Below are 72,089 nucleotides of genomic sequence, written 5' to 3'. Positions count from 1 at the left end.
ATAAAGATCCAATAAAGGCAAATACATAGGCAATTATAGAACTAGTATTACCATAGCAATCATTTTTAACTGTAGCTGATCTTTTCTATGCAATTTAAGAGAGTTATACAGTTTTTAAAATTTAGAATAAAAGTATTAATGTAACTTTGTAATTCCAAATCTTATTTTTCCTACATAATTTGGAGACTAAGACATTTAAAAGAATTACTCGTTTTTGTTTTGGAGCATACATTATAGAAAGATGTAATTTTGTGGTGGGAGGGAGGGAGACGCAAGAGGGAAGAGATATAGGGATATATGTATATGTATATGTATAGCTGATTCACTTTGTTTAAAGCAGAAACTAACACACCATTGTAAAGCAATTATACTGAAAGAAAGAAAGAAAGAAAGAAAGAAAGAAAGAAAGAAAGAAAGAAAGAAGTAATTTTATGACATCAACAACCGAAAGGGGTGGGGACAGAGATATAAAGGAGCAGTTTTTTGCAGGTTATTGAAGTCAAGCTACTATAAATTCAAATAAGTAACCGAAACAATGAAAACAGGTTACATTCTCAATATAAAGGGCAGAGTACTTCATATTAGAATTAAAATGCCAGGATACATGTTCTTTACCAAAAAACATACTCATAAAGAATATGGAAAACCTTACTAAGGTGAAATACCCCCATGATGCAAAACCCTCAAGCACATCAAAGAAAGGAACAACTGACTGGTGAGTGAGAACTTATCATTTTACAAGTCAAGTGGTTTTCAGTTACAGTCACCCTCCATATGTAAGGATGCTGAACCCACAGATACAGAGGGCCAACTAAGGGACTTAGGCCATCAGTCAATTTTGATATCCTCGGAGGGGATCCTGGAACCAATCCCCTGTAAATGCCAAGGGATGACTATACTTGCTTTCAGTTAAGTTGAGAGAGAACCTAATCAGAGTTACCAGCTGATAGATCATTAAAAGTATATTTTTCTTTGTTAGATCTTTAGTGGCATATGATTTGTAAGGATTCAAAAAATTTAGAGGCATTACTATAATAAAACTCCATTCATTCATATCTACTTATTTATGCAAACTTTCTCAATGTTTATATCCATGGAATTGAACTTGGAATAGAATTAATGCTGACTATTTCTCATTTTAGTAATTCTCATCCACTGATAAACTACTTTGTAAAAAAAATCTATCCAACTCTATCTCTGTAAGATGCTTTTCCAGTAAAATTTTACTTTTGTATTTAATACTTATTCATAAATATTTGAAATATATTCACTTTGATTAGTTGAAATAATAAGACTGAGAGTTTTATCATGACAGGAAACTTCTTCAAACAACACTTAAATATCAACTTATTCATATTTTTTACTACAGGGTAGTGTGATAAGGTGATCAAACAGCTGCAATTTCTTAAAAAATAATATGAAGCAGAATTTTGTGTGCACCTGAGTTACAAGGCTTTTCAAGTATTCTATCAGCGCACCCATCTCCCACTTGAGCCCCACTGAGAGCAGCTCTTTTGCAGGGGCCAATATTTCATTTTTGTTAGAACCTACAGTACAGAGCAAAGGATACTTAGTTGATTCTCATAAGTAGCTGCTGAATGAATACCTGAGTTAAATTAAATAAACATTAATTAAAAGAGATTTATTTTTGTGATGAATAAAGTTGTGATAAAATCAGTTGAAGGGTTCATTGATTTCTTATACTTTAAATATGTGTACAAGATATTTCTGAGAAAACTGGAGAATTTAAGGATGAAAAATAATTCTAACTTTCATATGAAAAATGATCCATCTTATCCTGAGCCCTTGAGGATTCTCTGGATTCAATAACTACTTCTTGGTGATTTGTTTTTATTATTCTTTGCTTTGTAACTTTGTAAAACCCTAATATTATACCCAAATCTCCTAGTTACTTTGAGAATGTCTCCAAGTACATCTATAATATAAGTCTTTGTAAATAAGTGAGACCAGATTTAACTTAGTGGGCAAACTATTCACTTGATGTGGAACTCACCTCTCCCCACAAACACATCAAACATACACCTAGATGTGGAACAATTCTCACTTAAAACTAACTGGAGACTGGCAGAAAGAATCCTGTACAACCAAGGCTGTAAGAAAGATCCACACAGAATCAGGTAGGAAGTTAAGAGAAGTGATCAGGCTGGAACCTGTGCCCCTGAGAGAAGACATGGAAGAAAAGGGAGATTAAACAGATGGAAATCCTCTCTGGGGAGCGAGTGGTCGAGCAACATATTCAGGGACCAACATAGGAAAGATGAGCCCCTCGGCTGGTTGGAGTGCCAGTAAGAGTAATAGGAGGGCTATGGGAAACCTGGACTTTGCCAGTGAGGAGCATGCACATGCTTGCTTGCTCCTGAAGCAAGGCAGATTGAAAACTGCATTCATGGCTGACCAAGTTCCTGCGACTGACCCAGCAGGCACCCAAGCCTGAGCCCAGCAAACGCTCAAGCACCGCTTGCTTCACAGTGCACCTCCTCACTGGGTGAGGTCCCAGATGTGTGTAACAGAGGTGGCTCAAACCCAATATGGCATCTGAACAGAGCAGGGACAGCCATTACTGCTGCCTACACAGTTAGCACATCAGAAGCAGCCATGATCTCCATCTGCAGTAAGAATACCACAGCCCATGCCTAGACCCACACTGAGAGCCCACACGGGCCCTACTTGTTCTACAGCACAACTCCACACCAGGTCAAGGGAAGCAGAGGCCAAGGGAAGAGCCCAGCTGTGACGGAAAAAGGAGGCTCAGACCCAAAGCAGCATTGGAGAAAGGTGGGGGCAGACATTGCTGGCACTCACACAGGCAGTGCATCAGCAGTCCAGATCTCTGCCCTGGCAGGACTGCCATGGTCTGCACATGGGGCTCCAGAGCTGCTTCCCTCTGGAGTAAGGGTGCCAGTGCTGGGAGTGGGAGAGCACATACTTAAAGAGAATGGAGCCAGCTTGGACCCAGCCCTCAGGGCTTCTAGACCAGCAACACAGAACCCACCCCCATCCCCAATAGGGCAGAGACAGCCACTGAGAAGAGGGGAAGCCTGAGCTCAAACCTGTATCCAGTCCTAGTCCCTACATCTCCAGCAACACCTACTACCAAGGTGATAATTGCCAGCACAACCTGAGAAAAGACATGACTTGTGTTCAAGTCAAATCCAGCTATACTACCAAAGCCACTGGGCACATGCAAACTGTATGGGAATGCTCCCACATAAGGACACCTCTTCAGGATTGCAGTAGATAACTGCTTCACCTATTTCATAGAGACACAGTAAGTTAAGCAAAATAAGAAGACAGAAGAATTTGTCTCAATTGAAAGAGCAAGAGAAAATCCCTGAAAAAGCAACTACTGAAATAGAAATAAGCAATTCACTAAAGACTGTGAAGCATTAGTAATGAGAATAAAGCAAGTAATAAAATGGCCATAAGTATGTACCTATAATTACTTGAAACATCAATGAACTAAATGCTGCAATCAAAATACATGGTGTGGCTGACTGATTAAAAAACAAGACCAATCTATATGCTGCTTAGAAGAGACTCACTTCAGAGCTAAAGCCACATACAGACTGAAAGTGAGGGGATGGAAAAACATATTTCATGCAAACGAACAACAAGAAAGCAGAGGTAACAATACCCTTATCACACAAAATACATTTTAGAACAAAGTCTTTAACAGAAGACAAACAAGGTTACATAATGAGGGATCAATACAAAAAGAGGATATGACACTCGTTAACGTATATGTACCCAATACAGGAGCACCTAAATACATAAAAAAATACTAAATATAAAGGGAGAACTCAACAGTAACACAATAATAGTGGGGGACTTTAACACCTCACTTGAATCAATGGACAGTCTATACAGACAGAAAAGTAGCAAGGAAACACTGGCCTTAAATGACATATTAGACCAAATGGACTTAATTGATATTTATATTAGCATTCCATCCAAAAGCAGCAGAATACACATTCGTTTCAAGTGCACATGGAACGTTCTCCAGGATAGATCACATACTAGGACACCAAAAAAAAATAAGCCTCAGTAAATTTAAGAAAACAAATCATATCACACATCTTTTCTGACCACAACGCCATGAAATTAGAAATCAACTACAAGAAAACACTGCAAAAAACACAAACATGAAGGCTAGACAATATGGTACTAAACAACCAATGGATCACTGAAGAAATCAAAGGGAAATTAAAAAATACCTGTAGACAAATGAAAACTAAAACACAATGATCCAAAATATATGGGATGTAGAAAAAGCAGTTCTAAAAAGGAAGTTTATAGTGATGCAAGCTTACCTCAGGAAACAAGAAAAAATGAACACCCTAAGCTTACACCTAGAAGAACTAGAAAAAGAAGAAAACCCAAAGGTAGAAGGAATGAAATCATAAAAATCAGAGCAATAAAAAATGAAATAGAGAATAAAAAAGTTCAATGAAACTCAGAGCTGGTTCTTCAAAAAGATAAACAAAATTGATAAACTTTTAGCCAGACTCATCAAGGAAAAAAGAAAGGGCCCAAATCAATATCACAAATGAAAAAGGAGAAGTTACAACTGACACCACAGAAATACAAAGCATCATAAGAGACTACTATGAACAACTATATGCCAATAAAATGAACAACCTGAAAGAAATGGACAAATTACAATAAACGAAAATCTCCCAAGACTGAACCAGGATGAAATAGAAAGTATAAACAGACCACTTACCAGCAACTGAATTGAATCTGCAATTAAAAACGAAGCAAAACAAACAAACCTCCCAACAAACAACAGTCCAGGACCAGATGACTTCACAGGTGAATTTTACCAAACATTTAGAAAAGAGTTAACACCTATCCTTCTCAATCTGTTCCAAAAAACTGCAGAGGAAGGAATGCTTCCAAACTCATTCTACAAGGCCAGCATTACCCTGATACCGAAATCAAAGACACCACAAAAAAGAAATTACAGGATAATATCACTGATGAACATTGTTGCAAAAATCCTCGATAAAATACTGGCAAACCAAATTCAACAATATATTAAAAGGATCACACACCATAATCAAGTAGAATTTATCTCAGGGATGCAAGGATTTTTCAATATCTGCAAATCAACCAGTGTGATAGACCACATTAATAACTTAAAGAATAAAAGCCATATGATTATCTCAATAGATGCAGAAAAAGCTTTTGACAAAATTCAATATCCATCTATGATAAAACTCCTCAGAAAATAAATATAGAGAGAACATACCTCAACATAATAAAGGCCACATATGACAAACCTATAGCTAACATCATACTCAATGATGAAAAGCTGAAAGCATTTCCTCTAAAATCAGGAACAAGACAAGGATGTCCCTCTTGCAACTTTTATTCAACATAGTTTTGGAAGCTCTAGCCATTGCAATCAGAGAAGAAAAAGAAATAAAAGGAATCTAAATTAGAATAGAAGAAGTAAAACTGTCACTGTTTGCAGATGACATGATATTATACATAGAAAATCCTAATAGATGCTACCAGAAAACTACCAGAGCTCATCAACGAATTTGGCAAAGTTGCAGGATACAAAACTAATACACAGAAATCTGTTGCATTTCTATACTCTAACAATGAGAGATCAGAAAGAGAAATTAAAAAAACGATCCCATTTACCAACACCTCAAGAAGAATAAAATACCTAGGAATAAACCTACCTAAGGAGGCAAAAGACTGTACTCTGAAAACTATAAGATACTGATTAAAGAAACTGAAGATGATACAAACATATGGAAGGTTATACCATGTTTTTGTATTGGAAGAATCAATAGTATAAAAATGACAATAATCACCCAAGGCAATCTACAGAGTCAGTGCAATCCCTATCAAATTACCAATGGCATTTTTCACAGAACTAGAAAAAAAAGTCTTAAAATTTGTATGGAAACACAAAAGAACCCGAATAGCCAAATCAATCCTGAGAAAGAAAAATGGAGCTGGAGGAATCAGGCTCCCTGACTTCAGACTATACTACAAAGCTACAGTCATCAAAACAGCATTGTACTGGCACAAAAAGAGACATATAGATCAATGGAACAGGATAGAAAGCCCAGAAATAAACCCATACATCTATGGTAAATTAATGTAAAACAAAGGAGGCAAGAAGATACAATGGAAAAGAGACTGTCTAGTTAATAAGCGGTGCTGGGAAAACTGGACAGCTACATGTAAAACAATAAAACTAGAACATTTTCTTACACCATACACAAAAATAAACTCAAAATGGATTAAAGGCCTAAATCTAAGACTGGATACCAAAAAAAACTTAGAGAAAAACACAGAACAGTCTGACATAAATTACAGCAATATCTTTTTCAATCTGTCTCCTAAAGTAATGGAAATAAAAACAAAACTAAACAAATGGGAGCTAATTAAACTCAAAAGCTTTGCACAAAGGAAACCATAAACAAAACGAAAAGACAACCCACAGAATGAGAGAAAGTATTTGCAAATGAGGCAAACAACAATGGATTAATCTCCAAAATTTACAAAGAGCTCATGCAGCTCAATATCAAGAAAACAAACAACCCAATCAAAAAGCAGGTGCAAGATCTAAATAGACATTTCTCCAAAGAAGACAGACATATGGCTAAGAGGCACATGAAAAGCTGCTCAACATCACTATTAGAGAAATTCAAATCAAACTACACTGAGATAACATCTCACACCAGACAGTATGGCCATCATCAAAAAGTCTACAAACAATAAATGCTGGAGAGGGTGTGGAGAAAACGGAACCCTCCTACACTGTTGGTGGGAATGTAAACTGATACAGCCACTATGGAGAACAGTATAGAGGTTCCTTAAAAAACTAAAAATAGAGCTACCACATAATCCAGCAATCCCAATCCTGGGCATATATCCAGTGAAAACCATGGTTCGAAAGAATCTATGCATCCCAGTGTTCACTGAAGTGCTGTTTACAATAGCCAAGACATGGAAGCAATGTAAATGTCCATTGACAGAGGAATGGATAAAGAAAATGTGGTACATACATACAGTGGAATATTACTCAGTCATTAGAAAGAATGAAATAATGCCATTAGCAGCAACATGGATGGACCTGGAAACTATCATACTGAGTGAAGTAAGTCAGACACAGCAAGACAAATATCATATGATATCACTTATATGTGGAATCAAAAAAAAAATAACAAGTGTTGGTGAAGATATGTAGAAATTGGAACCCTTGTGCACTGTTTGTTGAATATAAAATGGTGCACCTGCTGCGAAAAACAGTATGGTGGTTCTTCAAAAAATAAAATTTAATTACTGTGTGATCCAGCAATACCATTTCTTGGTATATATCCAAAAGAACTGAAAGCAGAGTCTCAAAGAGGTACCTGTACACCCATGTTCGTAGAAGCATTATGCACAACAGCCAAAAGGCAGAAGCAAACCAAATGTCCATCAACAGAGGAATGAATAAACCCAAAAATGTGATATATATACACATGGACTATTATTCAACCTTAAAAAAGGAAATTCTGACACATACTACAACGTGGATGAACCGTGATGACATTACGCTAAGTAAAATGAGCCAGTCACAAAAAGACAAGTCCTGTATGATTTCACTTATATGAAGTATCAAGAGTAGTCAAACTCAAAGGAACAGAAAGTAGAATAGAGGATGCCACTGGCTAGGGGGCAGAGGGGAATGGGAAGTTTCTGTTTAATGAATATAGAGTTTCAGTTTTGCAAGATGAAAATGTTTTCAAGGTGGGTTATACAACAGTGTGAATAAACTTAACACTACTGAACTGTAAACTTAAGAACATTAAGATGGTTAAAAAAAACAAACAAGGATGCCTGGTTTGGTCACTTATATTCAACTTTGTACTGGAAATTCTAGCCAGAGCTATTAGGCAAATAAATAAATAAATATCAATAAAAGGTATTCAAACTGGAAAGGAAGAAGTAAAACTATCTCTATTTGCAGATGACATGATAGTAAATATAGAAAATCCTAAAGAACCTACAAAACAGCTATTAGAACTAGAACAAATTCAGCCAAGCAGGGTATAAGATGAACACTCGAAAATCAGTTGTATTTCAACACACTATCAGTAAGCAATCAAAAAAGAAATTAAGAAAACAATTCCATATGCAATAGCAACTAAAAGAACAAAATACAAGCCTACCTGGCTCTTTGGTGGGGCCAATGGTGGACTCCGGAAGGGCTCATGCCACGGAGTACTTCCCAGAACATCTGCTGCCAGTGTCCTTGTCCTCACAGTGAGCCTCGGCCACCCCTGCCTCTGCAGGAGACCCTCCAACACTAGCAGGTCACCTTGCAGAACAGACCCCGGACTTCAGTAGATGTCTGCAGTGACCCAAGCATGGGTAGGACATTCCGCAGGAGTTCTTGTATCCCAGCACGAGGCCATGTAGGGGTCAGAGGATCCATCCAGGCTGTGGTATGGTCGTAACACAGGTCCTGTGGAGCTGGGCTCACCCACCTGTGCCCATGATATGCCAGAGCATTGTCTCAGCTATCCCAGGCCGTGTGGATGAAAGGCTCGTGGTGCTCCAGCCAGGCGTCAGGGCTGTGCCTCTGAGGTGGGAGAGCCAAGTTGAGGACACTGGTCCACAAGAGCTCCACGTAATATGAAATGGCGAAAATCTCCCAGCGATCTCCATCTCAACGACAAGACCCAGCTTCACTCAATGACCAGCAAGCTACAGTGCTGGACATCCTATGCCAAACAACTAGCAAGACAGGAACACAACCCCACCCATTAGCAGAGAGGCTGCCTAAAATCATAACAAGGCCACAGACACCCCAAAACACACCACGAGACATGGACCTGACCACCAGAAAGACAATATCCAGCCTCATCCACCAGAACACAGGCACTAGTCTCCTCCACTAGGAAGCCTCACAACCCACTGAACCAACCTTAGCCACTGGGGACAGACACCAAAAGCAACGGGAACTACGAACCTGTAGCCTGCGAAAAGGAGACTCAGAACACAATAAGTTAAGCAAAATGAAAAGACAGAAAAACACACAGCAGATGAAGTAGCAAGGGAAAAACCCACCAGACCTAACAAATGAAGAGGAAATAGGCAGTCTACCTGAAAAAGAATTCAGAATAATGACAGTAAAGATGATACAAAATCTTGGAAATAGAATAGAGAAAATGCAAGCAACATTTAACAAGGACCTAGAAGAACTAAAGATGAAACAAGCAACGATGAACACCACAATAAATGAAATTAAAAATTCCCTAGAAGGGATCAATAGCAGAATAACTGAGTCAGAAGAACGGATAAGTGACCTGGAAAATAAAAGAGTGGAAATAACTACTGCAGAGCAGAATAAAGAAAAAAGAATGAAAAGAATTGAGGACAGTCTCAGAGACCTCTGGGACAACATTAAACGCACCAACATTCGAATTAAAGGGGTCCCAGAAGAAGAAGAGAAAAAGAAAGGGACTGAGAAAATATTTGAAGAGATTATAGTTGAAAACTTCCCTAATATGGGAAAGGAAATGGTTAATCAAGTCCAGGAAGCACAGAGAGTCCCATACAGGAAAAATCCAAGGAGAAACACACCAAGACAATATTAATCGAACTATCAGAAATTAAATACAAAGAAAAAATATTAAAAGCAACAAGGGAAAAACAAGTAACACACAAGGGAATACCCATAAGGTTAACAGCTGATCTATCAGCAGAAACTTTGCAAGCCAGAAGGGAGTGGCAGGATATATTTAAAGTGATGAAGAAGAAAAACCTACAACCAAGATTACTCTACCCAGCAAGGATCTCATTCAGATTTGACCGAGAAATTAAAACCTTTAGAGACAAGCAAAAGCTAAGACAATTCAGCACCACCAGACCAGCTTTACAACAAATGCTAAAGGAAGTTCTCTAGGCAGGAAACACAAGAGAAGGAAAAGACAAACAATAACAATCCCAAAACAATTAAGAAAATGGTTATAGGAACATACATATTGATAATTACCTTAAATGTAAATGGATTAAATGCTCCAACCAAAAGACATAAACTGGCTGAGTGGATACAAAAACAAGACCCGTATATATGCTGTCTTCAGAGACCCACTTGAAGCCTAGGGACATACACAGACTGAAAGTGAGGGGATGGAGAAAGATATTCCATGAAAATGGAAATGAAAAGAAAGCTGGAGTAGCAATTCTCATATCTGACAAAACAGACTTTAAAATACAAACTATTACAAGAGACAAAGAAGGACACTACATAATGATCAAGGGATTGATACAAGAAGAAGATATGACAACTGTATATATTTATGCACCCAACACAGGAGCACCTCAATACATAAGGCCATAAAAGGGGAAAATGACAGTAACACAATCATAGTAGGGGACTTTAACACCCCACTTTCACCAATGGACAGACCATCCAAAATGAAAATAAATAAGGAGACACAAGCTTTAAATGATACGTTAAACAAGATGGACTTAATTGATATTTATAGGCCATTACATCCAAAAACAACAGAATACACATTTTTCGCAAGTGCTCAAGCCCTCCAGGACAGATCGTATCTTGGGTCACAAATCAAGACTTGGTAAATTTAAGAAATTTGAAATCCTATCAGGTACCTTTTCCAACCACAACGTTATGAGACTAGCTATCAATTACAGTAAAAAATCTGTAAAAAATACAAACACATGGATGCTAAATAATACACAACTTAATAACCAACAGATCACTAAAGAAATCAAAGAGGATTCAAAAAATACCTAGAAACAAATGACAATGAAAACACGACGACCCAAAACCTATGGGATGTAGCAAAAGCAGTTCTAAGAGGGAAGTTGATAGCAATACAATTGTTCTTAAGAAACAAGAAACATCTCAAATAAACAACCTAACCTTACACCTAAAGCAATTAGAGAGAGAAGAACAAAAATTCCCCAAAGTTAGCAGAAGGAAAGAAATCATAAAGATCAGATCAGAAATGAAAAAGAAATGAAGGAAACGATAGCAAAGATAAATAAAATTAAAAGCTGGTTCTTTGAGAAGATAAACAAAATTGATAAACCATTAGCCAGACGTATCAGGAAAAAAAGGAGAAGACTCAAATCAATAGAATTAGAAATGAAAAAGAAGAAGTTACAACTGACACTGCAGAAATACGAAGGATCATGAGAGGTTACTATAAGCAACTCTATGCCAATGAAAAGAACAACCTAGGGGCTTCGCTGGTGGCGCAGTGGTTAAGAATCCATCTGCCAATGCAGGAGACATGGGTTTGAGCCCTGGCCCTGGAAGATCCCACATGCCGCGGAGCAACTAAGCCCGTGTGCAACAACTACTGAGCCTGTGCTCTAGAGCCCACGAGCCACAGCTACTGAAGCCCGCGTGCCTAGAGCCCATGCTCCGCAACAAGAGAAGCCACCGCAATGAGAAACCCACACACCACAACAAAGAGTAGCCCTGGCTCGCTGCAACTAGAGGAAGCCCGTAAGCAGCAACAAAGACCCAACACAGCCAAAAACAAACAAATAAATAAATAAATTTATATTAAAAAAAAAAGAACAACCTGGAAGAGATGGACAAATTCTTAGAAATCCACAACCTTCTGAGACTGAACCAGGAAAAAACAGAAAAGATGAACAGACAATTACAAGCACTGCAATTGAAACTGTGATTAAAAATCTTCCAACAAACAAAAGCCCAGGACCAGATGCCTTCACAGGCGAATTCTATCAAACAATTAGAGAAGAGCTCACACCTATCCTTCTCAAACTCTTCCAAAATATAGCAGAGGGAGGATCATTCCCAAACTCATTCTACAAGGTCACCATCACCCTGATACCAAAACCAGACAAAGATGTCACAAAGAAAGAAAACTACAGGCCGATATCACTGATGAACATAGATGCAAAAATCCTCAACAACATACTAGCAAACAGAATCCAACAGCACTTTAAAAAGAATCATACATCATGATCAAGTGGGGTTTATCCCAGGAATGCAAGGATTCTTCAATATATGCACATCAATCAATGTGATACACCATATTAACAAACTGAAGGAGAAAAACCATATGATCATCTCAGTAGATGCAAAGAAAGCTTTCGACAAAATTCAACACCCATTTATGATAAAAACCCTCCAGAAAATAGGCATAGGGGGAACTTTCCTCAACATATTAAAGGTCATATATGACAAACCCACAGCCAACATCGTCCTCAATGGTGAAAAACTGAAACCATTTCCACTGAGATCAGGAACAAGACAAGGCAGCCCACTCTCACCACTATTATTCAACATAATTTTGGAAGTTCAGGCACAGCAATCAGAGAAGAAAAGGAAATAAAAGGAATCCAAATTGGAAAAGAAAAAGTAAAACTGTCACTGTTTGCAGATGACATGAAACTATACATAGAGAATCCTAAAGATGCTACCAGAAAACTACTAGAGCTAATCAATGAATCTGGTAAAGTGGCAGGATACAAAATTAATGCACAGAAATCTCTAGCATTCCTATACACTAATGGTGAAAAATCTGAAAGTGAAATTAAGAAAACACTCCCATTTATCACTGCAACAAAAAGAATAAAATATCTAGGAATAAACCTACCTAAAGAGACAAAAGACCTGTATGCAGAAAATTAAAAGACACTGATGAAAGAAATTAAAGACGATACAAATAGATGGAGTGATATACCATGTTCTTGGATTGGAAGAATCAACATTGTGAAAATGACTCTACTACCCAAAGCAATATACAGATTCAATGCAATCCCTATCAAACTACCACTGGCATTTTTCACAGAACTAGAACAAAAAATTTCACAATTTGTATGAAAACACAAAAGACCCTGAATAGCCAAAGCAATCTTGAGAAAGAAAAACGGAGCTGGAGGAATCAGGCTCCCTAACTTCAAACTATACTACAAAGTTACACTAATCAAGACAGTATGGTACTAGCACAAAAACAAATATAGATCAATGGAACAGGATAGAAAGCCCAGAGATAAACCCACTCACATATGGTCACCTTATCTTTGATAAAGGAGGCAAGAATATACAGTGGAGAAAAGACAGCCTCTTCAATAAGTGGTTCTGGGAAAACTGGACAGGTACATGTAAAAGTATGAAATTAGAGCACTCCCTAACACCATACACAAAAATAAACTCAAAATGGATTAAAGAACTAAATGCAAGGCCAGACACTATCAAACTCTTGGAGGAAAACATAAGCAGAACACTATGACATAAATCACAGCAAGATCCTTTATGACCCACCTCCTAGAGAAATGGAAATAAAAACCAAAGTAAACAAATGGGACCTAATGAAACTTAAAAGCTTTTGCACAGCAAAGGAAACCATAAACAAGACCAAAATACAACCCTCAGAATGGGAGAAAATATTTGCAAATTAAGCAACTGACAAAGGATTAATCTCCAAAATTTACAAGCAGCTCATGCAGCTCAATATCAAAGAAAGAACCCAATCCAAAAATGGGCAGAAGACCTAAATAGACATTTCTCCAAAGAAGATATACAGACTGCCAACAAACACATGAAAGAATGCTCAACATCATTAATCATTAGAGAAATGCAAATCAAAACTACAATGAGATATCACCTCACACCGGTCAAATGGCCATCATCAAAACATCTACAAACAATAAATGCTGGAGAGGGTGTGGAGAAAAGGGAACCCTCTTGCACTGTTGGTGGGAATGTAAATTGATAGAGCCACTATGGAGAACAGTATGGAGGTTCCTTAAAAAACTACAAATAGAACTACCATACGACCCAGCAATCCCACTACTGGGCATATACCCAGAGAAAACCATAATTCAAAGAGACACATGCACCCCAATGTTCATTGCAGCTCTGTTTACTGTATCCAGGACATGAAAGTAACCTACGTGTCCATGGACAGATGAATGGATAAAGAAGATGTGGCACATATATACAATGGAATATTACTCTGCCATAAAAAGAAACGAAACTGAGTTATTTGTAGTGATGTGGATGGACCTAGAGTCTGTCATACAGAGTGAAGCAAGTTAGAAAAACAAACACCATATGCTAACACATATATATGGAATCTAAGGGAAAAAAATGGTCATGAAGAACCTAGGGGCAAGATGGGAATAAAGACAGAGACCTACTAGAGAATGACTTTGAAGATATGGGGAGGGGGAAGGGTAAGCTGGGAGAAAGTGAGAGAGTGGCATGGACATATATACACTACCAAAGATAAAATAAATAGCTAGTTGGAAGCAGCCACATAGCACAGGGAGATCAGCTGCGACCAGCGACCACCTAGAGGGGTGGGATAGGGAGAGTGGGAGGGAGACGCAAGAGGGAGGGGATATGGGGATATATATGTATATATAGCTGATTCACTTTGTTATAAAGCAGAAACTAACACACCATTGTAAAGCAATTATACTCCAATAAAGATGTTAAAAATAATTTAAAAATTTAAAAAATGAAAGAACAAAATACTGAAGAATAAATTTAAGCAAGCATATGTAAGATGTGTACTCTGAAAAGTACAATACATTGCTGAAAGTAATTAAAAACCTAAATTAATGGAAAAACATCTCATGTTCATGGATTCTAATACTCAGTATTCTACAAGTGGCAAGATTCCCCAAAGTGGTCTACAGATTCAATGCAATCCTCATCAGAATCTCGTCTTGGACCTCCCTGGTGGTGCAGTGGTTAGGAACCTGCCTGTCAATGTAGGGGACACGGGTTTGAGCCCTGGTTTGGGAAGATCCCACATGCTGCAGAGCAACTAAGGCTTGTGCACCACAACAACTGAAGCCTGCGTGCCTAGAGCCCGTGCTCTGCAACAAAGAGAAGCCACCGCAATGAGAAGCCCGCGCAATGCAACAAAGAGTAACCCCCACTTGCCGCAACTAGAGACAGCCCGCGTGCAGCAACGACGACCCAACTCAGCCAAAAAAATAAAACAAATAATGAATAAATTAGTTAAAAATATTATAAAATCTCAACGGCCTTTTTGTGCGGAAATAGGGAAGCTAACATAAAATTCATAAGGCCTTGCAAGGGACTTGCTGCAGAATACAGTTTAGCAGTTTCAAAATAAGTTAAACACAGAATTATCACATGATCCATCAATTTCACTCCCAGGAAAATAGGTCTTCAAACAAAAACTTGTACATGAATGCTCACAGCAGCACTATTCTCAATAACCAAACATGGAGTCACCCCCAAATGCCCATCAAATGATGGAGAAACAAAAGGCAGTATATACATACAATGGAATATTTATTCAGCCATAAAAGGGATGAAGTAGTAAAACAAGCTACAACATGGATGGGTCTCGAAAACATGATCAGCGAAAGAAGCCACCCACAAAAGGCTTCATGATTCCATTTATATGAGTTATCCGGAAAAGGCAAATCCATAAACAGAAAACAGATTAGCAGTTGCTAGGGGCTGAGGGGAATGGGGAGTACCTGTTTATTAAGCTATATAGTACTGCTTCTTAAGGGTACGGGTTTTCCTTTTGGTGTGATGAGAATATTCTGGAAGTAGGTGGTGTTTATGGTTGCAGAACATCATGAATGTACAAAATGCCACTCATTTCTACACTTTTAAATGGCTGAAATGTGAATTTCATGTTATATGTATTTTGCCACAACTAAAATAGGGGAATCCCTTGCCATATTCTACAAAGATTTATATTCTGCCCAGTCCTCAGTATTGTCCCATAGCCTGCCTCATCCTACTAACCAACCTAGGTCGCCCTGGTCTACCCAGACTTGTCCCTTCTTTGAACAACCATGAGTCCTAATGCTGCTCTAATTCATTTGAATTATTTATCACATTTTCTTTTGACATCTCAACTTTTCCCCTGGATTAGACAAAAATCATTCACTTTATTCCTACCACTTCTTTATGCAACTGCAAGAGAGTCACTAGAAGGTTCACAATGTCACTGGACATCCCTGGTGGCGTAGTGGTTAAGAATCTGCCTGCCAATGCAGGGGACACGGGTTCGAGCCCTGGTCCGGGAAGATCCCACATGCTGCGGAGCAACTAAGCCCTTGTGCCACAACTACTGAGCCTGCGTGCCGCAACGAAGAGTAGCCCCCACTTGCTGCAACTAGAAAAAGCCCGCATGCAGCAACGATGACCCAACGCAGCCAAAAATTAAGAAAAAAAAAAGGTTCACAATGTCACCTAATGAAGTCTATCAAAAAACTCTTTTATGGCCCAGTTTCACAACTCAGTAGGATCACAGGATCTGCATTTACCTATACGGCACCTTTATCCTACTGTTGATCTGCTGTTCTATATCAGAAGTCAGCAAACCTTTTCAGTAAATGTCCACATAGTAAACATTTTAGGCCTGTGAGCCACACAGTCTCTGTCACAACCACTGAACTCTGCCCTTGTAATTTGACGGCAGCCACGGCCATAAATGAATGAGCATGGCCGTGTCCCAATAAAACTTTACAGACACTGAGATTTGAATTTCATACAGTTTTCACATCACAGACTATTACTCTTAATTTGTTTCTCAATCATCTAAAAATTCTTAGTTTGTGGGCCATAAAAAAACAGGCAGCATGCTACATTTGGCCCATGGACTGCAATTTGCTGACTTCTATATTTTTCTTTATGTTAACATATCTATTTCTACTCTTTCATATGAATGCATAGATATTTTATAAACCTCAAATAATCAGTGTTAAGCAAAACTGTGCATAAATTAAACGACTCACCTGGGATGTGATCATTTTCTGCTGCTCCTGGAAGAATGTAGAGAACTGAAGGGGTACACCTGAAAAAGAAGGAAAGCTCATGAGTGACATCACCTGCCTAGAAAGCTCCACATAGCAGCTGGCAAAACACCTCAGAAAGAGAGACACATTGAGAAGAAGCAGAAAGGATAACAGTGAGGGAGGGAAGCACTCGGGTGTCCATGAATGACTCTGGGATGATTATGTAATGTTTGGACAAGCTAGTTTTCAAATGTAAAAATATTTGTTTTCTGCTGATTTGTTAACAATGTATGCTCTAACACAGAAAAAATATAAACAACACATTAAACTAATTAAGCCAATTAGGAAAAGCCAAGGAATAGAACACAATGCTTTCATTAAAACTGATGCTAAGCAAAAATATTCAGCACAAAAATTTGTAACGTTCATTAGAAACCAAAGAATCTCAACAAGGTTCTGAAAAAAAGGATGGGGTATTTTTGGAAGGAAAAAAGGGCTGGTCTTTTTTGGAAGGAAAAAAAGGGTTTACTCTTAAATTGGTTTCAGGTCTCAAAAGTATTTTTTAATTAAAAACAAACAAACAAAACAAAACTGGTCTTGACTTATCTGTTAATGCAGAAAAGACCTGCCTAGACCATCAGAGACTCCATGTCTCCTCTTGATTCTGCCATAACAAAATGTAGAATTGTAACCACTTAACATTTTTGACCCACTTCTTGCCCACCCCAACCCATCTCCATCTTTTAAGTAAAGCAGAAACAGGCCTGTCTTAAGTCCAAGTCTTAACGACCTGTCTTGCAGTACCATCTCTGATTCTGTAAGATCAGGATACAAGGGGCATCAGTATATCTCTAGTTGTGCCGAGTGTGGGAACAGCTCAGAGCTCAGAAAGAGTGGAGTAAAGAGTGAAGGAAGAAGGTAATTCCCTCCCCTGTGGCTGGTCAGCTCTTCCCGCCACACGATGCCTTCACAACTCCCCAAGAAGCAGTATCTTCTGTTCCTTTTGTCTTGTCCTCCTATCCCAACCACAGCTTACATCTCTCTGGAAAGTTGGCCCAAGGTTTCCACCATCACCCAGTCTGTGACAGTCTGCATATGACAGTGGTTCTGGCAGGAGGACCCAAATTGCTTCCAGCTGAGCAACAAGCGTCTTTGCACCTGGGCTCTGGATCTCTCCTGAGGTCTCAGACGAACTGATTGTCCTACCGGGACAATTCCTGCTCCCGGGAATCCCCCTTCCTACCTCACAAAAGCCGCTTTGTTGCAAGAAAGGTGGAACCTAAGCCAGTTAGAATATTCATCCAAGATCGAAAGCTCCTGGATCTTAAGCAGGACCTCCTGTAAAAGCAAACTGGTGCTACTGAGGGCACAGGCAAAGCTGGAGGGGGTCAGAGGGGCCTGGACGCCTCCATTTATGTTCACACGTTCTTTAGAAACAAGAAGAAATCCCCCAAAACCAATGCTGCAATCAAAACTATTTCCTTGAGGGGTTAGGGTACTCAAGGTGCTTACTGCTGCGACCGACTCATGCTCAGATTTCATGCTGGGCAGAGAACGAGGCATGGGATCTATCCTTGCTCCTGCCCCTGCTCCTTTTGCCACTCTGAATTCCTATCCCGTCTTGGAGCCTCACTGTTAGAAACGGGACGCCACGCTGACCACAGGTGGTTGGGAGGATTCAGCGAGATCCTGAGTAGAAAACAAGGGTCTCCGCTGAGAAGAAAAGTGCGCATCTACTGACAGCCAAAGGCCAGTTTCCGCGCGGTCTTACCGAGGCCTCAAACGACAGGGCACCTTGGAGATGAGAAAATTAAGCGCTGGGACGTGCAGGTTCTCGTTAGGTGCGTAAAAACGGGGCCAGATTTACACCGAATCTGGACACAATGCCGTTTCCTCTTTCACCCCGCTCTATCCTGAAGCTTCATGTTCCCCCGGTGCTCCACAGCAGCGTCCCGCTCGCCAGCTGCTGGGCCCGCAGGCGCCGGAAGCTCCGCAGCCATCTCCTCGCGAGACAGCGGCCGGGGAACGGGAACACGCCCGGCATCCGGCGGGAGGGGGGAGGCAGTGCACATGCGCAGAAGGCCCGTAGTGACAGCCCCGTCCTCTGCCAGAAAGCTGTGCACGGTACATTTCCTGAAAGCCTTAGAGCCACCTCAATTAGAAAAGGCTCTGCGATGGAAATAAACTTATGGTTACTAAAGGGGAAGGGGGGAGGGATAAGTTAGGAGTTTGGGATTACTGTATGTAAAATAAACAAGGACCTACTGTATAGCATAGGGGAATAATATTCAGTTTCTTGTAATAATCTATAATGGAAAAGAATCTGAAAGTATTTTTATGTGTATGTATATAGATTATATATAACTGAAGTTCTCTCTTCAGTTATATATATACACACACACACATATGACTGAATCACTTTGCTGTGCACCTGAAACTAATACAAACACTAAATCAAGTATACTTCCTTCAATTAAAAAAAAAAATAAAAGGGTCTGTGACTTTGGGCACATTGGGTAAAATTGCCAGATTTAGCAAATACAAGCCATGAGACATACTTTTATTCGTTGTTCGTCTGAAATAAATTTTAAGTATCTAAATTACATCTTTCATTAACTATTTTCCTGATATATTGGCTCTCCTTAACAGTTCCTTGCAGAATTGAGGTATAGAATTTCTTCCAGAGACTGTTATATTGCTCCATTTTCATTATAACATATCTTCTACAGTAGTCACATCTCACTTACTTCGTTCTTTGTCCATTGGACATTCATTAATGAGAAAAGACATTCAACTTCAGCGTTCTGAGCAGATATAATGGCATAAAGTTAACAACTCTAGGAACTGCTCTTCAGACTTGATTTGTTGAAACACATAATACCATTATTCATGGCAGAACTTGCCTTTTCCATTCTTCAGGATTACGATGGATCTCTTAACAAGTTTTTAACATGCTGTCCACTGATAAAAGAAAACTTTTTGTCAATTATTTCCTTTCCCTTTTAACACTACACATGACAATTCCACTTGTCCTCATGCTATAAGAGCAGTTAGTAACATCCATGTAAAAGAATCAAATTCTTCAAGAGATGAAACTCATTTCAAAATAGTCATGGCCAAGTACAATGATTATCCACAAGTCAAAATTTATTTTCCTATTCCTATTATTCCATAAGTAATGTTTTCCCTTTTAAGAACAGTCTGACATGAAGATTTCACTAAGTTTCATTAAACAGTTGAATATTTCACTAACACTTTTTGCTCTTCTTTCAATTTCCATAATCCTATTGCTAAAAAGATATTGGAATCTATATTACAAGAAATAAGCAAATTAGCTTCATTCAATGGAATATTTAAAAGGTTAAACAAGAATTGGGAGCCTTTTCTTGAGAATTAAAATATTATTTCAGTGCTTTAAACAAACTGAGAACTCTTACAGCTGTATTTGTTAAAGAAAGTCAATGAGTTTCTGAATGCAAGAGAAATGAAAAATACTGAATGCCAATAAAAAAATCACAAAAATCCTTTAATCACTCAATTCAAATAGTGTAAGTGCTAAAGTAAGAGAATAACTTCATGACAATTACTTCAACATCAATAGAAAGAACATCACAAGCTATTTGAACAGCAAGCATTGTGCAGAATATGGGCAGCACAGTCATAAACATGTCTGCACCTTTATGCAAACATCCACCAAAATTTGTATTTTTATTACCTCAACCAAAAGCAATGTAGAAGCAAGGGGAAAATATGTATTTTCTGCATTGTAATTGCTCGCATCCACAGCGATGATGCTAAAAAAAAGAGAAAAAAAAAGATGAGGCCTTTAGAACATTGATAATCTCTGTAATCATAACTGAAGCTATTATTTTTGTTGTTGCAGTGGGCTTTATCCTGGCACTTGCATTTTTTTTTTTTTAAGTTTTTGTTTTTTTTTGCGGTACACGGGCCTCTCACTGTTGTGGCCTCTCCCATTACGGAGCACAGGCTCCGGACGCGCAGGCTCAGCGGCCATGGCTCACGGGCCGAGGGTCTCCGCAGCATGTGGGATCCTCCTGGACCGGGGCAGGAACCCGCGTCCCCTGCTTTGGCAGGCGGACTCTCAACCACTGCGCCACCAGGGAAGCCCCTTTTTAAAGGTTTTTAATTTTTGGCTGCGTTGGGTCTTCGTTGCTGTGCGTGGGCTTTCTCTAGTTGCAGTGGGTTTTTGTTGCTGTGCGTGGGCTTTCTCTAGTTGCGGTGAGCGGGGACTGCTCTTCGTTGCAGTGCACCGGCTTCTCATTGCGGTGGCTTCTCTTGTGGAGCACGGGCTCTAGGCGCCCGGGCTTCAGGAGTTGTGGCTCCCGGGCTCTGGAGCACAGGCTCAGTAGCTGTGGCACACTGGCTTAGTTGCTCTGCACCATGTGGGATCTTCCCCGACCAGGGCTCGAACCTGTGTCCCCTGCATTGGCAGACGGATTCTTAACCACTGTGCCACCAGGGAAGCCCTGGCACTTGAAATTTTGATTGCAACTCTGGAATTAGAAAATACTCTGGCAGCAGTACATTCAGTCATTTGAGCTGAAAGACTGGTGATGATGTATGGCGTGGAGGGTATTTACAGCTTCCGCTGCAATTACTATATCTCAGTCTGAATTCCTATTAATCAAAAAATTTATTTTATCTCTTTCTATAGTACTAGCTGAAGAAATTATACGTCTCTTATGCTTAGCTGTTAGTATATGCCGGTTTATATATGACTCACTACCTTTTTTTTTTTTTTTTTTTTTTTTTTTGCCTTTTGGCCACACTGCGCGGCTTGTGGGATCTTAGTTCCCCAACCAGGGACTGAACCCATACCCTTGGCAGTGAAAGCACGGAGTCCTAACTGCTGGACCACCAGGGAATTCCCACTACCATTTTTACATACTGTAAAAAATCTTCAAAGGGAATTTTTCCTTGCTTAATTAATTTCCACTTTTCAGAAAATTCATCGTAAAGTTTACACTTGCATTTTGGCATTTTAGGATTCAAATGTACACAAATAAAAACATAATAGCAACCACTGCAAAAATTGAAATGAACGAACTTGATAATCCTATGACACATTAATGTGCCTGTCATTCACACGTCTGAACTCACAACTAACCACAAACAGGTTGAACCATTGAAAGCATTGTGAATTTGCAAGAGTGGCATCAGCCTTAGCTTTAAAATTTTTTGTTAAGAGTATAAGATCTTTTGTGTACTGCTAATCAGCAGCACTTAGGAGACAGAATTGATTAGTATTTTATAATTTTTTATTAATTGGACCTTAGTTTGTGGGGGGAGTTCGAAACAGATATTCCTTTCCCCTTTTTCATTAAACACTGGGCCATTGGTCTCCAGGGATGGGTCCTCGTATCTTATATCACTGGGTCTGGGATCAAACTGTGACAACAGCACGGTGGAGAACAGCAGAGGATTTTGCAATAACATAACATTTGTGGGGAGCCACGGTCTCTGTAGGGTGGGTGCCCCAAACTGATCGTCACTAGGTCCTTCCAATTTAAGGATGCCTAGCCAGGTAGCATCCTGCTACCTAATGAGACAGGCTAGTATGTCTTTTGCATACAAGGAAAATAAGGGAGAATATTGGAGCAGCCCCTACCTACAGATCAAGTTCGCCAGGTGAGGGTGGGAGGGTAACTGTTCCCATCCCTTTAGGGAACCTTTGCTCAGTATGATAGCCGATTACCCTAAGCACCCCTGGAGACCGCATCCAGACTAGGTGCATCACAACACATAGGGACCAAGTGGGGACCTCTTTGCTCAGACTACAGCACCCTAAGCTCAGGGTGGGCTCAGCTTTCTGAGCTCTGACACAATTGGACTGGATAACCAGAAAAACCCAACAGATACAACACTACGTGGTGGCTGCTAAAGCACAGGTATGTCAACAGCCAGCAGAGCCTTCCCAAGCATTATCTGCTGTCAGTTGGATCCAGTTAGTAAGCCAAAAGCCGTCTGGAGACATGTTATCCTCATCTGTCACTGAACCACCCTGCTCACTGCACCAACTGTTTTAAGACGTACCTGGGATTTGTTTTAATCAGGCATGATAAAATGATAGACATGGAGACAATTGTCTTTGAAAGAAGACTTCATTACTTACAATGTTCAAGAGGAGGGGAGACACCACACCATGCAGGGCCACATGGGGAAACACCAGTCAAGAGACAGAAGACATGCAGAGAAATCATGAACGAAAGCCTTTCTTACTACAGTGGTGGTGATAAACTATAGTAACCTAACTATACTATGTTAAGTGGGGAAGTGCCCTATTGGGCAGGAAGCAAAACACAGATGGTGGGGTTTTTATGCACCCGTGGAAACACAGGGATGGTACGTATGCCAACATCTTTAGCCATCAACTTGGCCCATGATTTCAAGATGCTAAAACATCAATTACAGAATATCAAAAATGACTATTACATTAATACATCATACTAACAGAAAAAACTCATATCGTTATCTCATTTAATAATATATGATTATCTCAAGAGATGCAGGAAAGCATTCAACAAAATCCAGCACCCTTTCATGATACAAGACAGAACAAACTAGGAATAGAATGGAATTGCCTCAACCTAATAAAGGCCACTTTTGAAAAACCCACAGTTAACATCATATTTGATGATGGAAGACTGAACGCTTTCCTCCTAAGATCAGGTACAAGACAAAGATGTTAAAAACAAAATCTTCCAATTCAGAAAACCTCTCCACATAGGTAGAAGGAAAGAAAAATCATTTCCTAGGCCCAGCATGATGCACTTATTTGTTTCACTTGGTGTGTTTGCCCAGCATGGTGTGAAACTGCCACTCTCTGCCATACCTTTTCTTTCAAAGGGCACATCATGACCAAATCAGGTGTCTTTTCCCCAAGGAGCTCCACAGCTACTCCATCCAGAGTACAGAATATGATAGCCTTTTAGTTGCACAACAGGTCTCTCCCCAATAGGTTTATAGAAGAATCAGGAGAAAGTAAGAACATGCATTCCCAAGTTAGAGGACCTATCTGCATGGGAATTGTGGAGGAAAAGGAACAAGTAGGAGACTGATGCAAAATACCAACCACCTGTATCGATCTGCCGCCAGATGGAAAATGAGAAATTTCTGAGGAAATTGCAGAATAAGTAGGACCAGGCTTTATTAGAACAGGCAGAGATTAGCCTGAGGGAAAGTTACTGACACATGTGGTTCACCAGTTCCCACCTCTGAGATTCTCACAATGTGCCAATTTTGAGCCATTTGCCAAGTATTTCCTGGCTGAAGGTTTTGTTCTAGGTCCTGCTGATTCTCTTGTCCCTGCAAGCCCTGCCTCCTCTGGAATCTCTCTCTACAGTCCCCTCTTGCTGATCCCGTCACAGGCTGACTAGAGTAGGGAGCATTCCCTTAGCAAGGAGTTCTAACTGAGCAGCCAGCACAGAAGCCTTTCTTTTTTTTCACTTTCTCTAGATTATCCCCAAAGTGAGTAGCTGCTGCTCAGATTTGACTAACAGTCTGTCCTTGCCATCCTCCCACTTTTCCTTAATTTGGATTTGGACAGTTGGCTAGAGAGTCAAAACAAAGGTTGCTAAAACCAGAGCATATTTTGACCTGACCCCAGGTTCACATCAGGGAATTTTAAGAAAGCCTCAACAAGCCACTGACAGAAATCAGTGGGGGACTCACATGTCTTCTGGGTACACTGTTGCAACATCTCCCAGCTCAACTTCAGTGGAAAGGCTTCGAGTACAGCTGTTAGCCTTCTCAAAGAGTTCCTTAGTTACTCCACAGTTATGAAGGGTGGCATGGCAGAGAGTCAGCTTCCCCTGGCCACCACACCCCTTTATGTAGTGATCTTCCAGACCCTAAAGTGACTGCTCTATCAAAGGAGCAAAATCTGCTATTACAGGATTCCACACAGCTGCTGTGCTGAATTCTACGCAATATCAGTATACATTCCCATGTGTGGGCTGTAAATTGAAAACACACTGAGGTGTATGTCTGGGGCATGGGGAAAAGAAGCCTTTAAGTGAGTAACATCAGCTGGTGAGAAAGGCACTTGAATTACCCAGGAGTCCTGGGTGGCTTCTCAATGGCATCAGCTGTGCTGGTGATCCAAATAGGATGGGCTGGTTTCCTTCATGTTGAGACAAGAAAAATATGAATCATGTTGGCACTTTGGTTTCCCTTCCTGTGTTTACATTAATTAGTTGAACACCTTGTTTGCCTTTTTCCAAGTGACTAGTACAGCTACTCTCCATATGTTGCCTTACTACGCAGACTCTTATCCAAGCTCTTAATCTTTCCATGATTCTCCCTTTATCATTTGTGCCTTCCTACCTATGTGTGGATAATAAGGGACTACTAAAGGGGTCATCTGGTCTAAGACATGAAATGGCACCCAGTCTAGGCCACAAAGTACATAACTCTGTGTCCTCAAACCGAGCAGGTAATTTATTACCAGCTAAAGAAGTTGTGCCCTGGGCTTCCCTGGTGGCACAGTGGTTGAGAGTCCACCTGCCGATGCGGGGGACGCGGGTTCGTGCCCGGGTCCGGGAAGATCCCACATGCCGCGGAGCAGCTATGCCCGTGAGCCATGGCCGCTGAGCCTGCGCGTCCGGAGCCTGTGCTCCGCAACGGGAGAGGCCACAACAGTGAGAGGCCCACGTACCGCAAAAAAAAAAAGAAGTTGTGCCCTGAAGGGAACCACCCATCTGAAAGATCATCACCTCACTCTTCCCCTGAGTCAGTTTGAGGCACGGAGGGGTAAAGACATTCAGGGAAAGCAGGAGGAGTAGGGTTCTGTGAAAGAGAAAATGTATTTAATTCTCACATTTTTCTCTTCTGTTTTTTTGATATTTCCTTCTGGCTATCCAAATAATTTTTAACTCCTCTTAGGATAGTTAGAATGATATTCATCCCATAAATATCAGCAACTCATTTACTGGAATAAAGTCCTTCTAAGAACTTCTGCAAATCAAAAGAATTGTCCTCTGGCCACTGCAGGATTGGAGTCTCACGTGTACGCCCATTCCCAATGTGACAGACAGATATTAACTGCTTTAAAAAAAGAGACCTGCAGGCAACATTCCTGGCTTCCCATATTTTCCAACCATATGGTGATCATGATGAGATTTTAGAGCCCATTATTACCCATGTTCATTCAACAGTAAAATCTTGAGTTTGAACAGGGAGGTTTGTTTAGCCAGTATTCCAAAAAAGCATAGAGCTAAAATAACTTAGGGTCTTTTACTGACTATTGTGAAGCCACAGACTTTCAGTTGATTTGGCTCAAATCAGGAACTGCCAGACTCATCCCATTCTTATTACCAAAATTGTTGGAGAAATATAATTAAAAATAAAAATTTCTCCCAACACAGAAAACCTACTTACAAAGGTAGAAGACAAAGAATAAGCATAAAGCCAGAATGTGATGTGCATTACAGGCAATCTCCTAAGAGACTGCAAAGACAGAGAGAAATCTCACCCTTTTATAAAGCCAAGCAGGTACAACTCATTACATACATGTTCTTAAGATAAACAATAACTAGTCCTTAAGTAAGAGGACTTGACAGTACCATTTATTGCACAGTACGCCCAAAATTCGTCTGGTAATTGGGATGACCATCTGTTGTCTTTATAAAAGGAAAAACAAGCTTCTCATATCTTTATGACAGGAGGCAGTTTTGCAACTTGGAGCAAGGCACCCATTAAAGTTAGGCTCCCACCCTCCCCCAGAAACTGGGAAAAAGGAGTGCTATCTCCCTGGAAGTATTTCAAAGAGATGGCTCTGAGGCTCCTGGAGAAAGATACTGTAGGGGTGCAAAACTGCCAAGAGGCTTTTTAAAAGGTCCATATTCATCCCAAAGGGATAAAGAATTTACAAGTTTACAAAAGAAAATGCTCTACAAAAACGAAGGGGGGATGTCTCTTCCATTATTTTTTAACAGAGAATAATAATCCTCTTACTTTTCATTTCTATTTGCCCTTATACCACTCTCACCACTTCTAGTTAATATCGTACCGAAGGTCTTCCGGCAATTAGGAAAGAAGATACAACAAAAGGCATACAGATGGGAAATAAAGAGGTAATGCTATTGCTATATTCAGATGGTATGACCTTGTATATAGAAAATGCTTAGAAACCCACTGAAAAATATTAGAATAAATGAGTTCAGCAAAGTTACAGGACGCAAGATCAATATATATATATATCAATTGATCTTGTATACACTAGCAATGAGCAATCCAAAAACCAAATTAAGAAAACAAACTCATTTGCAATAGCATCAAAAGAAAACAATTCTTAGGAGTGAATTTAACAAAAGGAGTGTAACATTTCTACAAAGGAAAGTGAAAGACCTGTACAAGGCTTGCCTGATGAAAAGTTCACTGAAAGATTTTTAAAGATCTAAATAAGTGGAAAATCGGCAAGATGGCAAAAACAAGATTCCAGCCCTCTCTCTCCCTAGAAACACCAATTCAACAACAATCCATGGATGAAAACCAATATATGCAATAGATTATGGAAGTCCCAGAAGGACAAGAGAAACAGAGCAGAAATATATTTGCATGTCAAAAGGTGAAAAATAAATCTGAAAAAATTCAGGGGAATTTTACCTTAGTGAAATTTCTAGGGGTTCAGTGGTGTGGAGCATGTCAAGATATCCCTTCTATACATGCTTGAAGTGTTAGTGGCAGATAGGGATGCTGTTTGGAGCCTTTGGTAAGCTCACTTCTTGTGAGCTAATTCCTTAAAACCAATCAATCAATTAATCTCTCTGGAGTTTATGAATATTTAATTTAATTATGCCTATTTTAAAAGAGGATGGGGCCATTTAATTTTCTTCTACATTTATAGGCAATTATACTTCTATCATTAAATTACATGTCAATATCAGTTAGGGTCACTTTATTTGAAAGTAACAGTAACAGCCAAGAAACCATTAAATAAATATGCATGCACTCATGTAATTCCATATATGTGATCTTATAAAATCCACTTGGAATGAAGATACCTCAGACTCCTCAGCTTCTGTTCTACAGATAGCAGAGACGGTGAAGTTACACTGAAGAGCTGCAGTTAATAGAGGGAGGCAGAATTGAAGAAAATGAAAAAAGCTCTTTTGCTCTCAAGCATCAGACTGATAAGAAGAAAGTGTGGAAGGAAGATGAATAAAACAAAGCTCAGCACCTACTCTCTGCCCTTTGGTTCCCCGTGGAAACTATTATTACATCCTGCTCTTTTCAAAAGAATAAAAGTTCAAGTCTTCTCGATATAAAATACCTACTCCCTGATCTGTATCTCACACCAAACACCCAAATGTCGACTCAATCTTACTCATTATGCCTCTTGCCTTTCTCTCTTATTTAGAGCCCTTCCACACCACCATTTCCTCATACTAGGCATTCATCACTTCTCATCTAAACTATTATAAAAGACTCCTTCCTGGTTTCCCTTCCTCACCTGAACTCCAATTCATCCTGTATATTCAATTTTTTAAAATCTTTTTTTTAGGCCTTCCCTGGTGGCGCAGTGGTTGAGAGTCCGCCTGCCGATGCAGGGGACGCGGGTTCGTGCCCCAGTCCGGAAAGATCCCACATGCCGTGGAGCGGCTGGGCCTGTGAGCCATGGCCGCTGGGCCTGCGCGTCCGGAGCCTGTGATCCGCAACGGGGGAGGCCACAACAGTGAGAGGCCCGCGTACCGAAAAAAAAAAAAAAAAAAAAAATCTTTTTTTACTAAATAAAACACGTATACAGAAAAACATACAAATATACAGCATAAATAAATGTTATTAGGCAAACATCCTAGTAATCACCACTAGGTCAAGAAATAGAACTTTACCAGCCACCCTAAAAATCTTTCCCTTGCCCAATTTACTTCTCCCCATAGTAATACCATCTTGAATTTTAGAGTCATTCTTTTTTCGTTTCTTTACAGCATGTGTTATCTCTAAGTGTGCATCTCTAGAATTAGTTTAGTCTTTCCCATTTAAGAAAGCAAAAAAATAAGAACTGATTATGGCTTTCAATTTTTTCCTACAGATTTTCTTCTATATCTTTCTGTTCTTCTCAATTTGGCTTTGAAAAACCTGGGGCATCTGACATGGTGCAGTCCAGATTTTGCTGCTTACACATTCATGGTGCAGTCACTGTGTTCCTTTGTCCTCTGTACTCCATGCAAAATGGCTGCTGGATTGACAGGCCTAATCATGCTGAGGGTGATCACTTTAGCAAGACCATATGCAGTGTGTGTTCTTTTACCATGAGGCATATAATTAACTAGTAGTCTCTCTTTGTGATGTAACAACTGATGATGCCATTAATTAACTGGATGAGGCAAAATAATGATGTCCTAATTCTATCATTACATTTTTATAAATAGACTTTAAGGTTAGAATAATTTTAGATTTATAGAAAAGAGAAGATAGTACAGCGAGTTCCCATATAACCCACACTATCTAGCTCCCAATATTAACATTTTATATCAGTATGGCACATCTGTTACAATTAGTGAACCAATATTGATCAATTACTATTAACTAACATCCACACTTTACTCAGATTTCCTTGGTTTTCATCTAATGTCATCTACTGTTCCAGGACCCCATCCAGCATATCACATTACATTTGGTTGTCATATCAACTTAAGCATTTCTTGGCTACAACAGTTTCTCAGATTTTCCTTGTTTTGTATGAACTTCACAGTTTTGAGATGTACTGGTCAGGTACTTTTCAGTATTCCTCTTGGCTGAAATCTGAAATTTTTCTTAAACTGTGGTTGTGGGATTTGGGGAGGAAAAGCACATAAAATGCCACTTTCATCACATCAGACCAGAGGTACACACCATCAACATGACTTACCACTACTGATACTGACCTTGATCACTTGTTTGTCCAGTTTCTCCATGGTTGTTATATTTTTATGTCTTTCTTTCCATACGGTACACTTTAGAAGTAACCATGCACAGCCACAGGAATGGGGAGTTAGGCTCTAATTCCTTGGTGGCAATCTACATAAATTATTTGGAATTTTACATATGACCTCTGTTCTCCCCCATTTATTCAATAATTTGTATCAGTATGATTGGCTCCTGTGGTCCTTTGACATACCCTCATCAAGGTGGTATTTTTTTGTTTGAGCACTTCCTTACATTCTAGCACTATAAGAGGCTCCAGGTTTCTTCTATTTATTTCCTGCCCAAGACCTACAATCAGCAACTTCTCCAAGAAGCCCTGGTTCCTTTTATGGGAATATGGTTTTAGGAACCAAGATCTGGGCACTGCATGTACATACTGCTATTAGGGTTTTGGTGTTTTTATAGTCTCTCAGATGACAGAGCAAGGGAATATTTTGTGTATACTAACGTGTATATAAGCCTATTTATATAATTCTCATATATAACCATATGTATCTATATTAAATTAAACATGAGTTCATACTGATGTTTCCAACTCTAATCCAGAGTACCACGTGGATCATTCTAGCCTCCTCTTCTTGTTGATATGTAACCTCCCAATGCAATAGTGATAAACCTGGCTCCCTCATCTGCCATCCACTTACTTAACTGTTCCATTCCAGTATAAATCAGAATTGCTAACCTGTACCCCATGGAAAACAACTTTATCACCTAGAGTGCTTATGTGCAGTTTCTTTTGTCTTGAGGCTAACAGTCTCATCTCCAAAGTTACTTAGCACCTTTTCTGCCCACCTCCTTCAGGGAAGTTGTTACACAGATTCTCTTGTCATAGTCTGCAATACTTCCTGGTATTCCTTGGACTCCTCAATGATTTTTAAATTTGCTTACTCCCTATTTGTGCTGTAAACTTCTTTGGGTTTGGACAAATGCATAATGTCATGTATCTAACATTATGGTATCACACAGAATAATAAACAGCTTCACCAATCAGGAAAAAATATTCTGTGCTTCATCTATTTAACCCTCCCAATGTCCCCCTAAGGGTCTTGCAAATACTTATCTTTTTACTATCTCTATAGTTTTGCCTCTTCCAAGGTCATATAATATGAATCATACATTGTACAGCCCTTTCAGACTGGCTTCCTTCACTAAGCAATATGCATTTATGATTCCTCCATGACTTTTAGTGACTTAACACCTCGCTTCTTATCAATGAATAATATTCCATTGTATAGATGTACCACAGTTTGCTTAACCATTCACCTACTGAAGCATATCGTGGTTACTTCCAATTTTGGAAATAAACCTGCTATAAATATTCATATGCAGGCTTCTGTGTGAATCTAAATTTTCAAATACGTTGAGTATTACCCAGGAGCGCAATAGCTGAATTGTATAAGACTATGTTTACTCCTGTAAGACATTGCCAAAGTTTGCAAATATCTTCAACCTCAATTTACAGTAAGAAATACATTTAAATTCATGATCCAATACATTCGTTCAACAGTTTTTTAAAAGATTTATTTTTGGCTGCGTAGGGTCTTAGTTGCGGCACGTGGAATCTTCGTTGAGGCACGCAGGATCTTAGGTTTCAGCGTGTGGGCTCTTCGTTGCGATGCGCGGGTTTTCTCTAGTTGTGGCGAGCAGGCTCCAGCGTGCATGGGCTCTGTAGTTGTGGTGCGCGAGTTCCAGAGCGCGTGGGCTCTGCTGTTTGTGGCACACTGCCTCTCTAGTTGAGGCATGCGAGCTCAGTAGTTGCAGCACGCAGGCTTAGTTGCTCCGCCGCATGTGGGATCTCAGTTCCCCGACCAGGGATTGAACCCGTGTCCCCTGCACTGGAAGGCAGATTCTTTACCACTGGACCACCAGGGAAGCCCCTCACTCATTGAATATTAGGAAGCCCCTCACTCATTGAATATTAACAATGTGCCAGTTTTAGGCACTGGATTCATAGTAGTGCGTAAAATAGATAAAACTCCCAGTTCTGATGGAGTTTATATTCTACTGAGGGACTATAAAATAACAAAGAGACTAAGTAAAATATTTTGTATGCTAAATGATACCTTGGCAAAAAACTAAAGTATTAAAGTGGGATAAAGAGTTTACAGAAAACGAAAAACTATGGAGACAATAAAAAAATCAGGAGTTGGGGTGGAGATGGAAGGACGAAAAGGCAGAGTGTGGAGGAATTCTAGGGCAGTGAAAATACTCAGTATACCATAATGATGGATAAATGTCATCAATACGTTTGTCCAAACCATAGGATGTACAATACCAAGAGTGAACTGCAATGTAAATGATGGACTTTTACAATGTGTCAATGTAGGCTCATCAATTATAACATACACACCACTCTGGTGTGGGATGTTGGTAACACAGGAGGCTGTGCATGTGTGGGAAATGGGAACTCTCTGTACCTTCCCCTCAATTTTGCTATGAACCTGAAACTGCTCTAGAAAGATTGTCTTAGTTTTTTTTAAAAAAAGCTGCCAGAAGACTGATTCAATCTTTAGTACACACATGTACTAGTCTGCTAAGGCTGCTGCCTTAGTCATTCAGGCTGCTATAACAAAATACCACAGACTGTATAGCTTATAAACAACAGAAATTTATTTTGCACAGTTCTGGAGGCTGGGAAGTCCAAGGTTAATGCACAAGTATGGTTGCATTCTAGTGTGAACTGTCTTCCTGGTTAACAGACAGCAATTTCTCACTGTGTCCTCACATGGTGGAAAGGCTGGGGATCCCATTCATGAGGGCTCCACTGTCCAGACATAATCACTTCGCAACTGCCCCACCTTCTAATGCCATCACGCTGGAGATTAGATTTCAACATATGAATTGGGGTGGTGGGACACAAACATTCAGCTGCCATAACAAAATATCACCACAGACTAGGTGACTTAACTGAAATTTATTTGGCTCAGTTTTGGAAGCTGGAAGTCCACGGTCAAGGTGTTGGTAGATTTGTTTTCTCCTGAGGCCTCTCTCCTTGGCTTGCAAATGGCTGCCTTCTCACTGTGTCCTTGCATGGCCTTTTCTTTCTGCAATGATCATCCCTGGGTCTCCTCCTCTTCTTATAAAGACTCCAGTCATGTTGGATTAGGGCCCCACCCTTATGACCTCATTTAACTTTCTCTCTTTAAGGGCTCTACCTCCAAAACAGTCACATTAGGATGGATCTGGGGGAAAACCACTTCAGTCCAGGATACCATATAACTGACTTTAAATATTTTTCATAAAACAGTATTTACCTATATCTATAATGAATTCTGATATTATGTTTTATTTCTTTAAAAATATTACCTCTGATTCATTGAACTAATTTCACAGTTCCTTCATAGGCCAATGTGGTTGCTCTGTAATGTGTTACCTAGGCGAGGCTGAATTACATTTCCCAAAATTCCTTTTCCTATATGTTTCCCATTGGGTGGACCATAAAAGAGATTCTTGTGCAAGACTTGGAGGGCATAAGTGATGTAACAGCCATTTTGTATCTCTCACATGCTACTGCTGATCTACTGACCACCTCATTGGCATGAGACACCTCTACGACTGTGTTCCACATGGATCCTTCAGCTCCTCCGATGCACACACCACCTCAGTGACTAAGGGACCAAGCTTCTGTAGGACACCACACCATCAAGGTCAGAGGCAATGAGAATTGACTCCAGTTTTAACCCATCCTCGTCGGCGCTACTCATGGTTGTGAGTTCTCGTTTGTTTTTGCTCTCTTCCACATTATATCCACCTTCCTTTCCTTATTGTCTGCTCTGTGGACTTCAAGCGCCTTCATCAGACATGAAGACAACAACCTTATAGAGACTGCTTAACCAGTTCCCACAGCTGTAGAAAGCCAAAGCCCTGTAATAAATCCCTTACGCACTCTTCTTATGGTTCTATGTCTCTAATTAAATCCTTCCTGAATCATAAATTTGTACCAAACTGGGTCTGGCTTTTCTGAATTGGGTCTTGTTTTTCTTAATTAGATTCTGTTATCTGACTAGAGTAAGATATAAAGCTATTAAAGATCCTGTTTCAGTTGTAAAGGGGCACTGATAGTCCATGACATGCAGTGGCAATACAGATACTCAAATTATTACCTTTAGATACCTGTAATCAAGTGCCTATAGAAAGCAAGGCTCTGGGAAATCAAGTATTTTCTCCCCTAGATATTTTAGTGAACACAAGGAGTATAATGGAACTGGTTGTTACTTCTAAATGTGCTGGAGAACGAAGATGAGAAGCTCGGGGATTTAAATTCCCAGCTCAAGATCCACACAGGGACCTTAAAGCTTCAATGATAATCTTGAAAGCACCTCATCCCCTAAAGCTGCAGGGCTGAGATTTATGAAAGGAAACCCAGTGACAAATCTGTTGGGTAGCTTAACTACTGTGTAAACTGAATTTCCAACCTTACACAGCCTCATTACAAGTTAGGGCATTGACTGGTAGGGAACAGAATCCTGAAAACTGGGACGGGAAAATAAGAACAGATTTCAATGGAGCTGAGATCCTCAATGCCTACAAATGCTTTTAGTATATCTGTTAACCCCAAGCTGCCCCCACCCCCCCCAAATCCACAGCTATGGCCTCATGAGGAGTTCCCTATGACCAGATGACTGAGAAAGAAAAAACCTCAGGCTTGGGTTAGATGATTCTGCACAGTATGCAGCCCCACTCTGAGATGGTCCTGAAAGTCAGTGGTAAAAGGAAATCATCCAAAGGGGAAGAAATTTGAGCAGTGCACCTGGTTTATTTTGCCTGGAAGCAGAGATGGCCAAAGTTATGGGTCTACACGTATTTATGTACAGTGGCTAATGGTTTAGCTAAATGGTCAAGGACTAAGAAGGGGTACACTGGAAAATCTTTGAAAAGGAGTTCTCGGGAAGAGGTGCATGCCCAGACCTTTCCAAACGGGCAGAGTGAAGGTATTTGTGTACCATGTGAACGCTCACCAAAGAGTAACCTCACTGGAGGACTGAATAATTAAGGACACATTCTATGGATGCCAATCTCCTGTCAGTCAGGCCCTTTTCCCAGCCACTTCTGGCATTGCCCAGTGGGCTCATGAATGAAGTGGCCACAGCGGCAGTGAAAGAGATTATGCATGGGCTCAACAAAACGGACTTACTCTCGTCAAGGCCGATCTGGCTAAAGTCCCTGTTAAGTGCCTAATCTGCCAGCAGTAGAGACCACCAACTACCAACCAACTTGGCACCATTCCGTGGATGGATCAGCTTAGCCACTTGTTATCAGGGTGACTGCATTAGATCATTCCCATCACAAAACAGATAGTATTCTGTACCTGCCATCAAAAGATTTGGAGTACATGGATTTGCCTTCCCTGCCTGCAATGCATCTGTCAAAACCGACATCAAGAGATTTACAGAATGCCTCATCCACCAGCATGGTATTCCTTGCAGCCTTGGTTTGGATTCCAGGAGGCTGCTAAAGCCTCCACAGTGAAAGAGTCTCTGAGGGCATGAATGAGAGTACCTGTTGATTTCAATTTGGACTGATTCTTGAGCCTGCTCTTGGAGAAGGCCCTATACAAGTTGGGCCAATTTGAAAGTAACAGCATCAGTGAGATTAAAAAAAATTTTTAAGTGGGGAAATATGTTGCCTACAGAACCCAAAAAGGACTAAAGGACATATCTGTATTAACACTGTGTGTGTTAAGAACACACAATGAAAAAACAACCAAAAAAACAGCCAATAGCTGCTTCTTGGGGATGGAGCGGCCCTTGGTTTACAAATAATTTTCAGGAACTTAACTGAGGGGGTAGATCTTTGTGTTATGTGTGGTGAAATAACTTATGCCTCTTTTTGTGAGTTCTTTTGTGGGTATTTGTATGTCCCAAGTGGATTTGTGAAATGAATTTCCTCAGAGGAGGATGTCATCAATGTAATGTCATACCTGTGCTCCTGGAGAAAACTGGATGCAGTTAAGGTATTGCCCACGAAGACTGTGCAATGGCAGAGTTGCTGAGGTATCCCACGGGTAGCCTGGTAAAGGTGTCTGGTGTCCCTTCAGAGGTGAAGGCAAACTGTGGCTGAGAGGCTGTTGAAAAGAGCACTGAACAGAACATATTAGCCAAACCTGGAATAAGAAAATATTTACTACTTGCTATTTGGATGGAAGCAATAATTTTAATAAATTGGGTACTGGGTCCTTAACAGATGGGCCATAGCATTAAGGTTGTGATAATCCCTTGTGAAGCACCATCATTATTTCCAGACTAAGAATAAGCTAAACTGGACCATTAAACAGAGAAGCAGAGGTGATAACCACTTCTCTAGATAGGTCTTTATAATGGTTTCAGTTGGGGTATACGATACACGGGGTCCCATTTTGTCAATCCAATTTTTAAGTGCCAAAAATATAATTTTATTATTCACTGGATCAGAGCATCCATGCCTTCTATGGGATTATGTTAAAATTAAATCAATGGGTACTATGAATCTTAGGATGTTTCACCTTAACCAACAGAAATACTGTCTATTTCTTCTAAATGACTCAGTCTGTTTGGGCTGCTATAATAAAATACAATGGACTGAGTGCCTTATAAACAACAAAAATTTATTTCTCACAGTTCTAGAGGCTGAGAAGTCCAAGATCAAGGTGCCAGATGTCTGGTGAGGACCCACTTCCTGGTTCACAGATGGCTGTCTTTTCCTAAGTCCTCATATGACAGAAGCAGCAAGGGAATTCTCTGGAGTTTCTATTGTAAGGGCACTAACCCCATTCATGAGGGCTCTGTCCTCATAACCCAATCACCCCCAAAAGCCCAACCTCCAAATACCATCACACTGGCGATTAGATTTCAACATTATGAATTTTGGAACAATACACAATTGAGTCTATAGCACTATTTTATGTTCAATAACTCCTCTAAGATTTTAGGAGTAACGTGATTACATTTAGTGGGATGCTCAGGTATAACTATAAACTGAACCCTGTATTAAGGCCATGAAAGTTTGCCAATGGTACATTTCAGTAGATATAAGAGTTAACACTAAAGTTAATTTGGAAGGTATAAAAGCCAATCAGCACCCTTTTATCTTTTGTTGTGTAAATTATTTTAGTAAATTCTGGATTTCCAATTGGGTCAAACTGTGGACCTAACATAATATTGTACAGCAACTATACCTCAATTAAAAACAAAAACAAAAAACTGTGGACCTTTGTATCAGTTATTTTGTTGTTTCCTCTCCTTGTGTCTAAGTCTGCCTCCCTCCCTTCATTCTTTCTTTCCATTTCTTTTCTTTTTGTGGTTACTGGATATACTTCTGAGGAGGGGGGGTTCTTTTTACTCTAATCAAACTTACAAATTCCATCTCCAGAGAGCCTCCGATCAGGATTGTCAGGGTTAGGGGCCTGCTCCATGGCAATGGTTTCTGCATATGGCTTAAGGGTCCCAGGCTTAAGTTGCATTTGAATTAACCTCTTTGCTGTGCCACAGGATGGGAGTTTTCCCCTCTAACTATGAGCACAGAATCTTCTTTCTTTCTTTCTTTTTTTTTTTTACAACATAGAAATAGGTAGCAGGTGGTGCAGCAAAAGCATGCTGGGCCCATAACCCAGAGGTTGATTGATTGAACATCCTCTGTCTGCCATGGCTGTGGTCTTTTTTTTCTGTCATGCAGGTTTCTTTCTCTGTTTTCTCGGTGCAAATTTCCTCAGTTATTTTGGATTTCTAGCCATGTAAAGTCTTGGCTTTCAGTTTTTGTCTCTATCCAATCACCCATGGCATGGACCTTCTGGGTGGTTACAAGGGAGAGTATCAAAGTCCAGCAGCCAGCCTCATAGGTAGCTCAGAGACCACCTGCCAAACAGACTGAACCCAATGGCAAGCCACACAGGGGCATAGCCAATTAATAATTCTCTCTTAGCGACAACAGCCTCTCAGAGTGGGAAGGGAGAGCGACACTCCAAAAAAAGAACACAGAGCAGAGCAGACCAAAGTGCAAGCCTACCAGCGATTGGTGGTTCTATCCCAAGTGGCCTCTGCCACATCACAGAACCAGTTAGCCAAGAGCAATTAGCTAACACTGACTAGGTGACCTGTCTTGGATGGATAATCCTGCTCATGATGCCAACTGTATCAACTGCCTTCTAGTCACTCTGCTGGTGGTGGGATTCCTGCCCTGGGGTAATGGAATAGCTGAACACATGACATCTCACACTGGACAGGTGAGATCTACATAAGTTTACTAGTTATGCATATTCACAGGCCAGGCAAGAGGGCACCACATGCCATCCAAGGTCACACAGGTAGTGCACTTGGGAATAGAGGGAACAACCACGGGTTGTGGGAAATGGCTCTGTACTATCAAGAGGGTGCAGTGACCCCTGGTTCCTGTGAGAGGATGGGACTGGCTTTTCTGGATAATCTTGCGGGCTGGTAGGGAAGTAAAACTTTCTACTCAGGGAAAAGCAAGAACCACAGGTACACCTGGTCGCCTTGGTAAGACAGGAGGATTGTCTGATTACAGGACCTTATCTGTGGGAGTAGAATGGGGAGGGAAATGTGTAGTTAGGACATTAGAGGCCCTTTTAGTTTCAGGTGTTAAGAGACTCTATTACGCTGGGCCTTAAGTTGCTGTAATTTAAAGTATTTTGGGGACTTCCCTGGTGGTTCAGTGGTTAAAACCCCGCACTCCCAATGCAGGGGGTCCGGGTTTGACCCCTGGTCAGGAAACTAGATCCCTCATGCTGCAACAAAGATCCCGCAGGCTGCAACCAAGACCCAGCACAGCCAAATAAATAATTAAATAAATATTTAAATAAATAAAGTATTATGAAGACTATAAAAACAACCCAAATATTCATTAGTGATTATAGCTGCAGTGCAAAAACATATGACTGACAAGCAAAAACTTTAGTACAGAAACAAGATGTTATAATGAGAGGTAAGGAATTTAAGATAATTCCAAAAAAAGGTAATAAGTCTTAGAAAAGCAGAAAGCTGTAATTGAAGATATGCTTCAGTGGTTGTCAATATATGATTTCTGAGAATGCATTCCCCTCCCCAGCCCAACCCCACATGGGAAAATTGGTACTGAGTGATGTGAGTTTTCAATTTTGTAAACATGTAAGAAAGCATCCTCACAGATTAATCTATACTGTTATATGAGGCAGGGTTGTTTATTTATTTAATACACTCCATTTTTTCGAGTAGTTTTAGGGTTACAGAAAAAATGAGCAGAAGGCACAGAATTCCTATATACCCCTTCACCTCCACCTCCCTCCACAGTGTTCCATATTATTAATATCTTGCATTACTGTGGTACATTTTTACAACTGATGAGCCAATACTGATACAGTTTTACAACTGAAATCCATAGTTTACATTAGGATTGACCCTTTGTGTTTTACATTTTGTAGGTTTTGACAAATCAATGACATGTATCCACCATTACAGTATCCTACAGGATAGTTTCACCATCCTAAAAATTCTCTGTAATCCATGTATTCATCCCTCCCACCTTCACCCCGGACCCCTGATCTTCTTGCTGTCTCCACAGTTTTGCCTTTATGAGAATGCATTACAGTTGGAATCATACAGTATAAAGCCTTTTCAGATTGACTTCTTTCATTTAGCAATACACATCTAAGGTTCTTCTGTGTGTCTGTTACTTGATAGCTCATTTCTTTTTATCACCTGCTTGAGCATTATAACCTGTAACCTTGCTGTAATTGCTTACTAGTGTCAGGAGGTTTTGTTGTTGTTTCTCTGGAATTTTCTACATAGACAATCATGTTATCTGTGAACGTAGATAGTTTTATCTCTTCCTTCCAAGTCTGTACCTTTTATTTCCCTTACTTGTCTTACTGCATTAGCTAGGACTTCCTGAAGGATGCTGAAAAGGTGTAGTGAGAGGGGACCTCCTTGCATTGTTCCTTATCTTACTGGGAAAGCAACTAGTTTCTCACCACTAAGTATGATGCTAGCTGTAGGATTTTTATAGCTGTTTATTACCAAGTTAAGGAAATTCCTTAGTATTTATTTATAGTAAGTTAGTATTCCTAGCTTACTGAGAGTTTCTTATTTATCACGAATGGGTGTTAAGATTTTCTGAAATGTTTTTCTGCACCTATTGATATGATCATATAATATTTCTTCTTTAGTCTGTTGACATGATGGGTTACATTAATTGATTATTAAATGTTGAACCAGTCTTGCATACCTGGATGAATCCCACTTGATCATGGCATGTAATTCTTTTTATACATTGTTGGATTCAATTTGCAGATATTTTGTTGAAAATTTCTATATCTATGTTCATGAGATATGGGTATGTAGTTTTCCTTTCTTGTTATGTCTTTGCCTGGTTTTATAATTAGGGTAATGCTGGCCTCATACAATGAGTAAGAAGTATTCTCTCTGCTTTTACATTCTGTTAGATATTGTAGAATTTTACATTCTGTTAGATATTGTAAAATTTCTTCCTTAATTGGGTAGAATTCACCAGTGAAAACATCTGGGCCTAATACTTTCTGATTTGGAAGATTAAAAATTGATTCAATTTCTTGAATAGATATATGCCTATTCCAATTTATCCTTCTGTGAGTTTTGGCAGATTGTGTCTTTCAAGGAATTGGCCCATTTCATCTAGGTTATCAAATTTGTGGGCTCACAGTTGTCCATAACATTTCTTTATAATCCTTTTCATGCTCATGGGATCAGTAGTTATGGCTCTCTTTCATTCCTGATATTAGCAACTTGTGTCTTCTGTTTTTCTTAGTTAAACTGGCTAGAGATTTATCAATTTTATTGACCTTCTCAAAGAACCAGCTTTTGGTTTTACTGATTTTCTCTATTGGTTTCCTGTTTTCAATTATTCTGATATCTGCCTGAATTCTCATTATTCCTTTGTTTTTTTATTCCTTGGACTTAATTTGCTCTTAGTTGTCTAGTTTCCTAAAATGGAAGCTTAGACTCTGTGTGCAATCTAAGATCATTTGGTCATGTAATCTTAGATTATTAGCTTAACCTAATTATTTATATAATCTGATCATGTAATTTAGTATATCACCTTTGCCCCATCAATAAAAGCACCACTCTAGTTCTACTCTGGCCCTGCTCCAGGCTCAATCCTCCTTCTCACAGAATCAACAGTCATTAAGGGCCCAGATCTCTGGGTACACCAGACCCTTGAATTTACAGTCTAATTTACAGCCCTGAGTGTCATCTAGTCTGAGGCTTCTTTCCTGGACCCTGTCTTGGAAAGCAGTTGCTTACACAGGGTTTGGATAAATTTAGGCTGAAGGCTAGAGTATTTACATATGTATACTCAAGGCACATCATGGTTTGCGATGAACCATGGGTGAAAAGAGAAAAGGGGCAATGGGAGTAGGGCCTAGATATCCCCATGCATAGAATACATTTTATTGAACATTCTGTTATTTTGATATATAAGTTTTAAAATGTTAGACATTAGCTTTGTGGGCTTCCTTTTATTGAACTGTTGCTCCAGGCCCTACACACATGGGAGATGTGCCTAATGTTGTTAACAACTGCTAAACTAGGAGTATCTATTTTCTATTCACCATTTCATTAAATTCTGTTTTGTGTAGGAAACATATAGTTTATATAACGTACATACCTAAGCCCTGTGAACTTAAGGGATACTTCACAGGTGTTTAATGCTGTTGCCCTAATTACTCAATTTATCTCTGCTTTTAAAAAGCTTCATATTCAAATGGTTACCAAAATCAGGGTGGCAGAAAGGCTGTGATTATTAATACAAGGAAACTTCTCATTGTGAAATCCTGATTACTTTATAATCTTATTGTAATACAGATTCCAGATTCCTTTTTGATTTTGCAACCGGTGAAAGTTAACTCAAATATATAAACCATAAAATTTCATAGAAATACACACATAAACACACAGACTACATGGTGAAATATGAATAAGGTCTGTATCTGACTTAGTAGTAGAGTGCCATCAATTTCTTGTACTTGAGAATTGCTATGGTTACGTAACATTACTATCAGAGGAAGCTTTGTAAAGGGCACATGAGAATTTTATGTACTATTACTGCAACTTCTTGTGAGTCTATTTTACTATTCTTTTTCTTTTAGTTTTTAAAGTTTTACATTGCACAATACACATCTATAAATTACAATTTGTTTCCTAAAAATAACTATGACATCAAAACCAAAACACAACTTCTACCTTCTAATGTTTGATTACCTCTAAAGAAAATCTTCAAGCCATATGTCTCAAATGGACAGACTTCTCCCCAACATAAATTATGACATAACCTAGTTTGTATTTTTGCTACAATTTTTACAAAATCAAAATATCTGTGAGGTTTTATGCCAGTATTAGTTACGTGACGTTCAATGGAATGTTACCTCTTAACAAGACTGTCCTATACTTGTTGCAGTCTAGAGATATGTCCCATGTCATTACTTTGGAGTAAAATAAGGCCAGTTTGTGGATGAAGGTTACTGAACATTCAGGATGTCAACAGAGCTTTCTCCATGGTGTGAATTGTCTGAAATGCTCAACATTTCTAATATGCACTTCAATCATAAGATTTTTCTCCTGTGTGTGTTCTCTGATGTACAATGAGGTTTGACTTCTGAGAGAACGTTTTCCCACATGTGTTACATTCATAGGGCTTCTCCCCTGTGTGTGATCTCTGATGTTTAGCAAGGTCCGATTTACGGTAAAAAACTTTCCCACATTCATTACATTGACAAGATTTCTCCCCTGTGTGAGCCCTGTTATGCACCGTGAGGGATGATTTGTGACTGAAGGATTTTCCACATTCATTACATTCATAAGGCTTTTCCCCTGTGTGTTTTCTCTGATGCAAAGTAAGTCCTGATTTCACACAAAAAGATTTTCCACATTCATTACATTTATAGGGTTTTTCTTCTGTATGTGTTCTCTGATGTACGATTAAAGCTGACTTATGGCAGAAAGCCTTTCCACATTCACTACATTCATAGGGTTTCTCCCCTATGTGAATTCTCTGGTGCTGAGTGAGCTGTGATTTCTGGCAGAAGGTTTTCCCACATTCACCACACTCATAAGGTTTCTCCCCTGTATGTGTTCTGTTATGTTTAGTTAGGTATGATTTATTATAGAAGATTTTTCCACATTCATGACATTCATAGGGTTTCTCCCCTGTATGGGTTCTATAGTGTTGAGAGAGGGTTGACTTATGGCTGAAAAACTTCCCACATTCAGGGCATGCAAAGGGTTTCTCCCCCGTGTGAGTTCTCTGATGTACCGTAAGGTCAGACTTCAAGCAGAAGGTTTTCCCACATTCATAACATTCATAAGGTTTCAACCCTGTATGAATTATCTGATGCCTGGTGAGTACTGACTTGTGGTAGAAAGTTTTCCCACATGCACTGCATTCATAGGGTTTATCTCCTAAGTGAGTTCTCTGATGTTGTGTAAGATGTGACTTCTGACAGAAAGATTTCCCACACTCAGGACACTCAAAGGGTTTCTCACCTGTATGAGTTCTCTGATGTACTGTAAGGTGTGAATTCATACAGAAGGATTTCCCACATTCATAACATTCATAGGGTTTCAGTCCTGTGTGTGTTCTCTGATGTTTAGTGAGGTCTGACTTCTGGTAAAAAGTTTTCCCACATGCATTACACTGATAGGGTTTCTCCCCCGTGTGTGTTCTCTGGTGTAATGTGAGGGCTGACTTGTGGCTGAAGGCTTTCCCACATTCACTGCATTCATAGGGTTTCTCCCCCGTGTGTGATCTCTGATGTTTAGTGAGGTTTGACTTCTCCCAGAAAGTTTTTCCACATTCATTACATTGAAAGCGTTTCTCTCCTGTGTGTATCCTCTGATGTCGAGTGAGGTGTGACTTCTCCCAAAAAGCTTTCCCACATTCGTTACATTCAAAGTGTTTCTCTCCTGTATGAGTTTTCTGAAGCTGTGAGAGGTACAACTTCCTCCTGAAATTATTCCCACTTTCATCACATTCATAGTATCTCAAATGTGCCCCATGATGTTTCAAAAGGGTGGACTTCACACATAAGGATTTCCCACCATTACTAAGTTCATAGTGATTTTCCTTTGGGGGAGTTATCTGATGGAACAAGAAGGATGAGTTATCACAGAACCTTCTCCCATATTCATCATATTCACAGTCATTCCCTTCAGTGATCTCTCTTTTGTGTGTATACAATACTGCCTTTTCAAGGAAGGTTTCTCGATATATGCTATATTCAAAATTTTGCTCTAAAGTTTGAATCTTCTCAAGCTGAATAGGATCCTCATTATGACTGACCGTTTTCCCATTTTTAAAAAATTCACTTTTTTCTCTAGTGTGAGTTTTCTCATGTTTAATATTGGGTAGCAATTTTCCACAGGCATTAAATTCATCAGTCTTTTTTCCTAAATAGTTTTTCTTATTGATAACGAATTCTGAAACATAGCTGAAGTTCATTCCACATGAGTCACACCCACAGAGTATTTTTCTGGAAGGAAAAGAATCTGTGTCCAAGTTAAGTGGTTTTCCTATTACATTACCTTGTTCTTTAGTCAGCATTTTGTTATTGATGAATACAACTTCCCACACATGTTTAGGCTGGTTTTCTTGGCTCTTTTCTTTCATGTGATCAGTCTTCCAGACTTCTAGAAACAAGAAAAATTAATCTCATCACATGAACATTAACACATTTCTTATGGAACGAGACCTATATACTATATACAAATGCCCTACATTGTTTGTAGCTGACTTTGCTTTCTTGTCTATTCTCCAGGGATGAAAATAACTGCAAGTATGTATTTTTCCTATTTCTAGGGTTTCAGGTGAAAATACAAAAGAACGAAAATGGCCAGTATAATACAAAAAGGGAGAGGAAACTGTTATTAGAACACATACATTTGGTTTCCAACATCTGAGGAATAACAGAAACTCTTTAAATTTGAATCTCTCTATGAATCCTCCAAAAAACTAAAAATGTCAATATAAGGAGAACAAATAAAATTACCAGCAACAATCCATGACTTTGGCACAACTAGGAGATACAGAATACTACTAACTTCATATCACCACTAAGTAAGGAAATAAATATTCAAATACAGAAGAAACTGAGATAGAGCCCATATCTACGAAAAGAGTCAGCTGGAGACTGTGGTAAACACATGTAAAACAAGAGACAGAAAACTTAGAGGTGATTGACCACAAATAAAAATTACTCCCAGCAAGAAAAAGTTCCACTGTGAGTGGGAAAATACTGAGATGATGTCACAGTTCTGACAGAGCTCAGACTACTGGGAAACCCGAATGAAGGGACTTGTAGTATGTGGGACTAAGGAGAAAAGCAAGGGCTGGTCAAAACTGTAAAAAAGACAAAGTGACTTTAGGACTTAAATTACAAAGCATCAGATACAGACTGAATTGTGCCCCCTCCCAAATTCCTATGTTGAAGCCCTAATCCCCAATGTGGATGTGCTTGGAGACAGAGCCTTTAAGGAGGTAATGAAGGTTAAATGAGGTCATAAGGGTGGAGCACTAAGCCGATGGGAATGGGATCCTTATTAGAAGAGGAAGGGACACCAGAGCTCACTTGCTCTCCATATGTACACAGAGAAAAGGCCATGTGAGGACACAGTGAAAAGGTGCTGTCTGCAAGCTGAGGAGAGAGGCCTCACCAGAAACCAACCCTGTTGGCACCTTCATCTTGAACATCTAGTCTCTAGAATGTGAGAAAATAAATACGTTTTGTAAGCTACTCAGTCTGTGGTATTTTGTTATAGCAGCCCAAGCAGACTAACAGCCCAAAAAGAAAACAGACTTGACTGAAATTTTAATAAATAGCAATGGAAAAAAAAATGGCATAAAAGCAGCAAAAACACAACAAGAAAAAACTAAAAAAAGAAGAAAACTGAATAAGAAAAGTAAATTCTGGATAAAAAAAGGCAGTCTAACTGTTAGTGGGAATGTAAGTTGGTACAGCCACTATGGAGAACAGTATGAAGGTTCCTCAAAAAGCCAAAAAATAAAGTTACCACATGATCCAGCAATCCTACTCCTGGACATATATCCAGACAAAACTATAATTCAAAAAGATACATGCACCCCTATGTTCATAGCAGCACTATTCACAATAGCCAAGACATGGAAACAACCTAAATGTCCATCAACACAGAAATGTATAAAGATGTAGTACCTACATACAATGGAATACTACTCAGTCATAAAAAATAATAAAATAATGCCATTTGCAGCAATGTGGATGGAACTAGAGAGTATCATACTAAGTGAAGTCAAAAAGAGAAAGACAAATACCGTATGATATCACTTATATGTGGAATATAAAATATAACACGAATGAACTTATCTACGAAACAGAAATGGACTCAGAGAACAAACTTGTGGTTGCCAATGGGGAGGGGGTTGGGGGAGGGATGAAGGGGGAGTTTGTTGTTAGAAGGTGCAAACTATTTTACATAGTGTGGATGCACCATTATACATAGTGTGGATAACAACAAGGTCCTACTGTATAGCTCAGGAAACTATATTCAATATCCTGTGATAAACCATAATGGAAAAGAATATTTAAAAAAATGTTCATATATGTATAACTGAATCACTTTGCTGTACAGCAGAAATTAACACATCGTAAATCATCTATACATCAATAAAAAATAAATTAAAAAAGAAAATACAGAAAAGCAAATGGAAAAAATAAACACCTATAATTTCACCATCCAGAAAAAAATGTAGTCTGTGAAAATATAATAAATAAAAATTAAAACTGTATGTACGTGTGACTGTAGTCTCTAAAGACAAAAAATAGGGACTTCCCTGGTGGTGCAGTGATTAAGAATCTGCCTGCCAAGGCAGGGGACATGGGTTCGATCCCTGGTCTGGGAAGACCCCACATGCCACGGAGCAACTAAGCCCGTGCACCACAACTACTGAATCTGCACTCTAAGGCCCATGAGCCACAACTACTGAGCCCATGTGCCACAACTACTGAAGCCCGTACGCCCTACAGCCCACACGCCACAACAAGAAAAGCCACCGCAATGAGAAGCCCATGCACTGCAATGAAGAGTAACCCCCTGAGGCTTCCCTGGTGGTGCAGTGGTTGAGGGTCCGCCTGCCGATGCGGGGGACACGGGTTCGTGCCCCAGTCCAGGAGGATCCCACATGCCGCGGAGTGGCTCGGCCCATGAGCCACGGCCACTGAGCCTGTGCGTCTGGAGCCTGTGCTCCGCAGCGGGAGAGGCCACAACAGTGAGAGACCCGCGTACCGCAACAACAACAAAAAAAAGTAGCCCCCGCTCGCCACAACTAGAGAAAGCCCATGCACGGCAACAAAGACCCAGCGCAGCCAAAAATAAAATAAAATTTAAAAAAATAAAGAGGAAAAAATAGAAAATAATGGAATAAATCTAAAATTAAAAACCATAATCTGAGAAAATTGTCCAGAGATAAAAGACCTAATCCACATATTCAAAATGACGACCATGAACCTGGAAAAACTGAGCTGCAAGAGTCCTAAGACATACCTTAGTAAAACTACTAAAATGAAGAAAAATCCTCTGGATGAAAAGACTAAGTCTCAACAAAAACATAAATGTAGGTTTGGCAATAAACAAAACAAAGCTCAGCGGAGCACCACTTTCAAGAAAAGGAAGTGGGAGTCAAGCGGTTTTATTCTTTATTTATAATCCTTTAAGTAAGAAGCTATGGAAAAAGGCAAACCAGTTTAGATATTCATGAAGTTAGGTAATAACTATAATCATGAAACCTTCTAGAAGAGAACAAACTTCAAGCAACTGAGATCTGACAGGAGACACTGGCAGAAAAACTGAACAATGAATACATTTAACTGTAGCTCTACGACCAAAATAAGGATGAAAACAAGGACAGAATAATAACACATAAATGTTACATGTCCTGGTGAAACAGAAATAATGTAATTTAAAAACTACAGGAAACAGGAGAGAAGAAACAGGAAATAAGAATAAGCTCAGAAATAGCCACAAGAAAAATAGAGTCTAAAGGATGTCAATAAAACCTGAAAAATCAAATAGAGGGTTAAGTAAGGAAATGGGTACCTAATGCCATTATATCAGTATAAAAGTAGAACGAAAATGTCAGAATTTCCTAATTGCCTCCCCTCCAAAAAGAACAAAGGAAAAAGACCAAATAGAAAAATTCAGTAAATGTGATACACTCATTAAATGTAACAAGACAAAACTAAGACCAAACATAGGAGTCATACCAATAAATATGAATGAGCTTAACTCACCAATAAAACCAAAACGATTTTCAAAGTGAGTCACAGACAAAACCGAAATCTATACTGTATAGGGAAAACACCCTTAGGGAAAATGACACAAAAAGGCTAACAACAAGGGGATGGACAGTATCATTCCAGACAAAGGGAAACAAGAAGGAAGCAGAGGTGCAATCTTGATATCAGGAAGGACAAAGAAACACTTTACAATGCTAAAATCTCTAACTTTGAGTGCAGAAATGACAGTTATGAGTACCTACACACACCAAACAACTTTATGAAGCAGAACTCAGAGAAGCAAGGAAAAACAGAAAAACGCTAATACGAAAAGTATTTAAAGACGGATTAAAGCAAAGAGTGAGGGGTATAGAAAACTTAAATATAATAATTACACACATATTACAAATTCATATCTAATTTTATAATATCAAAACTTATAACAGAAAATATACTTACATCTCAAGGGTACATGAAACATTCACAAAAACTGATATAGATAACATGCATGGGTAATAATACAGTAAAAACAGAAATTAATGGGGAAGAATGACCTTTCATCTGGACCTGAAAAACAACTCTAGTAAACTGCTCTTTGGTGAGAGGGGAAACATAAACCAAAGCTGAATAAGTTCTAAAACGAAAAACTAATGAAAATATTACTTATGAGGATGTATGGGATACATGTACTGGTCAGAAGGAATTTCACAGCATTAGATATTTCTACCAATGAAAAAAGAAAGAATGAAAACAACAATTCTTGACTCAAAAAAACTAGAAAAAGACAATAGTAGTGTAAAAGAAAGTAGGAAGTATGAAGGAAATAATAATGGTAAAAACAGATAAATAATAAATTTAAAATAATAAAGATAAAAAACATCTTCATTTTTAAGGTCTAGCAGTTTTATTAAGGTATGTCTTAGGACTATTTAAGGTATGTTTCCCCAAATTTCTGGTGGTCTCTTTGAATATGTGAATCAGGTTTTTCATTTCTGCACAGTTTTCTTAGATTAGAAGTTAATGAAACAAACAGAAAAAAGAACACATTAAGTCAAAAGCCTGGTTCTTTGAAAAAATTCACATAGGCAAATCACTGCCTAACCTAATCAACAAAATAAGGGGGAGAAATCTCACTATACAAAACAAGAAATGATAAGGAAGAAACAATCACTGAAACAAGGTATGAAGAAATCTTAAAAGACTATTTTTGTACAACTTGACACAAACCCATTTGAAAGAGAAGAAGTAAATAATTTCCTAGGAAAATACAACTTAATCAAAACTTACCCTGGTAGAGACAGAAAATATAAACAGAAAAACTTCCACATAAGAAGCAGAAAATAGCAAGTTTGCCTAAGCAGTAGAATAAGCACCTCTAAACCTTTCACCCAGATTCACAAATTGTTAAACTTCTGCCACATATGCTTTATCTTTCTCTATATAAACCCTTCTTAACCATTAACTATTTTAGTTAAACACTAACATCATGACCCATTACTCCAAATACGTCAGCATTCTATCTCCTAAGAATAAAGGCATGGTCACACTCAAGGAAATTGTACCCTGATAATGTATCATCCATTATACAGTCCATTCAAGAAGAGCAGTATCTCTGAAAATACCTATGTGGTTTTCAGCTATATAAATACCTTCCTTTCACTGAAAAATCCTCCAAAAACAGAGGTATTGCTATCATGAAACTGGATTTCATCAAAATTGTTTTATTTTAAAAATTTCTACATACATTCTGAAATTTACTGAAATATTATGCTGTATTTCTTTGACTTATATTTTTTACTCTAAGTGTCCAAAATTCATCCACACTGCTGTACACAGATATATATACAAGACCACTCTGAGAATGTACTGTAATTTACATACTGATACCCCTATTTGATGGATAGTCTGGTTGATCCTAGTTTTTCTGTTTTATGAATATAGAGACAGTCTTCTATACATCCCTGGTGAATATTTGGAAAAGTGTCCCTAAAGCAGTGCTACTCAAAAGTGGGGTTTGCATATCATTGCCAACCAATATATGTATATAACAAGATGTGATGACATAAATAAACTGAGAGCAACCATTTAGAAACTTTCACAGCAATCTCAAAATAGCTTCAGTGAGGCACAGCTGATGAATCAACTGAATATGTTTAAACTATATAATTTGGTAAGTTCTGACATAATATATATGAATGGATTTATTTCTGGGCTCCATATTCTGATCGACTCCTCTATGTGTCTTTCTTGATGCTAACACCACACTGTCTTTTTGTGTGTGTGTGTGTGGTATGCGGGCCTCTCACTGTTGTGGCCTCTCCCGTTGTGGAGCACAGGCTCCGGACGCGCAGGCTCAGCGGCCATGGCTCACAGGCCCAGCCGCTCCATGGCATGTGGGATCTTCCCGGACTGGGGCACGAACCCGTGTCCCCTGCATCGGCAGGCGGACTCTCAACCACTGCGCCACCAGGGAAGCCCCACACTGTCTTGTTTACCATAACTTTATAATAAGTCTTGAAATCAGGCAGTGTTATTGCTACAACTTAGCTTTTATTTTTCGAAGTTATTTGTTATTCTAGCTCCTTGGCACTTCTATATGAAGTTAAGAATCAGCTAGTCAATTACTGTAAGAAAACCTGCTGGGACTTAGATTGGGATTGTTCTGAATTTACAGTTCTTTTTTTCTTTCTTTATTTTTACAGTTCTCTTTAATGAGAAAAATGTTAAACTATATTGAGCACTTGGATAAATGAACATGTATCATATATAAATGTATACATGTACAGAACATGAAGGTATCTCTCTCCACTTATTTAGGTATTCAATTTCTCTCTGCAATGGTCTATAATATTCAGTGAGGTCTTCCACATCTTTGCCAGATACATCAGCCAAAAAAATATTTTTCACGCTATTGAAAATAATAGTTTAAAATTTTTCATTTTCCAATCAATCGCTGGTAGTATGTAGAAATAAAACTGATTTCTGTATATTGATTTTTATCTTGCAGCCTACATGCACTTAAAAGTTTTAGTCTTTTTTTTTTTTCTTGTAGATTCCATTCTACATAATCATTTTTTTGTGAATAAAGACAGTTCTACTTCTTTTCCACTCTGGCCTCCTTTTCTTTTTCTTCCCTGATTACACTAGCCAGGTTACATTATATTAATGAGTGTGAGTAGACTATTTGTCTCGTTCCTGATATTGTCAAGAAAACTATTCAGTTTTTAAATATTAAGCACAACATTGGTCAGTTTTCTATAAGATGCCCTTTATTTTATTCTTCATTTGAGAGCTTTCATCAGGAATAAATGCTGGATTTTGTCAAATGTTTTTCCTGTATCTACTAAAATGATCATATAGGTTTTTCTTTTGTTTAGTTTTAAAATACGAGGTAATGATAACTGCACAATTGATGGGGGACAGTGCAAAATGAAAATGTGGGGCCACTTGGTCAAATATCATAAACAAAATTATACTTAAAGCTATTAAAATTATGCTTGAGTCTAAAAGTATTTCATTACTTATAAGACTCAATAGATATAGTGATAGAGAACTAACTATATAAACTTACTGCAAAACAGACAACATGGGCTAAATTTCTGATACACTATTTCAAAACATAAATTTTAATATATCTAGAGATAAAGATTCTTGAGAAACAGTTTTCTAAAACTAACTCTCTAAAATAGGTATATGTAAGAGTTTAATTTTATATATTTTTGAATTTTTTTCCTGTGATGAGAATACTTAGGATTTACTCTCTTAACAACTTTCATATATAACACACAGCAGTGTTAATTATATGTATCATGTTGTACATCACATCCCTAGTACTTATTTATCTTATAACTGGAAGTTTGTATCTTTTGATTGTCTTCATCCAATCCACCCCCACCCCACCCCTACCTATGGTAACCACAAATCTCAGCTCTTTTACTAAGACGTCTGTTTTTGAAATATAATTGACCTATGTCGTGCTAGTTCCTGTTATACAACGTAGTGATTCGATATTTTTATAAACTTCAAACTGATCACAAAGATAAGTCTAGTTATATTATGTCACCATACAAAGATATATATAGTTATCGACTATTTTCACCACACTATACATTTCATAACTGTGACTCATTTATTTTGCAACTGGCAGTTTGTTCCTCTTAATCTCCCTCACCTATTACTTTCCTCTCCCTAACTCCCTCTCCGCTGGCAAACACCTGCTCTCTGTTATCTGTAACTCTCTTTCTGTTTTGTTTGTTCATTTGCTTCGTTTTTTTAGATTCCATAAAAAAGTGAAATAATACGACTTCATCTTTGTCTGACTTATTTCACTAGGCATAATACCCTCTAGGTCCATCCATGTTGTTGTAAGTGGCAAGATTTCATTTCTTAGCGGCTAAGTAATATTCGTGTGTGTGTGTGTGTGTGTGTGTGTGTGTGTGTGTGTATGTACTACATCTTTATCCACTCATCTATTGATGCGTGCTTAGATTGCTTTCATATCTTGGCTATTGTAAATAATGATCCAATAAACAAAGGCACATATAGCTTTGCAAATTAGTGTTTTCATTTTCTTCAGATGAATACCCCGAAGTGGAACTGCTGGATCATGTGGTAGTTCTATTTTAAAATTTTTGAGGAATTTTCATACTGTTTTCCATAGTGGCTATACCAGTTTACAGTCCCACCAACAGTGCACAAGGATTTCCTTTTCTCCACATCCTTGCCAACACTTGCTATTTGTTGTCTTTTTGATAAAAGCCATTCTGACAGGTGTGAGGTGATAACTCATTGTAGTTTTGAGTTGCATTTCCCTGAATGATTCATGATGTTGGGCATCTTTTCATGTGCCTGGAAGCCATCTGCATGTCTTCTTTGGGGAAAATGTCTATTTAGATCCTCTGCCCATTTTTAAATCAGCCTGTTTGTTTTTTGATGTTGAGTTTTGTGAGTTCTTTGTATATTTCGGATATTAACCCCTTGTCAGATATGTGGTTTTCAAATACCTTCTCCCATTCAGTAGATGGTCTTTTCTTTTTGTTGACAGTTTTTTTCACTGTGCAAAACTTTTCAGTTTGATTAGTCCTGTTTGTTTATTTTTTTGTTTCCCTTTCCTCAGGAGACATATCCAAAAAAATATTACTAAGACTGATGTCAAAGAGAATACTGCTTATGTTGTCTTCTAGAAGTTTTATGGTTTCAGCTCTTACATTTAAGTCTTTAATCCACTTTGAATTTATTTTTGTGCATGGTGCAAGAAACAGGCAAGTTTGATTCTTTCGAATATAGCTGTCCAGTTTTTTCAAAACTGTTTATTGAAGAGGCTGTCTTTTCCCCATTGTATATTCTTGCTTACTTTGTCATAGATTAATTGACCATATAAATGTGGGTTCATTTCTGGGCTCTATTCTGTTCTATGGATGTATGTTTCTGTTTTTGTGCCAGTACTACACAGCTTTGATTACTGTAGTTCAGCAGTATAGTTTGAAATCAGGAAGCATAATACCTCCAGCTTTTTTTTCCCCTCAAGATGCTTTTGGCTATTTGGGGTCTTTTGTGCTTCTATACAAATTTTAGAATTATTTGTTCTAGTTTTGTAACAAATGCCACTGGTATTTTGATAAGTATTGCATTGAATCTATAGATTGCCTTGGGTAGTATGGTCATTTTAACCACTAATTCTACCATGGGCATGGTATGCCTTTCCATCTGTGTAATCTTTAATTTCTTTCATCAGTGACTTTTAGTTTCCCAAGTACAGGTCTTTTACCTCCTTAGTTAGATTTATTCCTAGGTATTTATTCTTTTTGATGCAACTGTAATGAGACTTTTCTTAATTTACCTTTTTCATAGTCCGTTGTTAGTGTATAGAAATGCAACAGATTTCTATTGCAAAATTTATATCGAATTTTGTATCCGGCAACTTTACCAAATTCATTGATGGGCTCTAGTAGTTTTTTGGCAGTGTCTTTAGAGCTTTCTATGTATAATATCATGTCACCTGCAAACAGTGACAGTTTTACTTCTTCCTTTCCAATTTATACTCCTCTTATTTCTCTTTCTTGTCTGACTGCTGTGGCAAGGACTACCAATACTATGCTGAATAAAAGTGGTGAGAATGAGCATCCTTGGCTTGTTTCTGATCATAGAGGAAATGCTTTTAGCTTTTCATTGCTGAATATGATGTTAGCTGTGGGCTTATCATATATGGCCACATCCCTCTGCACACACTTTGTTGAGAGTTTTATTGTAAATGGATGTAGAATTTTGTCAAAAGCTTTTTCTGCATCTAGTAAGATAATCATATTATTTTTATTCTCCAATTTATTACTGTGTTGTATCACACTGATTGATTTTTAGATATTGAATAATCCTTGCATTCCTGGGATAAATCCCACTGGATCATGGTGTATGATCCTTATAATGTACTGCTGAATTCAGTTTGCTAATATTTTGTTGAGGAATTTTGTATGTATATTCATCAGTGATACTGGTCTGTAATTTTTTTGGGGGGGATATCACTGACTGGTTTTGGTATTAGGGTGATGCTGATCTCCTAGAATGCATTTGAAAGCATTCCTTTCTCTGTAATGGTTTGGAATAGTTTGAGAAGGATAAGTGTTAACTCTTCTCTAAATGTTTGGTAGTATTCACCTGTGAAGGCATCTGGTCCTGGACTTGCAGTTTTTATGATTTTTTTTTTAAATTACTGATTCAATTTCATTACTGCTGATTGGTCTGTTCATATTTTCTATTTCTTCTTGGTTCAGTCTTGGGAGACTGTACATTTTTAGCAATTTGTCCATTTCTTCTAGGTTGACCAAGACTTTAATTTTTAAATGTAAATTTATACAATAGCATTTTAATGTTTCCTCGGACACTTCCTATAATCTGTACAAGAAACCAAAAATGGCTTCAGGATTTGTATATAATTCAAAACACCTGTTTATGCAGTCTATTGCTGTATCTTCAAAAACAAGTTAAAAGGGCTTCCCTGGTTGCACAGTGGTTAAGAATCTGCCTGCCAATGCAGGGGACACAGGTTCGAGCCCTGGTCTGGAAAGATCTCACATGCCGCGGAGCAACTAGGCCCGTGAGCCACAACCACTGAGCTTCGCGTCTGGAGCCTGTGCTCCACAATGAGAGGCCGCAATAGTGAGAGGCCCGTGCAGTGCGATGAAGTGGCCCCCACTTGCCGCAACTATAGAAAAGCCCTCGCACATAAACTAAGACCCAACACAGCCAAAAATAAATTAAAAAAAAAAATTAAAAGTAATTTCAGGGCTTCCCTGGTGGCACAGTGGTTGAGGGTCCTCCTGCCGATGCAGGGGACATGGGTTCGTGCCCCGGTCTGGGAGATCCCACATGCCATGGAGCGGCTGGGTCCGTGAGCCAAGGCCGCTGAGCCTGCACGAGAGGCCCGCGTACCCAAAAAAAAAAAAAAAAAAAAAGTAATTTCAAAACTGACTTCCTTGTTCATAGTTGGTTCATCCAAAATTACATATGAAAATAATATTCTTTTCCATCAAGTTTAATTTCTATTTCTAAACCTGTGACACCAGCTTTGCAATGTAGCAGTTGTTTTCAAGACCAGAGTCTACACTCTGAAGAATTCTAGTGACTACCTGGTACACCCTAATGCACCATCTATGTGTATGCTTTTATTTTGTAATACCTTATTGACTATGATTACTGCCTGAGTGCCAGAGTACAGTCCCAGTACTTAGCCCAGAAAGTTAGTATTTTATGCACGTGCTAAAGGGATAGGCTCCAGGGAGAAGAAGCAAGCTAGCCTCTCGCTGTGGGTTCTCTCTTGGGCCTGCAATCATTGCACTACTGCTCTGGTTCTGCTGCTGCTGTCACCAATGAGGAGGTGGGTCTTGGTCACCCACTCAGGAATACAAGACACCAGACTGCACCAAGCAGCCAGACCAAAAGCTTAGTGAGCGCACACTGCCATTCAATGTATCCTGTCTGTTCACACATAATGCTCCTGAGACTTGCCACACAAATCGCAAGTTCAAAGACAAAACTGTTAGGAATTTTGAGATGGCAACTGTAGAGCATTAAACCAAGTACGGGGCCCCTTCTGAGAGTGCAGTACTGTGTTACTAAACAGGCTGCATATCCATGAAGTTGGCCTTTATACAGAGAATTACACTGACTGCTTCCAAATGTCAAAAAAGCCTTCCTAGGATTAATTCCACTTGGTCATGATGTTGAGCCTTTTAATATATTTTTGGTTTCTAATTGCTAAAATCTTATTTAGAGTTTTTGCATTTATGTTCAAAATACACACTGGTCTGTAGCTTCTTTTCTGACAATGTCTTTGTCTAGTTTGGGTATTAGGGCAATGCTGGCCTCAAAGAATGAATTTCCAGTATAGTCTCCTCCTGAATTTTCTGGAAGCCATTTAGGTAGAATCGGTATTATTTCACGTCTGGCAGAATTCACTAATAAAGCCATCTGGACCTGGGATCTTCTTTGTGGAATCGTTATCTATTTCCTTTGGAGTAAGCTTTGGTAGTCATTTATTTGAAGGAAACTGCCCATTTCATCTAAATTGCTGAATTTATAAAGTTACAGGTCCAATATTCCCTTATTTTTCCTCAAAATATCTGTACAATTTTTAGTGATATCACCACTCCCATTCTTGATATCAATAATGTTTCATCTAGAAAGTTATCAATTTTACTGGTCTTCTCAAAGAACCAGCTTTTGATTTCACTAATTTTCTCAACTATGTTCTCTATTCATTGTTTTCCACTTTGTTTTTTATTATTTCATTTTTTTCTGCTTACTATGGGCTTAATTTGTTCTTTTTTTCTGGATTTTTAAGGTACAAGCAGCTGAAGCGACTGATTTGAGAATTTCCTTCTTATCCAACACAAATTTCACATGTGTGTGTTGGATATATATTCCCATATGCATGAAATTTACGTTATATATTAAATATATAAAATACACTACATGTATGCCACCTACACAGAATTCCATATATATTTCTCTGAGATACACACACACAAAATTAATTTGGTTGCCTAAGAAGAAAGGTCCCAAATCAATTACCTTAGCGGCTTCCACTCTAAAAAACCTGAAAAGAGCAAATTAAATCCGAAAGTAAGCAAAAGAAAAGAAGTAATAAAGATCTGGATGGAAAATAATGAAATCAATGAAATATTATATCAATTTTATGTTACCTATATAAAAAAATCTTATATATAAATTTCCCACAAATTCTTTTTCCCCCTTTTTTTTTTTTTTTTCGGCCGTGCCATGGCGCTTGCAGGATCTCAGTCAGTTCCCTGACCAGAGACTGAACCTGGGCCATGGCAGTGAAAGCCCGGAATCCTAACCACTAGGCCACCAAGGAATTCCCACCCACAAATTCTATTTTCATTAAAAGTTCAACATACTTTCTAATTTCCCCTTTGAATTCTTCTTTGAACCATGGGTTATGTAGAAGTGCATTACTAAGTTTCTAACTGCAGTTGACTCTTGAACAATGCAGGGGTTAGGGGCACTGACCCTTCACACAGTTGAAAATCCACAGGTAAAATTACCATCAGCCCTCCATAGCCAGGGTTCCATCCATGGATTCAACCAACAATGGACCATGGAGTACTGTAGTATGTAGTGAAAAGAATCCAGTATAAGTGGACCTGTGCAGTTCAAACGCATGTTATTCAAGGTTCCACTGTATTTAGGGATTTTACAAATCTTTCTGTTACCGATTTTTAATTGAACCAGATTTAACTCTATTTTGGTAAAAGAAAATACTTTAAATGATTTGTATCCCTTTAAATTTATTCAGACTTGTTTTATGTCCAAAAATGTAGTAATCTACCTTGGTAAATATTTATGTGTCCTTAAAAAGAATGTGTATTCCACTGGTTTGGGGAGGGGAGGGATACTTTATAACTGTCAATTAAGTCAATTTGGTTATTTAGTGTTGTTCAAGTCTACTATATCTTTGTGCTCATTTGCCATTTCCTTCTTCTATTGGTTACTGGGAGACAGAGGCTGAAACATCTGACTATAATTATGGATCTGTCTTCTTCAAGTTGTATCAGTTTCTTCTTCACACACTTTGAAAAACTTTAATAGTGGCATTAAAGCCTAGGATTGTTAAATTCTTTTGATAAATTTAATCTCATCATTATTTTAAAAATCATTTCACTAGCAATATCCTTGGCTTTGAAATGTATTCCATCTGATACTGACACAGCACTGCAGCCTTTTAAATAAGTATTCATTCCAAGGTGCCTTACTGCTCACTCTGAGGCAAGACTTTTCTAAGTATTCTACCTAACACTCTGTGAATTACGACTTTTTCCACTCTGGCTGGTGAGAACAGTCTTTTTCCGGGCCCTCTGTGAGTGCTGTACACTGTGTCTTCCAGTCATTTTCAAATTTTCTTTAATTTCTTCACTATATGAGCTGATCAATATTCTGCTGAATACTCAAGGACAATCCACTGTAGATATCCAGACTTTTCTCTCTGTGCAGTTACTGCCTATTTTGTCCTCTGTCCTGTGAACTGTAAGCAGCCTTAATCTCTTTGGACTGTCAACTCCAATTCCTAATTTAGCAAGAGTACAAGGCTCTATCAGGGTTCAGTGACCTGGAGGGTGATCACAGACCTCAAGTCCTATGTTTTCTGGCTCTGAGTAATTTCTGCCATTGGTTAGTTGATGACTACTGTCTTGAAATTCACTGTTTCATTTACTTTGTCTGATCGTTTTGGTTGTTTCAGATCGGACGGTAAATCCAGTCCCTATTATTCCATCTTGGCTGGGTGTAGAAAATTATTTTTTTTAACAGAAACTTTAAAGCATAATTTTACATTTGAATCTAATACAGGAATACCTCATTTTACTGTGCTTCACTTTATTGAGATTCACAGATACTGCATTTTTTACAAATTTGTGGCAACAAATTGTAAAAGGAAGGTTTGTGGCAACCCTGCAACACTGTCTTTTTTCCAACAGCATTTGCTCACTTCATGTTTCTGTGTCACATCTGGTAATTCTTACAATATTTCAAACCTGCCACCAGCAAAAAGATTATAACTCACTGAAGGCTCACATAATGGTTAGCATTTTTTAGCAATAAAATATTTTTAAATTAAGATACATATATTGGCTTTTTTTGGACATAATGCTATTGCACACTTAACAGTCTACAGTATAGTATAAATAAAACTGTTATATGCACTGGGAAACCAAAAGATTGTTATGACTCACTTTACTGGGATATATCGCTTTAGTGGAACCAAACCCACAATGTATCCAAGTTTTGCCTGTAATAAAAAACGCAAAGCCTATATTTTGTATGTCTTTGCTCTGTATCTTTTGCTTACGCTTTATGAAAATATTTATCAATAATATATTTTAAATCTTTAAAGAAAACAGAAACACCAATTCCTCATCACAGTTTGAGATATAAAAGTGTATCTCAAGGATATTAGTATAAAACTAGATCAAAGGGAATGTGTATATTCAACTATAAAAGGTAATAACAAATTGTTTTCCGACGTGATCTGGCCATAGCACTGAATAAAACATTCATTTCTCTGCACTATAAACAATATTTGGTATTGTTAGACTCTACAATTCTTTTTATTTAAATAGATATAAAGTGGTATTTAATTCTAGTCTTATTATGCATTTCTCTATTACCAATGAAGCTTTGCATCTTTGCCTTATGACCATTTTTTAAAAATTGAGCTGTATTTTTATATTAACTTATAAGAGGCTAACATTCATCACATTTTTGAGTATTTGCTATGTGCATTATTCTAGGAAGTGGAGACACAGCTGAAAAGAAAACAGGCAAAATCTCTGCTTTCATGAACCTTACATCCCAGTGGAGAGACACAGTAATGATACGTGTAAGTAACACACTACATGCATTAACTTCAATTTAGAAAACTCTCCTATCTTTTGACAATGATTTGCAGTGCCAGATCTATCCAAAGATCAAGTTCCCATACATGGAAAGGTCATCTTCTGGGTTCTCCTTGAACCAAACCAACAAACCAAATTACCACAGGCTTATTATATATCTCAATCATTTTCTGGGTTCTAACTTTTTAAGGGGTAACTTGACTTCTTGAAAACAACAAACACAACAAAGTTCATAGGAACTCCAATTAGAATTAATTGAATAGATACATGAATTTAGAGAGGAATACATCTTTATGATGTTGGCCCTTCCAGTGATCAGCCAGATACATATATTCACATATATGAAGCTTCTTTAAGTTTTTCAGTAACATTTTACATTTTTTATATAAAGGTACTCCATGTATGTTTAAAACAAGCTATCAGAAACATATACACATTTCCTACTGACCGTAAAACACACTGTCACTTTGAGAAAAGCAGGACACTGTTCCAGCTCCGGGCTCCAGAGCAATGGTGCAGTGCTTTTCACCCAGAGATAGAGGCAGGCCATAAGAAGAGAGAACTCAGAATCTCTTCTCAAGAACATTCACTTTGTGTGGAACAGAGTGTAGGTAAGTTCAAGCCTAAGGTCACCACTGAAAACAATGAAATTTCAGTGATAAGTAATTAAGAGACTAGTAGCTCCATGAGAGCAAAAAGCTAAGCCACAGACCAACTAAAAATATACCAGAAAGAACAAGGGAGAGAGACAAGTAAGAAGAGGCATCTAAAGCTATGGGATTTGTTCCTATCTACCAAAAAAAACTCATGTAAATACACTCATACACCCAGATTTCCTACAGTAATAATTTTCTTATATTTTCCGGGAGGTGATTTCCTAAATCGTGACATGAAGGGCAACATCAAAGACTACCATCTGAAAGGGGCTCAAATTATTGGACCAATCTGTACAGCAATATATGATGCAGGACACTGTTGGAAACAGCAATCAGTTAATTAGTAGAGGCTAATAAAAAGAAATGAAATTGGGTCATTTGTACATATGTGGATGGACCTAGAGTCTGTCATATAGAGTGAAGTAAGTCAGAAAAACGAATATCGTATATTAACATATATACATGGAATCTAGAAAAATGGTACAGATGAACCTAGTTGCAGGGCAGGAATAGAAACGTAGATGTAGAGAACGGACGTGTGGACACAGGGGGAAGGGGAGGGTGGGATGAATTGGGAGATTAGGTTTGTCATAAATGCACTACCATGTGTAAAACAGATAGCTAGTGGGAACCTGCTGTATAGCACAGGGAGCTCAGCTTGGTGCTCTGTGACAACCTAGATGGGTGGGATTGGGGGTGGAGGGAGGGAGGTCCAAGAGGGAGGGGATATACGTATACATATAGCTGATTCACGTCATTGTACAGCAGAAACTAACACAACATTGTAAAGCAATTATACTCCAATAAAAAAAAGAAAAAAAGAAAGGGACAGGAAAAAAAAACCACAACAATTAGCAGAGGCTAAATGCCAAGGTGTGATACCAACAGAGGCAGAGAAGTTAAAGAGATCAGCAAAAGAGATTATATTAATCAGGACTCTGCAGAGAAAGAGAACCAATAGGAGATACATATATATATATATACACACATATATGTATATATCTACAGATAGATACAGAGAGAGAAAGAGAGGTTTATTAAAGAAATTAGTTTATGCAGTTAAGACCAAGAGTCTCACATCTGCTGTCTGCAAGGTAGAGAACCAGGGAAGCCAGTGATAATTCCCTAGTCAAAGGTCTGAGAACTAGGGGAGCCCATAGTGTAACTCCCAGTTGAGGTCAAAGGCCTGAGAACTAAGGGGCTGCTGGTATAACTCTCAGAGTCTAAAGACCAAGAACCAGGAGTTCTGATGTCTGAGAGCAGGAGAAGATGGACATCCCAGCTCAAAAAGAAACAATGTGCCCTTCAACTGTCTTTTTGTTCCATTTGGGCCCCAACAGACTGGATGATGCCCACGTTGGTGAGGGTGGATCTCTTTACTCAAGTCTAGTGAATCAAGTGCTAATGCTTCCAGAAACATCCTCCAAGATACATCTAGAAATAATGTTTTAGCAGCTACCCAGGCATCCTTTCAGCCACTCAAGTTGACATGTAAAATTAACCATCACAGAGACACTCAATGAGCACCCTGTTAACATCATTGTCATTCTAAGAACAGTGTATATGCCCAAGGCAGAGCTCTATGACAAGTGACATCAGAGACAGCACACTGTGGGAGAAAAAGATTTCACTCAAATAGTCCAGCCAAGTCACCAAACAAATATTGATAAGTAAGCAAAAATAACAAGCTCTGCAGAGAAAGAAGGAATCACCATGAGGGTAGGTACAAAATATTATCTAAAGTATTTTTTTTTAATTACAAGACATACAAAGAAACAGGAAAATTCCACATATAGTGGAAAAATAGCAGAACTAGAAAGAATGGAAACCGCTTGTGAGAGGATGCAGATACTGGACTTAGCAGACCTCAAAACAGCTATTATAAATATGTTCAAAAAACCACCAAGCCTAAAGAAGTAAATATTGGTATGAAGACACCTCGTGACATATAGAGTAAGAATAAAGAGAGAGAACAAAATTAAAATTCTAGATTTGAAATTTATAATAACTGCAACAGAAATTCACTGGAAGGGCTCTAAAGTAGATTGAAGCTTACAGGAAGAAGAACTAGTAAACCTGATGATAGATCAATCAACAAAATGCAATCTAAAGAACAGAGAGAAAAGAGAATGAACAAAGCCTCAAGTAAATGAAGGACACTGTTAACTACATTAATATTCATAAAGGGAGTACCAGAAGAAGAGAAAAAGAGCAAGGAGCAGAAAAAATATTCAATGAAATGATGGCAAAAATCCTGCAAACGTAAAGAAAAATATTAATCTGCAAATTCAACAAGATAAACTCCAAGTGGGTAAACACAGAGATCCATGCCAAGAAGCAGCAGGTAAAAATATTTAAAAAACAAATACAAAACTTCATAAGCATCAAGAGAAATTCAACTATTAACACACAAGGAACTCCAATAAGATTAACACCTGACTTCTCATCAGAAACAACAGAGTCCAGGAAGTGGGAGGACATATTCAATGTGCTGGGGTAAAAAAATCTGCCAACCAAAATAGCAGAAATATTGAAAACTGAAGATGAAATAAATCCACAGATTAAAAAACTAAAAGAAAGCAAAAACAAAACAAGAACCCACTGCTACTAGACCAGTCTTACAAGCAATAAATTCTTCAGACTGTAAGCAAGTGATCCTAGTCACTAGTTCAAATCCACAAAGATTGTAGGTAAAAGTAATTAGTAATTTTAAAGGATGGTATAAAGGCAAATTTCTTCCCCTAACAATTTTACCAAGGCAGTGAATAAGTCAGCATGTATGTAATTGTATTGTAGTGCTGGGCCTGTAGCATATAAAAATGTAACATATTTGACAATAAAGCAAAATAAGACAGAGGGACAAAGCCATGATGGAGTAAGGAAATGACCCTGGATGGTAATGTGAATCCACAGGAACAAATGAAGCAGAAATGGTGAACAAGCAAGTTAATGTAACAGACCATAAATACATACTTGCTATCCATTCTTGTCTCAGTCCCTTTAAGAAACTTCAAATTATATAAAGTAATAAGTACAACAATGTATCGTTGGGATTTAAGCATATTCAGATGTACTATGTACAAAAGTAATAACACAAAAAGAGAAAAGAAAATATAGAGCTATATATGAGTAACATTTCTATACCTCACTGGAGATAAGGTAGTATAAACCTGAAGTCATTCTGAAAAGGTAAGAATTTATTAAGTAAATCCTATAGCAACCACTAGGAAAATAATTTTTTAAGTAAAATTATCATTAAAGGAATCAACATGCTACACTAAAATATACCCACTTAATGAAAAAGAAGGCAGTAATAAAAAGAACACAGGCTCAAAAAGGCACATGTAAACACCAAAAAGTAAAATGGCAGGTGTAAATCCAACTATATGAATAATAACAAACTTGGAATGCACTGAAAAATCCAGTAAAAAGACAGCAATTGTCAGGTTGAATAAAGTGTGAGAATCCAAACACATGCTGTCTACAAGAGATACTCTTTTTATTCAAAGCTACAAATAGATCGAAAATTTTAAAAACAGAATAACATATAACAAGTATACAACATCTATAAGGCTGGAGTGGCTATGCTAATATCAGACAAAATACACTTTAACATAAGAGATGTTACTAAAGATAAGGAGGAGCATTATATAATGATAAAAGAGTTAACTGATAAAGGAGACATAAATCTAAGTGCATATATGCTGCTAACAACACAGTTTCAAAATGCATGAAGTGAATACAGAATTGAAAGGTGAAACACACACATCAACAATAATAATTAGTTTAACATCCCACTTGCAGTAATGCATAAAACAACTGGGCAGAATATGAAGAAAAAACAAAGAAACAAAAAAGAAGGCACAAATAGCACTATAAATCAACCAGATCTAACATTCATAAATACAAAACTCCACTCCAAAGTCACAGAATACACATTCTTCAAAAGTACACATGAAACATGCCCCAGAAGAGACGTAAAATGATTCTGCCAGCACGATGGAAGGAAATTACAAATCAATAATACAAAAGAATTTTGAAAATTCACAAATAGGAGCAAATTAAATAACACATCCCTACATAAAAGAGTCAAAAAAGCAGTAAACAAGGGAAATTAGAAAAATACTTTGAGATGAATAAAAATGAAGACAAAACATACCAAGATTATGAGACACACGTAAACCAGTACTTATAGGGCAATTTATACCTGCAAATAACACTATTGAAGGAGAACGATCTCAAATCAATAACCTAACCCTCTCCCTTAGAAAAACGGGGTGGGGGGGAAGCAATACAAACTCAAGGCAAGCAGAAGGAGAGAAATGAGATTAGAGTAAAAATTAATGAAACAGAGAACAGAAAGAAAATAGATAATTCTTTGAAAGGATTAACAAAACTGACAAATCCCTAGTTAGACTGACAGAGAAGATTCAAATTACTAATTACAGATGAAAGATGGTATATACACTAGGGATATAATATACTAACATTACAAAATTGTAATATTTTATACATTACAAAACCAAAAATAATTGTAAAGAAATGTTATGAACAATTATATGCCAACAAATTAGATAACTTTAATGAAAGGCAAACATTCCTGAAATTAGGAAAACATACAGAAAATGACTCAAGAATAAACAGAAAAATTTGAAAAAACCTGTAACAAGTAAAAACACTGAATTAGTCATTTTAAAACTTCCCATAAAAGGGCTCAGGTTCAGATGGTTTCACTGGTGAATTTTACCAAACACTTAGAAATAATTAATATTAATTATTCAAAAAGATGGAAAAGATCATTTCCTAACTCATTCTATGAGCCCAATATTACCCTGGTACCAAAATCAAACATCAGAAGATACAACTACAGATCAATATCCAAGAATACTAAGATCAACATTTTATGAGTACTGAAGACCCACAAATCCTCAACAAAACACTATCAAATTTTATCCAGTAACGTATAAAAAGGATTATAAAGGATGATCACATGGAACTTACCCCTCTAAAGCAAGGTAGGTTTATCATTTGAAAACAGTAAATGAGTGGCAACTCTGTGCTCTCCTAACTCACTCCACCTGGAGGGTGACTTCTCTGCACTCTCCCTGTGCCTCACTCCAGCTCATGGGTATCTTCCAGAAAGGAACTTCCACACTAGTCTGGTACCCTGACTGTTGCAACTGCTACAATCTTAGAGAGACACCTCTAAGATCACCTGGCTCTGGTGGCTAGCAGGGCTTATACCTGTGGTCCCACAGAATTATATATCTGCACTTTTTACAAGGTACTGCCTGAGGGTCTGGCCTCCAATCAGCCTGAATCTAGATTCTGAGTGAGATCCTCTGCTTTGGGACACTGATAGGTCTTGGAACACCCTCACATATTGGGAGCCACTAAAAATAAATTAGGCTGTTTAGACAATAGGAAAGTTTTAAAGGACAACCAAGAGCTAGGGCAGAGTTGAAGAGTAAAACATATCTCTTACATGAGACTACTCCTTCAAGAGTGGAGAGAGGCTATTTTATCTAATACATAGAAACCAACACAGATCACAAGGATTCAACCCCAAAGAGGATATAACGTTTGTAAATATTTATGCACGCAACACAGCAGCACCTAAATGTAAAGGAAATACTAAGAGACCTAAAGAGAGAAACTGATGGCAATACAACAATAGTAGGGATGATAATATCCCACTTTTGTCAATGGATAATCCAGACAGAAAATCCATATGGAAACACTGGACTTAATCAACACATCAGACCCGATTAATTAACAGATATACACAAAACATTCCACCCAAAAGCAACAGAATACACATTCTTCTCAAATGTACAAGGAACATTCTCTAGGATAGATCATGTGTTAGCCCACAAAATACGTCTTAACAAATTCAAGAAGACTGAAATCATATCAAGCATCTTTTCCAACCACAATGATATAGAATGAAAAAAACCAATTACAAGAAGAAAATTGGAAAGTTCACATATATTTGGAGACTAAACAAAATGCTAGTGAACACCAATGAATCGAAGAATTCAAAGGAGAAAAAAAACTATCTTGAGACAAGTGAAAATGTAAACACAATAGACCAAAACTCACAGGATGAAGTGAAAGTTTTAAGCATGAAATTCATAATGACAATGCTTACATCAAGAAATAAAAAAACTCTCAAATAAACAACCTAACTTTACAACTCAAAGAACTAGAAAAAGAGGGAGAAATGAAGCCCAAATTAGTAGAAGAGGAAATAACAAAGACTAAAGCAGATAAAAATGAAATAGGGACTAAAAATACAGTAGAAAAGATCAATGAAACTAAGAGTTGGTTCTTTGAAAAGATAAACAAAATTGAGAAACCTTTAGACAGTCTCACAGTGAGAAAAAGAAGACTCAAACAAATAATACCAAAAACAAAAAAGAAGATGTTACAAGTGACACCTCAGAAATACAAAGGGTAAGAGACTACTATAAAAAACTATACCACAATAAATTTCACAACTAGAAGGAATAAATTCCTAGAAATATACAACCTACCAACACTGAATCAGGGAGAAATTAAAAATCTTAACAGGCCAATTACTAGTAAGAAGTTTGAATCAATAATCAAAATAACTCCCAGCAAACAAAAGCCTAGGACCAGACAGCTTCACTGGTGTATACTAACAAACAAAGAATTATTACCAATCTTCCTCAAACTCTTCCAAAAAATTAATAGGGAGGGACACTTCCAAATTCATTTTAGAAGGCCAGCATGACCCTGTTACTAAAACCTGACAAAGACACTGGAAGAAAAGAAAATTACAAGCTAATATCCCTGATGAAGACAGACACAAAAATCCTCAACAAAATATTAGTAAATCAAACTCAACAATCCACTAAAGGCAGCATACACCACAATGCAGTGGAATTTATTCCAGGAATGAAAGGATGAGTCAACATCTGGAAATCAATGTGATATACATATTAGGAAAGGATAAAGATCAATGATCATCTCAATAGATGGGAAAAAAAAAAGCATCTGACAAGATTCAACACTCATTCGTGATCAAAACTCTCAACAAAGTGGGTAGTGAGGAAATGTACCTCAACATAATACAGGCCATGTATGACAGGACCACTGCTAAAATCATACTCAATGGTAAAAAGCTGAAAGATTTTTCTGTAAGATCAGGAACAAGACAAGGATGCCCATTCTTGACACTTCTATTCAACATGGTATTGGAAGTCCTAGTCAGAGGACGTAGGCAAGAAAATGTAATAAAAGCCATACAGGGACTTCCCCACCAGAGAAGATAAGACTCCGCGGTCCCAAGGCAGGCGGCCTGGGTTCAGTCCCTGGTCAGGGAACTACATCCCACATGCATGCCACAACTAAGAGTTTGCGTGTCACAACTACAGAGCCTGCCTGCCGCAACTAAGACCTGGTGCAACCAAATAAATAAATTAATTTAAAAAAAGCCATTGAAATCAGAAAGGAAGAAGTAAACTGTCATTATTTACAGATAACATGATATTACACATAGAAAACACCAAAGACTCCATCAAAAAACTTTTAGAATGAATGAATTCAGTAAAGTTGGAGGATACAAAATCAACATACAAAAATCTGTTGTTTCTATAGATTAATACAAACTATCAGAAGGAGAAAGTAAGAAAACAATCCCATTTAAAACTGCATCGAAGAGAATGAAATACCTAAAAATAAATTAAACCAAGTAGATAAAAGACCTGCATATTGAAAACTATAAGACAGTGATAAAAGAAACTGAAGAAGACACAAATAAATGGAAAGTTATTCCATGCTCATGGACTGAATTATATTATTAATATGTTCATAAGACCCAATGCAATCTACAGATTCAAAGCAATCCCTATCAAAACTTCAACAGCATTTTTCAAAGAAGTAGAACAAACAATCCTAAAATTTGTATAGACCCACAAAAGACTCCTAACAGCCAAAGCAATCTTGAGAACAAAGAACAAAGCTGGAAGTATCACACTTCCTGATTTCAAACTATACTACAAAGCTATAATAATCAAACAGCATGGTACTGGCGTAAAAACAGATACATAGATCAATGGAACAGAACGGAGATCCCCAAAATAAACCCATGCATACATAATCAATTAATTTAAGACAAAGGATCCAAGAATATACAACATGGAGAGGACAGTCTGTTCCATAAATGGTGTTGGGAAAACTGTATAGCCACATGCAAAACTAACTCAAAATGAATTAAAGATGGGAACATAAAACCTGAAACCATAAAACTCCCAGAAGAAAATATAGGCAGTAATAAGCTCCTTGATAGTGGTCTTGACAATGATTTTTTATTTTTGGATTTGAAACCAAAAGCAAAGTCAACAAAAGCACAATAAACACGTGGGACTACATCAAACTTCAAAGCTTTAGCACATAAAAGGAAACCATCAACAAAATGAAAAAAGCAACCTACTGATAGGAGAAAGTATTTAGAACTATGTATTTGATAAAGGGTTAATATCTAAAATACATAGAAAACTCATACAATTCAATAGCAAAAAAAAAAAAATCTGATTTAAAAATGAGCAGAGGATATGAACAGACATTTTTCCAAAGAAGACATGTAGATGGCCACGGAGCACATGAAAAGGTGCTCTACATCATTAATCATCAGGGAAACGTAAATCAAAACACTACTTTTTTAAAAATTAAAATATATTTGACATATAACTTTATAAATTTAAGGTGTACAACATGTTGCCTTGACAAATTTATAAGCTATACTGTGACTGCCACTGTAGCAATAATTAGCACAACTATCATGTTACATAATTACCATTTCTTTTTAGTAGTTAGAAGAATTAAGTTCTAGTCTCTTTAAGTTCTAGTCTCTTAGCAAATTTGATGATTATAATACCATACCTCTATTCACTATACTGTTCATTAGCTCTCTAAGGCTTATTTACTGATTACAAGTTGGTACCCTTAAATAGCATGTCCTATTTCCTCATCTTTCATCCTCTGGTAACCACCACATCACTCTCTTGTTTTTAAGAGTTTGGCTTTTTCAGACTCCACATATAAGTGATATCATATAGTAACCTGTCTTTCTCTATCTGACTTATCTCACTTAGCATAATGTGTTCAAAGCCCATCCATATTGCAAATAGCAGGATGACCTCTTCTCGTGGCTAGATAATATTCCACTGTGTATACCTGTATTCCACTGTGTATGCACTGTGTATATATCACATCTTTTTTATCCATTCATCTGTTGATGGGCACTAAGATTGTTTCCATACCCTGGCTACTGTGAATAATGCTGCAATAAACATCAGAATGCATATATCTCTTCAATATCCTGTTTTCATTTTGGGGGGGTATACAACCCAGAAGTATAAATACTGGGTCATATTCTAGTTCTATTTCTAGTTTTTTGCAGAACCTGCATACTGTTTTCCAAAGTGCTTGAACCAATTTACATCTTAACCAACGGTGTACAAGGGTTCGCTTTTCTCCACATCCTTGCCAACACATCTTAACTCTTGTTTTCTTGATGCTAACCATTCTAACTGGTGTGATGTGATATCTCATTGTGGCTTTGATGTGCATTTCCCTAGTGATTAGTGATGTTGAGCATCTTTTCACATACCTGTGGCCATTAACAACACTACTTCTATAAACTCATTAAGACACATTATTTTCTTCACACTACACTCAGCTCTTACAGTATAGCAGGTACTCAAAAATTACTTGTCAAAAAATGGCCAATAACAACAGGAATGCAGAGCAATGGAGGTAGTAAGGCAGGCAACTGAAATTGCTCTGAGAATCACAGAGTAACCAAGAAAAACAACAGTAAAGATGATGTGGGCAAAAACTGGACTACTGACAAATTTAAGAATGATGAATATTCACAAAGTGAATCGAAAGGAGAACATTTTTTGTAACAGTGGTATTTGGAGGTTTGATTCAAAATATCAGTATTTTAAGTCACTTATATAAGGATTAAACTCTCTAATGTGATATTCTTCAAAAAAACATTGTAAAGTTGTCAATCTCTGGACTAATAAATTCCCTGATGTTCATTTGTTCAGTACACATTAACTCACCTGGGAAGCTCTGTCTTGGGAATTCTTCCTCCAGTATCCATGGCTCCTCTCCTTGCTCCAGCCTGAAGATCACCTCTGGTTTGGTAACACAATACCCTGTCAAAATGAAATAATTTAGGAGTTGGACCGGGTGGCCTAGACTTCAGGGCCTCTGAAAGAGAAGGAAGCTTCTAGAGCTGGTCAATGAAAGTGCCACTGAACATTTCCTTGGAGAAGTAAATACAAATGTCTTCCTGGTGCCCAAAAGTGACCAATAAACATTGACTCCTGACTTCCAATCTTAAATATCATTAAACTCTACAGAATGTCCATATGTTTCTTAATTAAAAGCATTTTTTTCATTATAAATTTATGGCCAGGATGAGGGTCTGATTTAAGATTCTCAGGCATTTATTATAACTTGATGCCTTAGTCAGTTCGGGCTGTTATAACAGAATACCACAGACCAGGAGGCTTAAACAACAGAAATTTATTTCTCACAGTCTGGAGGCTGAGAAGTCTGAGATCAAGGTGCCAGCATGGTCAGAATCTGGTGAGGCCTCTCTTCTCGGTGTGCAGACAGCTATCTTTTGGCTGTGTCCTCACATGGTGGAGAACACAGAAAGATCCCTTTTCTCCTCCTGTTTTTGTAAGTGCATTAATCCCACCATGAGGATCTAATAATTTAATCTAACCCTAATTGAGGATTAGGGTTTAAAAGAAAAATTTAAAATGTCATTTAGAATTACATAATAAACAGACCTTACCCACTGAGACAAGGTTACTGTAGTTCTCCAGCATCACATCTTTGTAAAGGGACCTCTGAGTTGGGTCCAGGTGCTGCCACTCCTCTTGAGTGAAGCCCACAGTCACATCCTTAAATGATACCGATCCCTGGAATTTCTGTTCAATCTGAAATATTCAGAATTAAGGTGACATGGAAAAAGATGTATGGAAACAAATCCTTACCATGATTACTGTTTACAGATTACCAAATTGGTTTGCAGAATGTTTCTTTTGCTTTATACTCTGGGAGAAGAAGAGAAATCATAGTAGAAATATTCTGCCATTGCATTAATTATTAATTATCAAGCCCGCACAATGGATCTGGAACTATGCTAGTCCTTGGAAATACTAAGATTACTAAAAATCATCCTGTATTCAAGAAGCATATAATCTGGTAAGAAAACTTGCAGTAATATGTTACAAGCACTATTGTTAAAGTACACACATAATAGATTAAATGAGAAGCAAAACTAGTTCTATTTTGAGCTTCACTGAGGAAGAACAGCTGTTGGATAAAGAGTAACACTGTGTTCTTCATGAACACAAGGCCAGGGCACAGGCAAAGGCAGTGGCCCTCTAACATCTTCAGGAAATGAGCAAAAAGGCAAACAGCAGAGAAGGAGTTGAGATAAGAAAAAGGGCCATGGATGTATTCAAGGAACAGATTACAGAGTAACTTCAGACCAATAGTCTCCAAAGTATGCAA

At 38.1% G+C, this 72,089-nt stretch overlaps 2 protein-coding genes across 2 annotated transcripts in view; both read right to left on the bottom strand.

The window, feature by feature from the left end:
* ZNF37A (zinc finger protein 37A) overlaps window positions 1–18,324 on the bottom strand; it is a 47,169-nt gene extending 28,845 nt beyond the window's left edge. The window contains exons 1-2 of the mRNA XM_007467583.1: window positions 18,026–18,324; window positions 16,783–16,841 (exon numbers count right to left, since the gene is read on the bottom strand). Coding sequence (XP_007467645.1) covers window positions 16,783–16,841; window positions 18,026–18,324 — 358 coding nt within the window. The remainder of the gene's footprint in view (window positions 1–16,782; window positions 16,842–18,025) is intronic.
* Window positions 18,325–41,866: 23,542 nt separating this feature from the next.
* On the bottom strand, window positions 41,867–71,506 carry LOC103069424 (zinc finger protein 33B-like). Its single transcript, XM_082931416.1, is given in 4 exon segments — window positions 41,867–42,266; window positions 42,268–44,336; window positions 70,619–70,714; window positions 71,365–71,506. Coding segments are annotated over 4 exon segments (2,274 nt in total). The 5' UTR covers window positions 71,399–71,506; the 3' UTR covers window positions 41,867–42,191.
* Window positions 71,507–72,089: the final 583 nt, after the last annotated feature.

The sequence above is a fragment of the Lipotes vexillifer genome, unplaced genomic scaffold (assembly GCF_000442215.2).
Source record: "Lipotes vexillifer unplaced genomic scaffold, Lipotes_vexillifer_v1.1 scaffold1181, whole genome shotgun sequence".
In the NCBI taxonomy this organism is placed as follows: Eukaryota; Metazoa; Chordata; class Mammalia; order Artiodactyla; family Lipotidae; genus Lipotes; species Lipotes vexillifer.
Note: the sequence above shows the minus strand (reverse complement) of the source record. Positions and strands in the feature narration are given on the sequence as shown.